The sequence below is a fragment of the Pteronotus mesoamericanus genome, unplaced genomic scaffold (genome assembly GCF_021234165.1).
Source record: "Pteronotus mesoamericanus isolate MK-2021 breed Mesoamerican mustached bat unplaced genomic scaffold, CSHL_Meso_final contig_130, whole genome shotgun sequence".
NCBI lineage: Eukaryota > Metazoa > Chordata > Mammalia > Chiroptera > Mormoopidae > Pteronotus > Pteronotus mesoamericanus.
Genome location: NW_026555060.1, coordinates 32,021,821 through 32,093,909, shown reverse-complemented (window position 1 = coordinate 32,093,909; position 72,089 = coordinate 32,021,821). Strand labels below are relative to the sequence as shown.

General features: G+C 35.4%; 1 non-coding gene across 1 annotated transcript; it reads left to right on the top strand.

The window, feature by feature from the left end:
- The first annotated feature begins 50,544 nt into the window (after positions 1–50,544).
- On the top strand, positions 50,545–50,709 carry LOC129087713 (U1 spliceosomal RNA). The gene has a single exon (XR_008530921.1). It is a non-coding gene; the product is annotated as a U1 spliceosomal RNA (small nuclear RNA).
- The last annotated feature ends 21,380 nt before the right edge of the window (positions 50,710–72,089 follow it).

The following is a 72,089-nucleotide window of genomic DNA, read 5'->3' as shown; positions in this document are numbered from 1 at the left end:
AAATCTGTTACCATGTATGAATTATACAGTCAATATTAAAATACAGTTTATCCTGCTGGCAAGAAGAAACACTTGAGTTTCACGACCACTCCTAATCTATGACTCAAAATCCTATCATTATCCTAAAGGCACAATGGTTTGAATGTTCAATTATCTACATGTACAATTTCTCCTTTTTCCTCTCACCAGCTCAAACTCCAGTGTTTGAAAAGAAATACTTCAGATGAGATATTCTGACTATATTTTAGGGTCTTCTTATGGTTTTGTAAAGAATAACTTTGACTATGAAAAATTTTTGCCTTTTGTACTGAACTTAACATTTAACTTTTTTGAAGATGAGAAACAATTGTGTTTTTTTTAAAGGCCCATTCAAATTTTCACTGGTGAAAATCACAAGAATCAAAAGTCAATTAGTTTGGATAGTTTAATTTATTTTTTATTTTTTCTAGAATAAAAATTTATATACATGCTAAAAAATCTTCTTCAGTGAGTACAAAAGGAAAAATGATAAAAGATAGATTTCCTTCCCATGTATGACTAAGTTCCCAATCCCCCTTTTATAGAAGCAACCACTGTTACTATTTTTTTTTTTTTGCATATAACTCTTTGATATAGTGATTTTATTTCCTTTGGATAAGTACCCAGAACTGGGATTGCTGGATCATATGGTAGTTCTTTTTTTTTTTTTTTACTTTATTTTTCAATTATAGTTTACATTCAATTTTATTTTGTATTAGTTTCAGGCGGACAGCACTGTGGTTGGACAGTTATATACTTTAAACTGATAACCTTGATATTTTCAGTACCCACCTGGCTCATACAGAGTTATTACAATATTATTGACTATATTCCCTATGCTGTGCTTTTACATCCCCATGACTGTTTTATAACTACCAATTTGTACCTCTTAATCCCTTCATCTTTTTCACCCAGTTCCCCAATCTCCTTCCCTTCTGTCAACTGTCAGCCTGTTCTCTGTATCTATAAGTCAGTTTCTGTTTTGTTTATTTTGTTCTTTAGATTCCATATGTAAGTGAAGTCATATGGTATTTGTCTTTTTCTGAATGATTTATTTCACTGAAAATAACACCCTCTAGGTCCATCCATGCTGTTCCAAATGGTAAAATTTTATTCCTTTTAACAGCTGAGTATATATAATGATATATATTGCTGTATATACCTTATCATATATGTGTCATCATACATATATAGTGTGTGCATGTGTGTGTTATCAACTTTTTTATCCACTCATCTATTGATGGGCGTTTGGGTTGTTTCCATCTTGGCTACTGTAAGTAACAATGCAATGAACATAAGGAGGCATATGTTCTGTAGAATTAGTGTTTGGTATTTCTTCAGATATACACCTAGAAATGGAATTGCTGGGTCATAAGGCAGTTCCATTTTTTAATTTTTTGAGGACCCTCCATGTTGTTTTTAATAGTGACTGCAGCAATCTGTATTCCCATCAACAGTGCACTAAGCTTCCCTTTTTCTCTGCAATCTGGCCAAAACTTGTTTGTTGATTTATTGATGATAGCCATTCTACCAGGTTTGAGCTGATATCTCATTTATTTTATCAAAAATGTGCCAAATATGCCCTGGCTGGTGTGGCTCAGTGGATTGAGTGCTGGCCTGTGAACCAAAGGGTTGCTGGTTCAATTCCCAGTCAGAGCACATGCCTGGGTTGTGGGCCAGGTCCCAAGTAGGGGGTGCTCGAGAGGAAACCACACACTGACGTTTCTCTCCCTCTCTTTCTCCATTCCTTCCCCTCTTTAAAAATAAATAAATAAAATCTTTTTTTTATTTTTAAAATGTGTCAAATATAATGTACAATCACCTGGTGTACATAGGTGATTGATAATGTCCTTTTAATTTAATTTTGACAAGCTTGCATTAGAACTCCTATGTTTTTTTCCTCTGGAATTGCAGAATTATAGCTTCCTTTCTGTAGTATGTTTTCATAGTAATTAACCTTATATAGTGTACAGAGGATCTAGATCATCCCTCATGAGTTGCATATTCTTTATGAAACTAAAAATACCTACATCACAGGAGAGACATAGAAGGAAAAAAAACAGTTAAATGTTCTATGTTAAAAACTTTTGATTTCTCATTCCCTTACTTCTTTTAGTCAAAGGATGTATATTGAGAGTCTGTGCAAATTAACTCTTTCAGGAATAGCATAATATAAAAAAAAATACTCTCTAGTATTAACAAATATTAATAGAGCATTTGTTTTCTAACCAATCATTGTCCTGATTGTTTTACATTAAAAAATCTTTGTAGCCCTCTAAACATCCGTATAAGATAGATGTTAACACTGCCCCTATTTTACAGAAGAGACAAATAAAATACAAAGAGGAAAAACATGCATAAAAACACAGAGCTGGTAAGCGACAGAACGTGGGTTTAGACCAAGCAGTATGGAGGTAGGGCCAGATTCGTAATTACCATACTATGCTGCTTCAAAGTCCAAGATAAGGAAAACAATCTGTTCCAAAATGTTTTTTTTTTAAAAAGTCACAAGAATAGGAGTCAATACTGCCTTCCCTGCAGTTTACCATCCTATTATGGCTCCTTTTATACTAATCTGTGCAGCATTGCTTTACAGTTAATACCAGGCCATGGATTCTGAAAGATCAAAGCATTGCAGAAATTCTGAAGCCCCATAGCAATGTAATCCCCTCTGAGAGATGGCCATAGCTGGCCGTAAATTCTAGCAATCCTGCTGGGAAAAAATGAGACATGATTACATTGGACGTGGGGGGAAATGCCTTCAGCTCAAAGTCTAGGCTTCCTGTGTATGTACAAAGTACAGATTAAACCCTCTTTTGCTCTGTCCAAAAGAAGCCTTTGCCTAGACACTCAGCATTTCCACTTAGGCAAGATGAAGAACTAAGTGAATACAGCTGGAAGCTAAACCATTTGTTCCAGATGGTGTAGACATTTTAAACCTGATGTTCCTAGGCAATGGCAACACATGGAATTTTACTCGAGTAGAAGCACTGTTCGCGGGCGCGACTTTCACTCTTTGGTATAGGCACAAAAAGCTTATCAACCTAAGAAAATATCTTTGCTCACAAAGCAGAGTACAGAAATGAGGTAATTATCTACACAATCAGCTGAAAAAGTATGCCTTTGATTCAAAGAGTTATTTTGAATCCCCCTTTTTTTTTTTTGCTTTAACAACTGTTCAAATGCTTTACTTATTTATTTCACTTCTCCAATGTAGAGCAAGCATTAGGAAAATTATTTGCTTACTTGAGGGATATGTGTTTGTGTGTATATATATTTAATTGTAGGTGTGTTCCTATACCGTGTTTGAATGTGAGAGTCAGAAGGAAGTCTTTGTGCTTGGCCCTCAGGGCTGTAAATCATTGGTGACGTGACCACATGCCTAAAGTGAGATTGTCACACTGTCCCCCTGTGGTTTTTCTTCCTGCAGCTGCTGCCACAACTGTAATTAGCTCTATGATCATTGAACATGTGGTTATAACCATTGTGTGTCTGTTTTATTTTTAACTGTTTGTTTGAATTTTTATTTATTTTTATTTTGTTATTTTTCAGCTTTATTGAGGTATAATTGACAAAGAAAATTATAATATATTTAAACTGTACATCTTGGTGATTTGATATGTGTATACTTGAAAGGTTTTCTGTCCTCTAATTAATTAACACATTCATCTCCTCATATGCAAGGTCTATCCAGAAGGCATCAGCCATGTAATATGAAAAATAGAGACATTTATTGAAGAAGATACAAGAAACATTGTACATAGGACAATGACACCTCAGTCCCCTTCAAAGTAGGCACCTTGGAACCTCACAGTTCTCCCAATTGCCATCAGCTGCCCCATCATATTTTCCTGACTTTCACTGAAGTTCTGAAATCTCTTCCCTTTCAAAGGTAATTTTAGTTCTGGAAAAAGCCAGAAGTTGCAGGGTGCCAAATTTGGGCTGTGGGAGGGAGGCTGAGTCACCTGGGTAATTTAATGTTTCACAAAAAATTCTGCACGAGACTTGATGCATGAGTGGGGCATGTTGTTGTGATGAAGCTGCCAATCACAGTTGCCCATGGCTGCAGCCTTCTGAATCATCGAAAAGTTTCTATGGAAGAATGTTCAAGCTTAACACAAAAATCTGATGCAGATTTGTTGCTTTGCTCCCTCAGTCGTTTTCAATGCAATGGCCACACAGTACACGTGTTCACTCAATGGCATCTGCTACCCCCACACTGACTAGTAGAGTGAAGTCATCACTGTTCACACATGCACATTCCAGTCCAGTCTCCTTGGCTGCTAGATTACATCGATGTCACACAAACTGTTCTAATTATATTAGCAATGGCTGGACATTATACAGACAGACCTCATATTTCTCTCTCTTGCTCTTTTTTTTTTTTTTGGTGAGAGCACTTAAATTCTACTGTCTTAGTAAATTGCAAATTTATAATACAGTTACCAACTATAGCCCCATGTTATTCATTAGGTCCTCAAAGCTTATTCATCTCATAGGTGACAGTTTATACCACTTGAACAAACTCTCCCTATTTCTTTAACCCCCAGCCCCTGGAAACCAATTTTCTACTTTTATGCAAAGCAACTGAATGATGAGCCTAAGACAACATGAGCCCTTTGGGTATGTTGTTTCACTAAAAAGGATGAGAAGAGGAAAAGAAGTTCCCAGATGTCTCATATGGGTGGAAGTCTCCATGTTTCTTGCAGCAATTCACATGGACTACAGGGAAGGGTATGGTGTAACCAGAAAACCTCCCTCAGTCTTTACTCATTTCTATCTTTCAAATGTAAGAGTGAGTTCCTAATTCTCTTTTCATCACCCTCCTTATCAGTTAGAACTACATTATGGCTTATGATAGCAGATGAGCCCCAAATAGCCATGATTTTGAAAAGATAGATGTTTTTATCCTTCTTCCGAAAAGAATTCCATCAACTGGCAGTTTAGAGATGGTATAACCACTCCAGAAAGCCTTGGAGCCTTTGTACTTTCTGGCTAAAATCTTTATGGTGTGGCCTTCATCTTCATGGTCCAATATGGTCACTCACCTTCAGTCATCAATTAAGCATGCCAGGCAGCAGGATGAAGGAAGTAGGAGAAGGTTTAGCCCCCTTCCTTTACTGAATCATCCTGAAATTCCCACACATTTCTGCTTGCACCTTATTTGCCAAAATGTAGTCACAAGCCATGACTAGATGGAACAGGAATGAAATATTTAATCTTCTGAATAGGTACATCCTGCTCTGAACAAATGTGGGGGTTTGTGGATAAAGAGAATAGCTACTTCTGTAAGAAACAGTTATCCCCTGCCTTACTCTCTTAACCACAACATTTCAGTTTCCCTCATAACTGAAACACAAGAGTTGCAATAATGCTATGGTCCCACATGACAGCTATTTCATTGCATCACCTAATTCCAAACAGATGAAATTATTCTCAATCTTCACTGGCCACCCTCCAATATCTCTTACCTATCAGTGAATAAAATAGTAACAACTGGACTCCCTTTATTTGTACCATTCCCCTAACTTCCCTTCATAGTAGTGACTAGAGTGGCCCCTATACTTTTGGAATTATTTGATTTTGGCTCGTGTAATTCATCCTTCTTCTAGCTCTCACCCAGGTAATCTGAGATGAAATTTCTAATCTCATCTTTTTGCCATGGCAAGCCTCCTAAAACGGCCTGGAAATATCCCAAAGGCAGAGGGAATTCCTCTCAATATAAGGAAGATCTGTTTTTAAAAATATATTTTTTAGGAAATGAAATGAATGCCTTATCTACTGATGGAAGTGTATTCTTGCTATTGAGGGTATTTCAGCAGTGGCTGTAAGAGCCTCAGAGAGAAGCAAACATCAGCTGGGAGGAGCAGAAAACTGACCTCCCTAGTCTATTATAGCCCACAGTTTCCTTGTCTTTCATTCCTGTCATCAACAGCCATGTTAGTGCTACAGTTTTGAGATGCTAGAGCAATAACTTGGAGAGTGACTGTATTACTGCAGGTAGGACAAGAAGCCATGTAGCCATACCTGCACTGGAAAATTCATTTGAAATTAATCGCCGAACTGTTTAGATCAACATACACTTTAGGAATATTTCTGATTGTAAATGGATACTTTCTGTGCATATACACAAAATAATTTTCACTAATGGCTTTGGGGTCATTTCAGCCAATACCCAAGGTTTGCCAGGTTGTAATTCAATGTCTCCTTAGTGTTTATTTTGACAAGTTATTGAATAATCATGACCTTGGTTTTCTTGAGAGTGAACTGCTGCAGAGAGATCCTGAGGACTCCAATTTTGTCTGTGTCCACATTTCTGAGACAGGACTTCTTGGATAGAAAAAGGACATGATCACTAGATGGAAGCCATCAATATTGCTCTGAAATAATCAAAAGTACTGTGTCTATGTGATTGTGATTGTCTTCAAACTCAGGATCATCTGTTCCTAACTAGTCATTGTAAAAATGAGGCAGTGTCTCAAATATTCTGCTTTAAATTATCACTCCACATGTTAACAGAACAGTGCTTTTCAAGTCAAAATAATTTAGTTTCATTTATTTCATTTTATTTTCTAGTACATAAAACTCATTTGCTTTTCAAATTTTATATTCACAAGAATTTTTGTATTAATATTTTCCATTAGTTAGCAGAACACTATATATATTTTGATAGAATGTTATTTGTGGACAAAATATTGAGGTTACTACTTTTTTCCCCTTTTTTTAAATGAAAAATTATCTACATCTTTTTTATTGTATACAACTCATAAGGACTTATGTAACATTTCTGCTTCTTGTTGAAGAAAATTTTCAATTAGTATGCCCTGTTTAGAATTCACTTTCTTCTTGGTCAAATTCCAAATTTGTTAATATTATAGCTCACTTTTTCTATATATGAGGTCTGTCCAGAAAAAGCCCAGCTATTGTTAATATAATGAGAATGGTTTGCACAACATCAATGCAAACTAGCAGCCAAGGAGAGTGGACTGGAATGCTCATGTGTGAACCATGGTGCCTTCATTGTACTATTCAGTGGGGACAGGAGCTGCCATTGAGTGAGCATGTGTACTGTGTGGCTATCACATTCAAAATGACTGAGTAAACAACAAATCTGCATCAAATTTTTCATTAAGCTTGAACATTCCTCCACAGAAGCTATTCACATGATTCAGAAGGCTGCAGCTTCCGGCAACTGGTGATGGCAGGTTCATCGTGACAATGTGCCCACTTATGTATCACATCTTGTGCTGAGTTTTTTGGTGAAACATCAAATCATCAAGGTGACTCAGACCCCCTACATCGCAGATTTGGCACCCCATGACTTCTGGCTTTTCCCAAAACTAAAATTGCCTTTGAAAGGGAAGAGATTTCAGACCTTCGATGAGATTTAGGAAAATGCGAAGGGGCAGCTGATGGTGACTGGGAGAACAATGAGAGGTGCCAAGGTGCCTACTTTGAAGGGGGTTGAGGCAGCATTGTCCTGCGTACAATGTTTCTTGTATCTTGTATCTTCTTCAATAAACGTCTCTATTTTTCATAATACATGATGGGATACTTTCTGGAAGATCTGGTATATTAATTGCCAGCTATTAATATCCTAAGGATAGTGAGGATTACTAGTCAATATTTATCCTTTTTTAAGTTTTTCTTGTGAAGTATGATATTTAATATTTTCATTAGGCAAATCAAAATTTACCTTTAAAATATAATCATTTATTTCCTTTGATCCACTTTTTTGGCCATTGATTGCCTCGGGATATTGTGTTCTCATTCTATTTCCCTCAAAAGCTATCACATCTCTTGGAACGTTCAGTATTTACCAGGATCTCAATTCTACAGATTCCCTCTTATTGAGCAAAAAATAACATCTTTCTTTCCTGTGTGATGAGTTCAATTCAGCAATGAATTTGATCCTATTGTTTTCTTTGCTTATATACAAATATACTCATAAGGCTATAAGATAGAAAATAGGGAGACAAGTTCTTGCAAAAACATAAGTTTAAATGAAAAGTGTTCACCAGTCCTTACCCACCAGTCACTGATGAAAGGGGAGCACCGTTTCATTTTCACAACTGTAGAAAACTGGAGAATCAGATGCCAAGGTAATTGCGTGTCTCCTGTCAAGGCCTTCCCTTTAAACTGATGCTTATAGATGACTACTGAACTGTTCCTTGAACATCACAAATCTAAATTAGCCTGAAATACAACAGAGGTTTCAGGAGTTATATTATGAGTCCGGAGGAGCATTTGAAAATATATCTACTTCAGGAAACCTTATCTTAATTATTTTTCTTATCAATGTAAGCATAACATTTTCAAAGGATGCATGATAAGCCTCAAACTTGAATAGATATCAGCCTGCTGTCTCTGTCCATCTATCCCCTCCACAACATTCTAGACACCTGCCCCATCCCCCAAGCCTGGGACAAAGAGATTTCTTTAACTAGCATCCTATTTTTCTTAGTGTCATTTACTAATTCTACCACTATAAATCTACAACAAAATGATCAGAACTGTGCATTTATAATGAAATACTGCATAGTATTTAGGCTAGCTAAACTCTTGGGTTGGAAAAAGAAAATGACTCAATTCACTTTTCGGTTCATTGGTAAAATATGAAACATTCAAATAGTCATAATGGGCAAAACAAACAAAAAATTTTAAAAAATAACAGCAAATGCAGGTTAATCAGCTTCTGGGAGAGTAATGCTATGCTAATACAATGAATTGAAGTAGTTCAGGCAATTATCTTATCATATTAGGAAACAGGAAAAACATTAAGCAAGTTGTTTAACTGAATTGACTGGTTAGGTAAATAAGCTACTTATTATTGCTGTATTTAGTCAGCCCCATTAGTATTGTTAGGAATTCCTAACATTTTGTTCAGACTGAATGAATTTTCTTCTCTTCCTCTGGTTAGTGCATTGAAAGCAAAGTGAGATATTAAACGGAAAATTCCTTTAATCCACTACCTTCACAATATGTGACGCAAATAAAATGACCCCTTAGCAGAGCTAGTCTCTCAGTTTAAAATAAAGGCCACTAGACTCTCATTCTGTCCCATTTCTCTCTGCTAAATTAAAGGTAAGCAGAGACAGGAGAACCCAATGCCATATTCAAGAAAAATGGATATGAATGTTAATGGACTGAATGTTAATCAACATAGGGGACATTAATGACAACAGAGTGAGTCTCCTGTGACCTTTTGCTTACAAGGTTAATCTAAACACACATATGTATAATTAAAAAAGAAATTGAGAAATGCACTTCAACTTTTAACTCGCTATAAGAAGCAAAAGCACATACTGAAAAGATATCAGTAGTACCATCAGATTGGTTTAATTTTAGCACTCAAGGCCCTTTTCCTCCAAGTGAGTGTTGAGTTGGCATAATATGTTAAATTTGATTACTTTAAAAAAGAAAGAAAGAAACAAACAAACAAAAAACCTGGTATGAAGACAGGCCGCAAACTGAAAGAGAATATTTGCAAAAGGCACATCTGATAAAGGACTGTTATCCAAAATACAAAAGAAATTCTTAAAATCCAACAATAATAAAAATGAACAAGAAAAGATTAAAATGGACAAAAGATCTGAAAAAAAACACCTCACTGAAGAAGATATAGATTGCAAATAAGCACATGAAAAGATGCTCCATATTATGTCATCAGGGAACTGTAAATTAAAATAACAATGAGGTAATACTACATAAACCAATTAGAATAGCCCAAATCCAAAACACCAAAAACAGAAAATTCTGACAAAGATGTGCAGCAACAGAAACTCTTATTCATTGTTGGGGGAGTAAAAAATGGTACAGCCACTTTGGAGGATAGTTGGTGTGTTTGCTTGATAATATGCTAATTCTTTTTTACATTTTTTGAGAACAATCATTCTATTTTCCATAGTGGTTACATCTTTTGCATTCCTGCTAATAGTGTAAGGATTCCAGTTTCTCTACATCCTTGCTAACACTTGGTATTTTCGGGATTTTGTTTGTTTGTTTGTTTTTCATGATAACCATCCTAATGGTTATCAGTATTTTAAAGCAAATTGTAAGCATCATACATTTTCACAACTATACTTGTTTTTGTAGAGAGACATTTCTCCTTTAAAAATGCAGAAATTCCATGTTAACTTATTATTTCCAGGTAATCCATTTATACCACTAATATTTTGTAAAACTACCCCATCAGATGAGGAAACATTTATAACAGCCATAATATCGTTAATAAATTTTAAAAATAGTATGCACAAAAAATTCTGCCAATTACAGAAACTGGAACCGATTCCAGTTTCAATTAGGTTAAAAACAAAATTTTTTTAAGCCCCATTTATGCAGTTCTGAGTCTCATGGCAATTTTGAAAGAGATCAAGAATAGGAATTTTCATTTACCTTTGGTGATAACTGAAGTAGATCATGTCTCATTGTTTTTAGTTTCATGTCAGTTTAACAATGAAGGGAGGACAAAGCCTGGGTCTTTTGGTCTTCTGGGATATCCAGTGCATTTCCTGCCCTGAATGACTTTAGGACCAATGTGATTTCCTTAAGAATCTTCAGCTCCAGATAGTCATTTTACAAATGCATATTTTTAGTTATGTTTTCATATTTGGTAGGCAATTGAGATAAAATTTTTTAAATTTTTATCTGAAATTATGACATAATTTTTTATGTTGGAAGCAGAAAAAGAAAAAAGAGAAAGCAGTGAGGTAAAGGGTACCTTTTCTCTCATGATCTCATCAGAAACTTATAATTCAAGGAGATTTATGAAAATAAGTCTTGCAATTTTCAAAAATTTCAAGGTCCTGAAAGACAAGGAGAGACTAAGGACCTATTTCAGATTGAAAGAGGCATGACAATGTCAAGCAACATGTCATCTTAACTGGATCTACTAGTTTTCCAGAGGGTATTATTGGAACAATTGGTAAAACTTGAATATGTCTCTTGATTAGATGATGATAATACATAATGTTAGCTTTCTGATTTTAATGTTTGTATCTTGGTTACGTAGGAGAATGTCCTTGTTTGTCAGAATCATACAATGGGACATCACATTGGCAACTTATTTCCAAATGGTTCAGGTAAAAAAGAGATTCTTTGTTCTGGTCTTGCAAATATCTTTACATATAAAATGATTTTTAAGCTACAAATTATCTAGACAAAAATTTAAGGTAAAACAAAGATATTTTATTGGGCAAACATAAAAAGATTTGCAAAAACAATGAAAACAGATTTGTTTATGAAAAATTTTAGTTTAAAAAGCAAAGGCTATTTGTTTTATTATAAGACATCTAATCCAAACTAATATAATTACATATCTTTATTTTACAGTTTGTATTTCATGTAGTCCAAATGAGAGCTGTATGATAAAGGAAAAGCAAGACTAAAACTACATTTGGTGGGTATCTGTTACATGTTGAATGATTATAAAAAGATTGACTATTTTTTAAAGATTTTATTTATTTATTCTTAGAAAGGAAGAAAGTGAGGGAGAAAGAGAAAGAAAGAAACATCAATGTGTTTGTCTCTAACGTACTTCCTCCTGGGAACCTGGCCCTCAACCCAGGCATGTACCCTGGCTGGGAATTGAACTGGCAACCCTTTGGTTCGCATGCTGGCACTCAATCCACAGAGCCACACCAACCAAAGCAAAGATTGACTATTTTTTTAGAAGTTACTTAACAGAAATATTTTTTGATCTGTGGTTTAATTTTTTCAACTGTAATTTATACTCAATATTATCTGTATTAAATTTGGATGTATAATAGTTAGACAATCATGTAATTTAGAGAGTGATCCCTCCAATATTTTAAGTACCCACCCTGCATCGTACATAGTTATGACAGTATTATTGACTGCATTCCGTATGCTGTAATTTACATTTCGTGACTATTATGTAACTACCATTCTGTACTTCTCAATCCCTTTATCTTTTTCACCCAGTCCAGCAACCCCCTCCTTCCCTTTTGTCAACTGTCATTTTGTTCTCTGTATCTATGAGTCTGTTTCTCTTTGTTTGTTTGTTTGTTTGTTTGTTTTGTTATTTAGATTTCACATATAAGTGAAATCACATGGTATTTGTCTTTTTCTGTCTATTTCACTAAGCCTAATACCTTCTAGGTCCACCCACGCTGTCACAAATGGTAAGATTCTATTCTTTTGTTGGCCAAGTAGTATTTCATTGTCTATATGTACCCACTGCTTTTTTTAATCTATTCGTCTATTAATGGGTTGCTTCCATATCTTGGCTATTGTAAATAATGCTGCAATGAACATAGGAGTGCATATATTCTTTAGAATTAGTGTTTGGGATATCTCCAGATATATTCTCTGATGTGGAATTACTGGGTCATAAAGCAATTCCATTTTTAACTTCTTTTGAGGACCCTCCAAACTGTTTTCAATAGTGGTTGTGCTAGGGTTCACTTTTCTCCACATTCTTATCAAAACTTGTTTGTTGATTTATTGGTGATAGCCATTCTGAATGGTGTGAGGTGGTATCACATTGAGGTTTTGATTCTCATCTCTCTGATGATTAGTGATGTTGAGCAACTTTGCATATTTCTATTACTATCTGTATGTCCTCTTTGGAGAAGTGTCTATTCAGGTGTTCTTCCCACTTTTTAATTAGGTTGTTTATTTTTTTGGTGTTGAGTTGTCTGGGTTCTTTATAAAATTTGGATATTAACCCCTTATTAGATGTATGATTGGTGATTATGTTCTCTCATTCAGTAGCTTGTCTTTCTGTTCTGTTGATGGTTTTCCTTGCTGTGCAAAATCTTTTTATTTTTATGTAGTCCCATTTGTTTATTTTTTATTTTGTTTCCCTTGCATGAATATGTCAGAGAAATGTTTGTGATTTAACTATGTTTTCTCCTAAGAGTTTTATGGTTTACATTTATGGTCTTACATTGGAGTTTATTCTTGTATATGGTGCAAGAAGGTAGGCTAGTCTCTTTTTTTATTTTTGCAAGTATCTGTCCAATTTTCCCAACACCATATATTGAGTAGATAGTCTTTTCCACATTGTATGTTCTTGCCGCTTTTTCATAGATTAATTGACTGTATAGGTATGGGTTTATTCCTGGGCTCTCTATTTGAGTCTATCGATCTGTGTGTCTGTTTTTATGCTAGTACCATGCCGTTTTGATTACTATAGTATTGTGGTATAGTTTGAAATCAGGTATAAAAATCTTACTGTAAAATCTGTGTAATTCCTGTTCCTTGAGAACAGCTTGTTGTGTGAAAGCTTTCACATGCAAAGCTCAGTTGAACCTTTGAAGAGAGATACTAAAAAGAAAATTAATACACTTAAAACTGTTGTGAGCATCAGAGGTATGCTATCATCTGTCACAGACAATATAAAAAATATATAGTTGCTTAAATAGGTGAATCAGATTACAATAATTTAACAATCTTCTGTACTTTGGGGATATGCATGATAAAAACTTCCATACAAATATACATTTTTCCTTCTTACCTACAACCAAATGTTAATTCACAGTCAGGAAAAATTACTTGATGAAGATGGTGCTTAGCCCACCAGAAATGTGTTACAACTCAATTTTCTAAAGCTATTAGTTAGCGCATTGAGTGAAAAAGAAACCTTTTATGTATAAATCCCTTGAGTCTTTTACAGCTTCTCCTTTTGTGTTGGCATATCTACGACACATTTTGAATTACTTCTAAGCTATTCAGATGTCTTAGTATCTTTTAAATTTGCTTTTCTGAATATTTGTTTCTGTGATGTTCATTACGACATGCATGTATTTTTCTAGGATAATTTAAAATATGTCATTACTTACTGACTATTCTAATGGTAATCTGCACTTGTGATTCTACAATTCTTTATGTCACAAGGTCCTTTTGTTTTTTACTTTAAGTTTTTAAAACACATATTTATACATATACATATACATATGAAGGAGAAAAAGGGGAACCTGAATAGCAGATGCTTTGAATTATTCCAAAGACCCATCTGGAATGAGAGGTCTTTGCAAAATACAGCTTTTGAGTATCTGCTTCACTCTTTTCTCTTTGCAACTGATTTCTTCTTTTTCACACATCCACATAGTAGACATTAAGACTGCCAAACACTTCGAACATGGTAAGGATCTAGCCTATGATAAATTGCACAAGTCTCAGTCTCAGTTCTAAAGTCTCTGGGCATGTATTGAGATTAGCCTAATCTAATGAAGATAAAGCTGTTTTAGTTGATTGTAGCTAAAATACAAGGACTTTTTAGGTGTTAAGAGTCACTCATGTGACCATATGGACTTACAGAAGGCTCGATTCTCAGTAAGAGGATTGGGATAAAGAAGTGGGCAAATAATAATTGTTCATTATTGTCATAATGGAAAACATTAAATAATAATAATTATGAAACATGTCTGATTAATTAAAACACCTATTTAGCAGTGTATCCAAAACTTTATTTATAATGTTAAACAAAACCTTTGAAGCCAAAATTTGTCCTGAAATAAAGTGTGTGAGCCATATGCTAGTCAGAAAAAGGGCCAGGTCTTCGGGCACATTGTCAGAACCATCAGCAGCAGGGCTGGGTGGAAAAGACAAACATGTCCGCCGTCCTGGGGCTGATGGGGCTTTTTTATACAATGGGTGTGGAGAAGAATGATAGAAGTTATTCAGAAAGAATTTACATGGGCTATGGATAAAAGGGGCAGAAAAGGGTGAAGCAAGGACTGTTCTGGGACAGATGAATAGTCCTAAAGATGTGTTTGCTGATTTTGGACTGGCTGTGAGCAACAGACCAGGGTGTTCATACTTAATCAAGATATGGTGGTGTCTGGTGGTCACCTCTTCTCTCTAGATAAGAGCTGAAATAGCCATCTGGAAGTTGACTCAAAGTTTTTTTATATATCCAGGAACATGAGCAGTCTTTTGCTTTGTTAACTGATTAACCTCCCCTGTGTCTTTTCCTACTCTCCAGCCTGCTGAAATTTAGTTTAGGACATCTCAGAATTTTCCTGTTGTCAGTATTAAAAGTAGAATCCTGTGGAGATAGAACATCTCCAATTCCACATTTCTTCAAAGCCAAAGTTAATTTCAATACTTATTCAAGTATACATATGGTACCACCTCAGAAATCTGCAAAAGACTAAATACTGGATTTGGTGACTCAGAAGTTTCTATCATAAAACTTAATCAATTCTGTCTTTCCATTCCTCTCCATTCCAACAGAAAGCAACATCTCAATAGAATTTTTGTGTGCTTGGAGACTAATATGTACAGGATCCAACAGAAGTAATGCCTGCTTGAGAGTGGTTGGTAGGGTAATAATATGGGTGTAATAATTTATAGTTTTAATTTGAACACTTCACCTAAAATGTCATATGGTGTGCATGAATGTGATATTGTTATGTCACAGAATTACATGCTTGTGATTTGGTAATAAAAGATTTTGTAATAAAAAACGGGCATTATTTGTGCCAGACCCTGTATACTATGTATACTATATATACATATATACTACATATATATTATATGTAGTAGACAGATAAATGATAGATATGTGTATATGTATATACATACTATATAAATCTGTGTGTGTGTGCATGTGTGTGTGTGTGTGTCTGTGTAGTGGGATAAGGAAAAAAGCCATGTAGTAGGAGACTTGGACAATAATAAATGCCAGGCTGGCTGGTCTGGATTCAACAAGCGAGGCTAGATATGGGAGTTTCCTAAAATCTCAGCATGTACCCTCATAAGAGTCTCTTGAATTCAATGCAGAGTTCAGCTGCCTCCCACCACCAATGAAGTCTGGCATTATTTCATAGAGAGTTTTGTGGAATGATGACTTGCTTAATTGTGAGCAGTGCTTTTCAAGTGCACATCATGCTTTCAACAAGAAAATACATTCAGAGTATTTACAGGAACAACTCTCCTCCAACATATTAGAAAATGGGTTCTTTCTAGGACTATGGCATAGAGCCTAATGGGTCTAATCCAACATTACCTGAACAGGGTGTGACACCTGTACTAATATATCTATGATGTTTCTGTCAATGGTATTTCTAAGCAAAAAAAGTTCAATGCATTTCCTAGGCACATGTGCCATCACAGATGGATAAAGTCTTCAGCATTAACACCTGTTTACTTTGTTTCCTTAAATGTTATCTTTTTAAAAAGATATTATTTATTTATTTTTAGAGAGAGAGGAAGAGGGAGGAAGAGAGGGAGAGAAACATCAATATGTGATTCCTTCTCACACACTCTCTACTGGGGACCTGGCCTACAACCCAGGCATCTGCCCTGACTGAGAATCGAACATTTGGTTTGCAGACTGGCACTCAATCCACTGAACCACACCAGCCAGTGCTACTTTGTTTTCATGAGCTCAAATCCTAGTTAATCTGCTACCAATATTTTTCCATTTTTTTAAATATTCAGTGAGGTGGGGAGGTAGGGTGAGTGAATCCAAGATAAAATAAATTAGAAAAGAGAACTTCCCCTTAAAGTAATGCTGATTATTTTTACTGAAATCAATACTTTACATTTATTTTCATGAATATTTTTAATTTTTAATTTTATAACTGGAGCTTTTCATTATATTGGAATTTAAGTAATTTTTTACTTTAACAGGATTAAGAAACAATATTGTATTTCTATAAGTGTCTAATTATTTTCAGGCTTGACTAAAAATCTGTTAAATAAGAGAAAAATGCAAGAAAAGTGACAATGTAGTACCTTTAGACATTGAAATAGATTTATAAATCCCAAAATTCTTAAGATCGCAGAATCACCTTATCCCAGTGATTTTTCAACCAGTATGCCACAAGAATCTTTTACCTTAGAATGTTAAATTTAAAGAAATGACAACAGCCAACACAACAATAGCTGTCTGGTATGAATGAATCAAAATTATAACCCACTTTTTGCCAGATTAGCAAAAAATATTTTTTGGTGTAGTGCAGAATTTTCGTAATCAGTTTATGTGTGCTGTAAGATGAAAAAGATTGGAAATTGCTGACCTATCCTGATCCTTTTGACCTTAAGTCTTCATTTTGAGCTTTGTCTTCAAAGCAAAAGTTTCTTTTGAAAGAACGGCCGTGGAAGGCATTTCCTGGCAACGTTCGGCTTCCCAATGGGGCGAGGGAGGGGTGATTATAATTTCCTTCTACCCTCTGGCCTCTTGTTTGAGACATCCTTGTAATAAAAGCCAGATTAACAAGAGGAGAACAAATAAAAGTTTAATAATATTTATACCCTCTTTATACATGGGAAAGACCCAGGGACACTGAGTAACTTTGCCAATATGGCCCAAGCCACTACCTTACATACCATCTTCAGCTGAAGACAAAAGAAGATGTAAGGGGTAGGAGGGTGTCAGTTATGGGGAGTTACCAAGAAAAATACAATAAAGAAGGATAAAGTTGTTATGCAGATTTAAGTGCATGCCTTCTGCATTGATAAGAGTTCCTAGAGGGAAGGTCATCCCCTTCTCTTCCTGGGACAGGGAAAGAGACAACCTTAGCTGGGGGAGGGAGAAACTTTCCCTCTTTCCCCTCTTAGCTCTTCTGACTGGCCTAAGAATTAAATTTACATGAGGCAGATTACCAGGAGAAAATAATCAAATTAATTACATGTGGACATGTTGGAGGTTTGAGGTTCCATAAGAACACGAGGCCAGGAGCACCAATCAGCCAGTTGAGGCTCATACATCATTTTCAGCTAAAGAGGATGTGGTTTGGATTTCAAAGAGGAGAAAGGCAATTCAGGTGAAGATGTAATGGACAGGGGGTTCTGGCTGGATCGCTTCGCAGAGGGGATCAAGGACCCCCGCAGCAGTGCAAGAGGCTGCATCCCCGAACCCCAAAGGTGGGGGAGGGATGGGAAAGCCCAGGATTATGCGTAAGCGGTTGCTCCAGCAACCAGGTAGAAACAGCTGAGGGAAATACCCTCCTAAATGCTTGCCGCAGAAGATTTTGGGCCAGATTACATAAAGCAGAGAGCACAGTAACACCGCTCTATTTGTTCTCTCCTCTCTCCTGGCCACTGGGGGCTCCAGTTCCTGTGCCGACAAGTTCTGGAGTCTGCGGTTTGGGAACATTCCCAGCGCCCCTCCTCGAGCACTGGGTGGGCCTGCCTGGTCAGAAGCACAGACGGTACTGCACTGCTAGGGCAGAAGACGAGGAAGCAGGGGGCAGCACGCTGTGGAAGCCAAGCTGCAAGCCCCATGCCCCTCCCCAGCACAGGAAGCCCCAGTGGTGCTGGCGACTGGAGCTGAGCGGTGTGGGTCCTGCCCGACAAGGCACAAAGATGCACCAGAGGGCATTAGCCGGAGGAAGGGGGCAGGAAACTGTAAGTGGGATGCCTTGGTGCACAGAATCTGAAAGATGCCTAAAGTCAGACAGCTACTGAAAACGAGCAAAGCCACCTGCATTTCTTAAAGGATGATACTTTTGGATGGGAGAAAAGGTTCCTGGCATAACATTGAACTGAGCTGGTAGAGGGTAATGGGATGATTTTTCTTTGAGTGTCTTAGAGGAAATGGGCTTTGAGAAAGAAACCTGCCATTATTTCAGACTGTATAACCTTTATATAAGAGACTCCTTTCCCTTTCTACCAGACTCTGCCTCCAGACCTTCATCCTGTTGGCATTGAGCAATAGAACCCCACTGTTTGTTCAGTTACAGAGATAGGAGACAATGCTTGATAAACAAATTTTTGCTGGGCCATCTTTAACAAATGGGACACGAGATCAAACAGGCCTTGCTAGGTTCCTCCCTGTCTGTCATATTTAGTTCACATTAAACTACAGTTACCTCTGATGATATATCCCTTCCTTAAATTCTTTTAGGCAGTTAGAGGGAGGTCAAAGCTTCTTCCTGAGTCTTTGTTTCATAAAATAACCTGCTTAAAATAAGCAGTATCCCCCAAATCACACTTTTGAGTGGCGGACTCTGCTTTCCTTCACTTACAGATGGGGATTTCTCTTAGAAATGTCATTTACAAGGGAGACTTCTTCATTTTCAGAGGTTCTCCCAAATCTGCTGCTCCTTAAAACTAACTAGCCTAAAATAATCCTATGCCAAAGAGTTGTGTTTTGGAGTGAAAATCCTGTTCCCCACGCCAGGCCTCAGCAGAGCTTACCTTCCATTATATAGCTTGTGTGATTTCTACTCCAACATAAACTTACTTTTTCTTATTACATCCAAAATGAAGATAAAATAATAGCTTGTTATCATATCCATATGCAAACTTTCTGAAAGTAAGAGGACTCAGGTTAAATTTTAATTGCTATGATTATGTTCTTATAGGTCCTATATCCTATTTTTATAGACCCCTGGTTTTGGGGGTTTTTTAAGTATGTTTTGAGGACCTCAAATGGGAGCAACTTACAAAAGTGGTTGGCAGTCAAATAAGTTGACGTCATGAGTACATCAAGACTCTTAAGACATTTTCAAATAGCTGCGTAGATTCCAGATTATTAGTAAAATTAAATAATAAGAAATATATCGAAAAATGTGATTTTAAGAGTGAGCTATGATATGCTCCAGAACTCTTTGGCTGTATCCTGCAGTTTTGTCTCCAGAGGCAAAATGGGGTGATTGTTTAGGCATGAAGGATGGTCCTTTAAACCTGGGAAGGCAAGGGCACCTTACAGTGTAGTAATGGGCTCCAGGTCTCAGCATTTAGAGTCAAATGGCCTGATCAAATTCCAGCTCCAAATGAATTTACCTAGAAATCTTGAGCAAGTTGCAAGCCCTCTCAATCTCAGTTTCCTCATCTTTAAAGTGAAGATAATAATAATACTGACCTCGCATCATAATTTTGAAGTTATATTAATACTTCGATATCATAGTGTTAAATGCCTAATACATGTTAAATAAATGTTAACTGTTGTAATTATTCTGAAAGTTCCATTCTCATCTGCTCAGAGATGGGGCAAAAGCCCCATCTCTGTTAAGCCAACCTCCACCACCTGCAGCCCCCATGGTCAAAAATAGGATGCTGTTTCTTATAAAATAACCTTAAATTATAGAAACACATCCTGAAAAATAGCAGGAGCTGGTTTTCACCAAATGAATGCAGGGAGCTTCCCATATTCTTTCAGATTGTTGACTTAGTCAGGAAACAAGTAGAAAGGTAAAGGGAAGATAAATGTGTGGCTCACTCCTCCAATCTGAAAATAAAAACCAAGCTCTGACAAGAAGTTAATACATTGTTGCTTTTGAAAAAAGACATATGTTGGAAGGTAGATTTTGCTAGAGTAACTCAAGTCAATAGGCTAAAATTTCTTAGTCTTTGTAGAGATTTATTTTTTAAAAGATCTGTTTTTTCTCCCTCCATATTTCTAAGACCATTCCAAGTTTCTCTTTAACAAATTGATTTGGGTTATGGGCTGGAACATGATACTTCCCTGAACCCAGGACATGATAGATAATCCAAAGGGAAATCAGACCTAATGTACCTTTGTGACAGCATCTGCAAAGTAGATTTTCTCACTAAGGCTCCAAGTGGAAGGAAGCCTTGGGGGAGCAGTCGGGGAGGGCAGGGCATAGGATTTGAGTTTTGCTCACTCCTTGGTGACACTCGGCCTCAGCCTTGAAAAACAGGTACAGATTCATATTCTGTAGGTGCCCTTAGCTGGCTCCTGGCCATCTTGAATTCGACTCCGTCTGAATGAAAGGAGTGCGAGTTGCAGGTCTCAGAGATGAAACGCATTTCATCTTCTGATCAAGATATTCCAGTTCACCAAAGCGTTGCCAGCCTCCGGAGAGAAAACAGCTCGGTCAAATCGTCATTCCAAGTGCAACACATACATACTGGTGTCTCCCTGTTAAAACAAGAAAATTTGTATCAGTCAGCATCTGTTTCTTTTTTTTTCTGAGAGCCTGTTTACCAGATTTTTCATTGAGAGACTTCCCCATGGGGTATAATTCACTTCGTTTTTGCTCATTCATAAGATTTTTTTACTTCTCCCAGCTGCAACTATTTTAAGCAAATTTCTGAGGACTTACAATTCAATGTGACTCATTTGAGTAAAGTGGAACTACAGTACAAAGCTAAGGCAGTCAGAGCTCTTTTGAAATACAATAAATTTACACTACATATACAAGTTCTGTCCAGAAAAATTTTTACCATTGTTAATATAATGAGAACAGTTTGCATGACATCCACGTAACCTGGAAGCCAAGGAGAGTGGACTAGAATGCTCATGTGTGTAATCATGATGATTTCACTGTACTTGTCAGTGGGGACAATAGATGCCTTTGAGTGAGAATGTGTACTGTGTGGCCATCACATTCAAAATGACTGAGTAAGTAGAACAACAAATCTGCTTCAAATTTTGCATTAAACTTGATCATTCCTCCATGGGAACTGTTCACATGTTTCAGAAGGCCACAGTTATGGGCAACTGGTGATTGGCAGCTTCATCACAACAACAAACCCACTCATGCATCACGTCTCATGAGAGTTTTTTGGTGAAACCTCAAATCACCAAGGTGGCTCAGAACCCCTACTGCCCAAATTTGGCACCCTGTGACTTCTGGCCTTTCCCAAAACTAAAATCACCTTTAAAAGGGAAGAGATTTCAGACCATTGATGAGATTCAGGAAAATATGACAGGTAGCTGGTGATGATTGGGAGAACTGTGTGAAGTCCCAAGGTGCCTGCTTTGAAGGGAACTGAGGCATCATTGTCCTATGTACAATGTTTCTTGTATCTTGTATCTTCTCCAACAAATGTCTCTATTTTTCATATTACATAGCTGGATACTTTCTGGATAAGCTGTGTGTATGTGTGTGTGTGTATATGTATATATATGTATGATTTATTGGTGAAGACGCTTGTCAATGTCTTCTCTGTCTATTCAAAAGTGAAGTGGATTGTTTTTTAATATGCAAATGTATTGAAAAGACTCTTTCTTCTTTTTTTCTGCAAAAGTTGCCAGTGCTAGGAAAATAATCTAGGCAAAGTAGACTCATCACTTTCACACAACACGAATCAAGTTGCTATTGACAGGCATTTCCATAGCAACTGCCTTCCTAAGCAAACTTCTCTATAAAATATACAGCTGTTATTTTATCTCATTAAGTTTCCTTGACAAAACCACGCTGTAGTAACCACTCGCATACACGTGATTAAAGGGGATAAAATTCCCATGGGCCTCACATGTTTTATCTTTAAAACGATAACTTAGGAATTCAGCCCTCCATCTTCAGCATCCTTATGGGCTTTTTTCTTTCATTTTCCTTGAAACTCTGCCGTATTAGGTAATATTCATGCAAGTCTTTAATCTATATTAACTGTTAGTTATGTGAGTAGAATTTTTTGGGTTTTCATTATCTAACAGCCAATAATTATGTTAAATGATGCAAATTTCCATTAGATAAACTAATTTGTTCTAGTATTATATATCTCCACAGTAAATATGTTCTCCATCATTTTTTATTCTAATTTGTTTTAGCCTAACTATGACTGGACTGGTCTTTGGGTACAAGTTTTTCTTGTGCTAGTTAAACACAGAGAGAGGTTCTGCCTATCTCTAGATAGGAACTAGCAGGAAAAAATGAACTCATTTTATCAAATTGTGAAGGCCTAGGAGGGGCTACTTTAGCTATCATATATCCAATTGTAACATATGTCCAACTAAAACTTATGTTAGCTATAAATTAGCCAGAAGAAAAATAGATTCAAGCCCTCAAGAAAGTCAGAGTCCCATGAAACATTTACAATGAATATCCAGTCTCTCACTGCTGAGCAGACCCAGAATAGAAGAGGGAGGTAAGTTACATATGTAGGAGGAGGAGAGTATCAATGGAAATAACATCCTCCCCAAAACAATAAAGCTTGGTTCAGTTTCACTGTTAGACCACTATATATCTCCAGTAACTTATTTTAAAATAATGATTTTTTTCCTGCATAAGTTCATTGTATTTGACAAGAAAACAGGTTGTCAATGACCCTTATGATTATGCTGTATCTTTCAAAAGAGTCATTTTTTTGGTAATATTAAAATGCAATATTTGATTTACAAATGAGAATCAAAAATAGCTTACTCATACTACTTTTTTCATAAAACTAAAACACAAGGAAAACCCTGGTTATAATTTATTACTCACATCAAGAGTAGGCATCACACCAGCCAAGAGCTCCCATTCTGGAAATAGAAAGTGGTGTTTTCCCTCAATAGAAAATATCTAGGTCCACAAGACATCTTCATTTATAAATTAAAAGGAACCCTATTAACTTTGGTTGCCTGGAGAAAATAGCTTTGTCATAGTCTTACATGAATTATGATGACACCGTAATTAATATGAAAGACAAACTCACCTTCAAATTCCCAATGGCCAGGACAGAAAATGGACTCTTTCTTGTTTGCCACCAGATTCCTCAGCCTGGCACAGTGCCTTAGCCTCAGTAGATACTCAACACATGTTCAATGACTTCAAAGGAATTGGCTAGCGCATCTCTAACTCAGATAAAGTGTGGTATAAAAAAACTATTCATCTTGCCTTTATAAACCACCCTATCTTGGTGAGCAAACCTACTAGAACACCTATCAAGTTCTGCAGGGAAAATATTAAAGAAATATTTTAGAATTATCTATCTCTATTAATTCTAGAATGCAACCACTTTCTAATTGTAGAAATTAGGAATTTTCATACTTATGAGAGAGTTTATGAGTATCTTATAAGTCTATTTTCCATCACGTTTTATTAGCAACACAATCTAGAATTTATTATCAGTTTAATTTATAATTTTACCATTTATTTCCCAAATGTATCATACAATTTCTAAAAGCATAAACTGGCTCAGGGTTTTCTCAAGTGTTTGCATGCCCTCCATGACTGTCAGTAACAAAGCATTCTGTCATTCTTTCATTTGGTCATTCATATATTCATCTAATATTCAGTAGACACTATGGGAGATACAAACGAGTAAGGCATGGATGGTCCTTGCCTAAAATTATAATTTAGTTGAGGAGTTAGCCATGTATCAGTAAACTATAATATAAAGAGGAAAATATTTTTGTGAAGTGATAAACATCTGCTGGAAAAATGCCAGAGGAGAGATTTTGAAAACATTCATTGAAGATGACACCTAAACAAAAGATGGCATTTTGAGGATGAAGGAATGGGTTGAGCAAAAGCAAAATGGTACTAAATGATGGGTATTTTCAGGAAAAAGAGTGGAGTCCAATATAGCAGAATTATGGAAGACTCTATGTTATGAAGACGAGGCAAAAATGAAAGGCTGGTTACAAATTACAGAGTGATAAACACCAAACATATGTGTTCTTATTGTGTATGCAATGGAGATCCTTTGAAGATTTTTGAGTCATAGCATTTCCTGAAATTAAAGAACATAAACACAATATGAAGGGTGAAGGATAAAAGCTGAATTGGAACAACTAAAGTCAAAGCTGATGGAGTAATTACCTACAGGAGTGGCATTAGAGCTAGTAAGGAGTTCAGATTTGTACAAAGAATATGGAGAAATCCATTGGGTTTGAAAAAGAGGTTTTCTCTTCACATTTTATATAGCTAGGGAAAGTTAGAAATGTAAAAATATCCTTAATTTCTGTATTTCTGATTTGTCTTTCATGGAAGTAGTATACACTCATGTGAAAGCATAGCCACTGAAATCAAACAAAATACTGGACTATGATCCACCTAACACCTTTTCAGAGACCAAATTGAATACACATACCACACTTCTGGAAATACAATTTTTGTTACATGGGATTGCATTTTCATTTGATGTTTAATGGCTTTTTAGGTATATATATGCTGTTTCCCGAAATAAATTATTTATTGCCAAAGGAAGATAAATGTTCTGATTGAGTATGATCACTTGGAAACTTCTTGTCATGGAACAAGTTTTACAAAGTATATTAATGAGTTCAGAATGGGAAACACTGAACTTTGTCATGTAGACAAGAGAAATATGTGGAGATATTCATGAAAGAGTCTGGATTCATGGAATGAATATCGTGAAGAATATAGATCATCAGTTTTAAAAATATTATATATTACCTAACAGAATGTCTCATAAATAGGTCATCATTCAATGCTTCGACTGTTGATAACATCAAGAAAAGCTTTAGCTAGTAGAGACTTTCTTGTATCTTGTGATTCCCTAAGTATATTTTAAGCATTGATGTTTCATTGGTTTATGTAAAATCTCTTTGTTCAATGCCACAAAACTCAAGATGTAGACATTTACAACCTCAGAATAATACCCTAGAGAGAAATTTGCCAAGAACTAATAATCGAGATGTTTGACAGTCCAATGTGATCTTTTTTAGATGATAAATCATGGACTCTTTTTCTATTTCAGGACCTATGATAAAAATTTTTTTCAGAATTGTAATAGGAAATAATCCTATTCACTCCATATCATGTCATGAGGAAATTTATGTTTGAAAAATAGTTCACATTCTTTCTGTATTTTAAAGCACACCTAAATTGTCATTTAAGGAATTGGAAAGGTACAATGCAACACAAAATAATAAATTCCTATTAACCATGATGTTCATTATTTCCGGAGGGAAATTTAATAAATGTAAAAGAGGTAATGGAGAAATATACATGCTATTTATAGAATTAATTAATTAGTTGAAGAGTAAATTAATAAAAGACTGTTTATGTTACAGATGTATCCATATATTTTTAAAAGACTCTTAAATATTGTTGAGTACAATAAATCATTTAGATGTAGTTCATTATGAATACAGAGAGAAAAATTCTCAAGACAGTGTAGAAAATGAGAAAGTGAGTTGGACATTTGGAATTAATTGTGGAACTTAAAGACAATCCAGGTTCTAAAAATAAATTAAGTTAGTGATAAATGTAGCCTTATGGAAAATATATGTATATATGTACATAAAGAAAAATAATCAAACTCTAGTCAACCCACCTCATAAGTACACAGACAAGGACATAGAAGCATTTACTTGCCACTATGTTTCCCAGTTCACACTCTTCACTGTTAGTAAGTAGGGAAAGCCACACCTGGATCCCTTAGAAATCACTTCCACTTGTGTGAAACTCGTCTGGCCTTGCCCTTTTGCCATTGTATATATCAGGTTAAATTCAGCCTGCTGTTCTTGAGAGGTAGGGAACACTGTCAACATGTGTTAAAATGATTCTGAAACATACTGTTTAAGTGCAGTTTTGTCTCCATTGTACTTGCCTATGCCTGCTTGAGTTCCATCAGGTCCCTCCTGTTCTCCTTTTTCTTTGAATTTATTCTAGAGACATACATTAAAAATAGATGGCCAATATATTCAGGTTTGGCAATGGGGATGCATGTAAAGTGTTATAGTTATAAAGTAAAAAATAAGCAATAAATCCTTTTAGCAAGAGTTTCCTCCATGGACAAGTAGAAGACAAGCAAAAGGTCTAAAGCAGTCTTTGTCATGATAATTAATATCTAAAATAAATATACTTGATAAATGCCAGAAGAAAGAGTGTTTAGGCAGGCAGAAGTGGACATGCTTGGGAATCGTCCTACAGCCCCTGTATCCCTCATTCTGCACATCGAAATACTTGCCTCATTCTGTTTCTGATTTGCAATACTTTGTCCTGGTTTAGTTCAGAACCTCACTCATCCTCCTCTGCCTCTTGGTACCATTCTGTCAACATTCTAACTAGAAAACTAATCTCTTTTCTTAATTACTTTTCAAAAACTGACTCTTCACTGTTTAAAACACTTCAGTGGATCCTCTTCCTCTTCAGAAGAGAGCCCATTCTCTCTGCATGGATCATGAGGATTTTCATAATCTGACTCCTGGAATTCTCGCCAGTCTCAGATGGAGGCCATATTCTCCATCTTTACTGAGCTAATTCCATTTCATGGAATCTACCACACTCTCCTCTGCCTATTAACTCCTATATAATGTTTGCTTGGAATATATTTTCCATCTTTATCCTACTAACTACAAATCTTACTCAATTCATGAGTCACTTCCTTCAGGAAGTCGGCTCTGACCCATTGCCTGTCTCTTAGTTCTGTGCTCCTTATATATACTCTGCAAAAAGTGTGTTTGTACTGTCCACTCATGTGAATGTCTCTTTTAATCAGCTTGATGCATTATTTATGCATATGTATCCATAATACCATTGCTGTCTACCCCTGGTGATCATGAGGTTAAAATTATATGGGTTTCAGATGTAGAATATAAAATGTACTTCTATTGTTTTAGGATGACTATTATTTGTACTTGATTCATGATCTGCATTTTAAGCCTCTGGACCTACTTCAAATTATGATATAGATTTAGATTTGAAAATACTTTATTGTGATGTTTTTACTGTTCTAAATAATTATAATTTAGTACATAGAAATAATTTTTTGAAGGACTATATCTGAACAAAATATATGAGTATCTGTTTCAGTCCAATACTGAAATGGATTTTTTTCATCTTTTTCTTTTCTTTTTTTCTTGTTACTTTGATTGAACATCAGTGAGGGGTATGTTTAAACAATCTAAAATAAATAAATTAGTTGTTTGGGTTAATTCAGAAAAAAGGGCAAGATGAAAAACTAGTAGATCAAAGCATTACATGGCCAAGAAACATAAACAAAAGAAAACACAGAAAATTGGTAAAATAATCAGCAGGATTATTCAAAAATAGGAAAAAGACTAAAATCACTAGGAAAACTCAGACATCTGAGATATTTGATATGAGGAAATAATCTAAAATAAAAGTAAATTATATGATGAGGAAATTTAGAAAATAGAAAACATTGTTAATGCAATAGTGACAAAATTCTGTTCTTGCTTGCGGGATAATTTATAAGATATTTAGAAGACATGTGTTATAGTAAGAGAATGGGAAATAGAACACAATTCTGTTCTGGTTTATTTTTAGCAAATGTTTTAATATTATGTGACAACTTTTATCCTATTAATTGCTTTTTAGAATACTTAGCATTTGTGATCAGTGATAAGTTTATTCAAACCATTGTTGACTTTAAGTGTTTTATAATTTATGTTTTCCTCAAAATATCTAAATGTCTTTGAGTATTTCTATTCTGAGTTGTGTAGGACCCAATTTTTAACATCCATGATTACATGTATTTTTAACAGTTTTACTAACTGACAAATCTCTAGGGACATAAAATTGTACACAAATTGTGTACTTAAAATAATATACTTTTATTGAGAAAATTTCATTTTATTGCCATATGCATTTAATCTTTGACATTAAGAGTAGTAAAGACAACTCTGAGGGAAAAAAGAGTAACAAAATCACACTTCTCTTTACTTCTTATTTAAAAGAAATAAGATGACTAGATAATGAATTTTATTTCTGTACTGGCAAAACAAACACTACTATAAACATGCTCAGAGGATTTGTCTGTCATCATAGCTTTAATGACATGGCATGATTCCCTTAAGTACTTGATTAGTATCAATTGCTTCAAAAAGGCATGGACATGTTAAACTGTGTAGTTGTTTCAGTCTTTCCCTGGGTGCCCACAGTAGTAGCATGTGTCATAAGGCTGTGCTTCTGTTAATTGTTAAAGCACACACTCTGATCTTCTGTGAGAGTGCAGTCAGCTATTCTGTGCTTATTTATTTATGTGCATTTTTGCTCAGTCTAACCTAAACACGCTAAGTGTTTTTCTTTGGATGCATGTAGCAGGTATACAACCAAACTTGCTCAAGTACAAAGTGAGTTTAATGAAAGAATGTGCAGAGACCAAAACGTTCCATCTTATAAAGGCATCTCTCCACGAAGACAAATACAACTTCTGAACCACATTTCCAACTCCAGTTCTTGAAAAAAATATCGCAGGATCCTGTGACATAGTTCCTCTTTCTACTCATGGTCATAGAATCCTGGCCGTCTGCTTATGGGCTGCTTATCGAGTTAGAGGCCCACTCTGACTCCAGTCAACTGTCACCAACGTGGATTTGTTTCTGCTGCACAAAACATGGCTGTAAAACAAGAATAGGCATCGCATAGTGTCTGCCTTACAGAGGAATGCTAGTGTTATGTTGAGTATTGAATACTAGATATGGTATTGCTGGTACTTGTTGATGAGACATGCTCATTGATTCAGCTATTCCATGAATACTTGCTGATTTCTACTCTGAACTGACATTGGTTAGGCATTAAGGATACACACCTGATTAAGGACTTCCATAAGTCCTACAGTGCTGAGTAGGGGCAGATATTAATCAACTAACACGTGAACAAGATAATTGCACATGACTATTAGTTGTATAAGGAAATAAACAGGATAACATTATAAAATGGGTCGGCAAACTTTTTTAAAACAGTCAGAAAATAGTTTAGACATTGCAAGACATAATATCACTGTTGCTGCTTTCAACTCTGCCACGTAGGGCAAAAACAGCCGTAGGCAAAGCCAAAAAATGAGTTTGTCTGTGTTCCAATAAAATTGTATTTATGAAAGCAGGAGGTGAGCTGATTTAGCCTAAGGGCTATAAAGTGCTGACCCATGTTATAGAGAATAACAGAGTGATGGTGGATACTGTAAAAAGAGACCTTTCTGAAGAAGAAAGTTTGAATGAAGATGCAAAGGATGTGAGAAGGAGCCGGCTATAAATAGAAGTACAGGAGTTGCTTACAGGACAGAGCAACAAGTACAAAGACCTTGAAGGGAAGGAATACTCACCGAAGAGAAAGAGAAGAGACTGAGGTAACTGGAGTTTAATGAGAAACTGAGAAAACATTACAATTACCTTTGGAGAGGAAGACAGATGTCAGTTTCTGTTGCCCTTTAAATTGAAAACACACCTGAATAATCAGGAAGAATCAGAACTAGGTCAGCCAGAACAAATGGACAGTCTTCTTGGGGCACTGATATGAGTTGGTCAATCCCTTCCTGTCCTTCCACAGGATACAAATTCCTTGGTAAAGAATCCAATTGCCATTGACTGCACATATTGAGTCACAGTCTACAAGGTTGCACAGAATGAAGGAGAGGACATTTCCCTAAGCATGCAGGAACACACGTGGATACAACTGCTGTTTAGAGAACTTCCAGAATGGTGAAGGAGACTTCTGTCTTCCTTAAACTTATTTTTTTGACCACATAAATTTATTAATATTTATTTAATATTTATTGATAGCAGATTCAGCCAGAATAATGATGACTTGAACCATTACTCATTATCAAATGTCTTTCTTTATCCCAAGAATTTTCTTTGCTCTAAAATCTACTTTGCTTGAAATTATATCCATTTCAGTTTTTACTCAACAGTAGCTTGATCATGAGTAATATTTGTATTCCTATAAATATTCTTGAGCCTTATACTGAGATGAAATTTCATTATTTGGTGATAGTTCAGTCTTTTGGGACCCTACTTTTGATATTTGTTAGTTAGGACCAGGGTAGCACTTTTTACCTTGGGCAAATTTTCTCCCTCTACTTTAGTCAAAACCCTTATGAATACTCAACTCAATGACCTATAAATTACAAAATTTTTCACTCTGAGTTTGGGGAATGGGAAATATTTCTGGCTCTGTGTGGTTTCAGATTGCTGTTCCTTCTAAACTTTCCAGGTGGTTCTTTCCCCAGCTGAGAGTAGTTTCCTGGCACATGCAATAATAAATACTCAGTGGAAGTTCAAAGTGGACCCTCTGCAAAGTTCCAAAGCTGTTCCTCTCTGCCTCTCCTCTCCAGTGCTCAGTCCTGTGTCCTTTAGCTGCCTTGGTCTCTCCCAATTTTCTTTCCTTATCATAGGCAATAGGTTTATCCACATGGCTTCTTGTCTCTAAGCCTTAGTCTGGAAACTATCTCTAAGCAATAAACTATAGCAATTTGGGGTATACCTCATCTTTTTTTTTCCTCTAGGATCTCTCTACTCTGATGTCTGCTGCCCAATATCTAAAAACTGTTTTTTTAATATTTTATCTATTTTTAAAATTGTTTCAGTAGGGGAGTAAGTCTAGCTCCTGTTACTCCATCTTGACTGGAACTGGAAATCCTCAGTTGCTGTAAATTTTTTCTCTATTTTTTTCATATTATTGACTCTATGATACTTTTATTTGTACATGGCAACTGCTAGATAATCACACGATGAATCTCGTAATCTAAAAAGTTTGAAGAGCTTCACAGAAATCTACAAAGGTACTCTGAAACCAGCATTTAGATGCCAAAAGGAAATGAATGAACATTATTTATTGGTGGGTTTGCAAAAAATATTACTGCTAGGTTAAGTGACCTTTTTATTTTAATAAAAAATCAAGGATATTTTGAAAATGCAGCTGTCAGTATTTATTTCTGTAATACATGCTTGAATAATTTATTTAATAATATTTCTTTTGGGTCTTTTATACCAGTTTGTGTAGATACCAATTTTCTCTTAAAACTAGGAACTCACTGGGTCACTGTTTGTAAATAGATAGCATTTTTCTTATCTGCTTTATCACCAGATAATTCAAATAGACAGTGCAAGACAAAAAAGATACATTTTGTTAGAGTCAACTCAGTGTTTCAAAACTTCTTCCTCTCACTCCTACTGTGCCTTCTAACATGAAGTGGATGAATGCCTTCTGCATGGAAGAAGAGAGCTCATTTTTCATGATCAGTCTAAGGGAAAAAAAGGATCTGAAATAGCTGGATAGATTTCAAATTGTTAACACTAGGAAGTATGTTGGATAATCTAGCTGGATCATTGGTTCTAATATATTTTATATAGAAAACTTATAAACTACAATGCAGATTTTAATAATTAGTCACCTGTGCTAGAAAGAAATTATTCAATATATCACCAAATGTCAAATTTCACCATCGTATCTATTTAAATTATTGAATAGTTCCAGAAATGGAGGTTTTAATAAGTTATGTTCAAGGATACCATGCAGCTATCCTCCTAGGAAATAAAAATGTTTAATACAAATGAAAAAAATAAAATTTTGTTCTTTTATTTGGTAGGCAATACTCCATTTAAAAAATTGATGAAGTGGTCTTGGCCCGGTGTCTCAGTGTGTTGGAATGTCATCCCGTGCACCAAAAGGTCGCATGTTCAATCCCCAGTCAGGGCACATATGAGAGACAACCGATAGATGTTTCTTTCTTACATTGATATTTCTCTGTCTCTCTCCTCCCCCTCTTCCCCCCACACCCCTCTCTCCCCTCTTCCTTTCTCTCTAAAATTTGTAAATATATATCCTTGGTTGACGATTAAGAAAAATAAGTGCTGAAGTGGTACTGATCAAGGAACTCTATTTTGAATATTGTCTATGTGTGTTTGAACACAATGAATATTTTCACCATATAAGTCTTCCTTTATATGTATATGTATATTTTAGAACATTAAAATCAAGTTACCTTATTTTGAAATATTTTATTACTTTCATATACAGGATCTGACAGGGGTAATGCCTGCTTGAGTGTGGTTGGTATGGTAATAATATGGGTATAATAATTTATAGTTTTAAAGTAAGTAGTTCACCTAAAATGTCATATGATGTGCTTGAGTGTGATGTTTTTATGTTACAGAATTACATGTTTATGATTTTGTAATAAAAGGTTTTATAATAAAAAGGTGCATTATTTGTGCCTGACCCTGTATTATATTTGATGTTTAAATATATTTTTATATATATAGTTCCCAAATATTATATAGTCATCTAAATTTTCTTATTAAATAAATGCTATTTATTTATGCATTTATCTCATGCAACTTACAGAAGCACTTAAAATTTTAATTAATCTCATAGTACTGAATATTGAGCTATGTGTCAGTTAGCTATTGCCATAAAATGCTGTTTAACAAGTCATCCCTAAGTCTACTGTGTACCATGGTCATGAATTGTTCCCAGTATCTCTCTGGATCAGCTTGGACTCAGAAGACACATCAAGTCTGGGCTAGGTCAGTCTGTTGATCTGGACAAGCCGCTAGCATGGATCTGGTCCTCAGTCATGATTGGCTGATAAAGCCAGATTCCAATGGGATGTTTCAGTCCTATTCCAAGGATCACTTATTCTCCTTCTAGAATCAATGAGCTACTTTTATAATATTCTTCGCAGGGCAAGGGCAGAGATGCAAGAGAGCAAGTTTGTCTGTTTGTTTCTACCTTAATCTGTCATTCTTCCCTCTTTATTCTTTCACTCTTTGGCTCTGCCTCTGCCTCCCTCTTTCTCTGCTTCTCCCCTCACCCCCACCCCCGCCCCCTCCTCCTTCTCCTTCCTTTCCCCCTCCTCCTCCTATTCCTCACTCCTGCTCCTCCTTCTTTTCTCCCCACCCCCTCAGTAGAATGCCAAGTTTTACTTTTCTGCTAAATTGACAAATTCAGATAGAGATGATAGCCTTTGACCTAAGCACTTAAGCAACATTTTCTGTAAAAATCTTCCTTCAAAGGTTTACTGATGTTTAAACTTATTACAGTATCTTTTTAGGGTAGTTTTGACTCTTCCTGTTACTTCAAAAATAATCACTTAAATGAGTGAGGTGAGCAAGTTTCTGAAGGCACTTCAAAATCTCAACTTGTGCTGCAGGCGACCTGTGTGTCATGTGCTGAACTTCGTCCTCCTGAGTGGCAGGTTTGCTGTCTAGGTTTCTATTTCACTTCTGATGGATACTAACAACAGCCAATGTATAAGATGCCAAATTGTTCTTTTTGAAATTTATTTCATTTTTCAAAAAACTAATTGGCCTTACACAGTTTTGTTTTCTTTCCCAGTGCTTTCTCCTCAGTTTCAAGTACATTCAATCTTACTCATTAGTTCAGGCATCTTTATTTGCCACTGAAATTTTTTACATTAAAATCTTTGAAAGCCTGATTCATTGCCTTCTTTTATTATTTTATATTTTTCAAGTGACATTTTCATTTCAGACCTTACATTTAAATTTAATGATAATATACTATACTATAGCACTATAATTATAGATAATTCTGCATATTATAATTATCAAATATATGTAAGCATAATGCATTGTAATATATAATATGCTTTCATAATAATATAAGTCTGTATTAACACACCAGAACTGTATTCTATTTTCTTTTCAACCTTTCTCATGGACCTTTTCCACTTATTACAGTAGGTGCTCCTTGTATGTTGCCAGATTTACCCACCACATCAATACTATGACAAGTTTTGTTATCCCCATGTCACAGATGAACTAGAATATCAGACACATTAAGTGAAATTGCCACTGACACAGAGCTCTTAAGTGAAGGAGCCTGGATGTCTGATTTTAAAGCTTAAATTCTACTCCACTGAGCTTTGCTGCCTCATGGAATAGCAAAGAGGTTCAGAGACCTTAAATACTAAGGAGCCAGTGGCAATAGTAGCAATTTCCTCACAGATCCTTCAAAGCCAGTATTCATTTTATTTTATCAAGGTTGCCTTCCTTCCACAAAAGTGCTTGCAAGTGACCCAGACCTGAAGATGCTGTCTTGAATTATTGTCAAAGGAAAATCGTTCTCAAAGGAGCAGAAATTCTTCCTTTCGCATCCAACCTAGCTTTCAATGTATTCAACAATCAAAATGGCTGGGGCTAACATTGAAAATTTCCATCTATATTTCACTTATACATGTTTGTATAGCCTCATGTCAACCACAGCAGAAGTATCAAGGAAGCTAGAACATAAGAAATCTACAGTTCTGACATTTTGAAACTCATGTTTGCCCCTAAGCAAAAAGGACATAGCTACTATCATCACTCACTATTTTAATGGCTTGTTGCCTTTTTGGAATTGTGCTATAAAACACAGGGTCAACTTGTCCTTCTGACTTTGATTCTAGAATTCAATCCTGGTTTTTCTAAAGTTGCTTTGACAGAAGGCTCAAGTATTTCAATTATGAAAATCTCCACCTATAATTTCTCTCAGGTAAGGGCTGTGTAAGGATCAAAAAGGACATGTAGGCAAATAAGAAAAGTTTTTATACAGAATTCATCACTCCTAATAATTAATGATTAATGTGCACTTTACTTTGTGATAATCCTCTGTCTTGCTTTGCTAACAAATGATAAATCACTTTAAATGTAATATAGACAATAAAAATAGACTGCTACTATGTTCATTACAATTTCCATACTGTCCCTTATATTTGATTATAATAAGGCTGTTTTCTCCCGGCAGTCATTTCAGAGAATCTTTTGAATTTTTTTTTTACACATCGATTTGCAATGTTGTTTGTGAAGATGGTTACTAAGGTTTTAAATTGCTCCAAACTTTTTCTTACAGTGTTTTAAAACTGAATAAAGAGCTGTCTTCACCCTGAGTATCATGGCTTAGTTGGTTGAACATCATCCTGCAAAGGGAAAGGTCACCGATTCTATTCCTGGTCAGGGCACATGCCTGGGTGGTGGGCCTGGTCCCTGGTTTGGGAGTGTGAGAGAGGTAACCAGTTTATGTTTCCCTCACACGTGAATGTTTCTCTCCCTCTCTTCCTCCTTCCCTTCCCCTCACTCTAAAAATAAATAAATAAAATGTTTAAAAAAAAAAAAAAAGAACTGTCTTCATTAGGAATGTATGTGTTCATTACAGCATCTCTTCAGAAGCCGAGAGGACATCCTGGTGAAACCTTAGCTTCCCTGATATCATTGCTTCCTTGTCCTACTGTAGCTGTGATGCTTTCAGGCATCACCTCTGTTTTTAGGGCCAGAAGAAGGTGTAGAAGCTTTGCCCACCTCGTCTTTACTATGTATCAGCATAGCAAGAGGCAATGTTTTGCTAATAGATTTTTGTTCTTCCTTAGGATCAGAATCAAGTCCTCGGCCTCTCCTAATTAAAATTTTTAGAAACAGTTTGCACAAGAATTGTGAAAATAATTATTCAATTCATTCAACTATATATTTAGGGCCTACCATGTGCTGGCTATAAAGCTATCACTATCCTCCCATAGATGTCGTATGGAAGCTTTTTTCAGTTTGAGGGTATGAAAACTTGCTTTCTTGGGTTTGGAGTACTGACATTGAAAGCTTACAAATGGAGATCCAATGGAGGTTAATTTGGGAGAATGAATTATTCATGATCACCCATTAGAGTCTGGAAGGAAAATGGGAGTGTTAACTGGAGAATTCGTGACGTGGTTTTAAGTACAAAGCAGGAGTTATGTACAAGACTGAGTTAATGACTTGGTGACCCAAGATTAATGTGCAAATTTCCTACTTTAAAGCAAACCCATGAAATAGGCAATTTCAAGTACAGATTTCAGACTTCATCTTTGTTTCTCTGACTCTCTGATCAATTAAACCCCAACTTCTTCACAAATACTATATATTGCTTAAATATTTATAAAGTAATATAAAACACAAGTTAACGAAGCTATCAGAAAAGGACATACTAAGAGAAACATTATTAGACTGCATTATGGACTGGATGTTGTGCCTTCGCCACCAAAAAACTTTCATACGCTGAAGCCCTGTTCCTCCAAGTGATAAGATATGGAGGTGGGGTCCTCAGGAAGGGTTAGATGAGATCATAAGGGTAGGGCCCTCATGATAGGATTAATGCCATAGCCTTGACCCTGAACTTCCACTGTGCCTCCTCCCTGTGTCTTCACACTGTAGAAGGGGTAAAGGAGGTCTCTGGGGTGTCTTGAGTAAGAGCACCAATACCATCATCAGGGCTTCATCTTCATGACCACATCACCTTCCCAGGTTCCCACCTCCAAACACCATCACCTTGGGAGGTGGGTTTCAACTTTTGAATTTTGAGGGAACACAAACATTCAGGCTACAGCAGAATGGGAAAGCCCTTTAAAGGATAAACTGTATAAGTCCTTTAAGGATAAAAGGAATTGTGTATGTCAAGAAATGGTGAAAAAGGAGTCTCCTGAAGATGGGACAAACTCTTGGAATTAGAATTATTTTGACTTTTATATGACTTTAAACTGTTTTTATCACAAATAATACTGTTTCCAAAAAGTAATTTAAAAACTTGTCATTTCCATAATCTTTTGGTTCTGTTAAATTTACCTAGGTCTTTTCAAATGATTCCATTTACTAGAAAAGGACTAATGTATATATTTTTATGGATTGAAATGAACTCAAGTTTAATAAAAATTGTCTCCAACAGAAATGTCTGCCATAATACCTAAGCCTTGGCTTTATCTCTAAACTGGGAATAAAAACTCTCGCTTGTCTAACCAACCGTGTGACTGTGGGAATTAAAGTCTCGTATGTGTCAGGATGGTAGCATTTTTTTGTCAGGGAGTTCATGAAATGTAAAACTGCAACCATAATACCTTCACTCGACAAGGAAAAATCAAAGCAGCTTCTCAGTGGATCTGGTATGCTCATATATTAGAGTATTTATTTGGCCTTTGGATTCCTAATTGTGCGTGCAAGACATGGGAAAACCTGGTGGAGTTTAGGGGAAAGCACTGAAAATGATTAAGGGACTGTTTGCATTGATTTATGAAGACATGTTAAATGAATGCAGTGTGAATAACTCTCCTAAGTGACAACGGGAAAGGACATAATTATGTCTACCAATATCTGTTGGGTGTGAACGCTGAAAAGGGAGATCAATGGGGCTGCAGTTTATGATAAGGAATAATGAAATTGAATTGGGAGAGTCTATATGGAAAAAACAGTAGTCGTTTTATTTCCCTGAAAAGTGTTCATCAAGCAGGAAGCTGGATGCCTTGATTATAGACTCTCAGAATACATACAGTAAAGACTGGGGAAATATATTGTTACAAATGTATGCTAGTGAGCTGTGTGGAACAGCTGCGATGCCTTTGCAGGGGCATGGAGCTGAGGTGATATGGCCCAAAGTGCAGCCATATTTGTGTCTTGTGTAAAAAGCAAGCAGGGATTCAGAACTGCTGGGTCTTGACTCTGTGCCAACTACATTGTTTACCTCCATTTATCCTTGCATTCCTTCAGAGAAATGTGGAGAGCAACTTAGTAAGTTAGTAGCTATGTATAAAGGATTGTTTTTATATCACTTGTCTGATCCGAGGGCATGAGACATGATTTTAAAAGTTCTATGTATGTTAGTACATTATGTTCCTTTATTTTTCCATTTCATTTCCTCTCCAATCTTTCTTCCCTCCCCGAAGTCTGAGTATAAGAAACAGAAAGTAGGGAAAGAGGGAGGGCGCTGGTGTTGGGTTCTCCTCAGTCCCACTAAATAAAGATTCTCCATTCAAAAGTGGGGACTAATATGGCTAATAATTAGCACAGCTGAGGCAAATGACAATTAAGTTTTAATAAGACCTCAACAATTAGCATTTTAACTATTACTGCATGGGAAGCGAAACATTAGATTTGTTATGCTTGTAGGAAGTAATCAGCTAGGAATTACTCAACTAATTTTTAAGTAATTATAATTACACTGTTTGCTTCTGTGGAGAATTTCAGCTGAGAATCTCAGCCTGGGTCCACACCACAGCTAAAAAAGGATAAGTATTACTTACTTAGAAAGTGTAATCTTTAAAGTGCAGCTTCAAATTCAAATTAAAAATAAAAGTCTGATGAATTAGTGTCTATTTAAATGTCTGTAGCTTATGGGGAAAGAAGAGTAAAGGTCTTTATATCAATAAAATAATATTTTGAGTCAAAAATTTTTGTAGATTCTATATGTGGCCATAATTTTGTCACATTTTACTATCAGTTATGACCACTAGAAGAAAACTTTGAGCAAATAAATAGCAAAAGTATGTCATTTATCAAATGTTTCATACAAGCAATGATTAAAATGGGAAACTAGCTCATCATGAGACAGTAATCATCCATGAATGTTGCATAGGGTTCTTGTGTTTTTTAATATTTACCATGATTTATTCTTGATATTGTGTTTCTATTGGTTTGCAGTACAAGTGGATTAGTAGAACACATACTGGTCAACATTTTCTTAACAGTTAGCTGTGATGATTGTAAGAATGTTTATTAATAAGCTACAAGAAGAGACCATGAGTGAAATACATATATTTTTCAAAGAAAAAAAATAACAGGTATTTCAAAATTTGTTGTGAAACAAGAAAACATGGGAAACACTCTTAAACAGAATTAATCCCAGGGACAAAGCTTTTAAGGAATTTAAAGGAAATAGATTCTGACATGTAAAGCATGAAATAAAAAATAAAAATATTGAGCCATTTTTTATCTATCCATAATTTATTTTCAGTGATCATCATAATGGTAAAGCTATTGGTTATTACCAATGGCTCTAAAGCCCATGTGACACTAATTTTGACTGTTTAAGTCAGGAAAAATTTCCACTGCAGGCCAGAAGAATTCTAATTTCATTTGAAAACTTGGAACAGCATATGTGCTTATGCAGAAACTATCCTTTAATTTCCAATGACAATATAATTAAAATGAATAACCCACACTTAAACTGAACCATGCCTACCTTCCAGTGATGTGATTCCTGCTCAGAACCCTTGAACTTTTATTTAGTATCTGGCTATATTTAGGCCTGTGGTGTGATTCTGAGTGTTTAAGTTCATGATGTTAATGAACTAAAGGAGACTCTTGTTTCTATACCAATGGAAATGAAGAATGCATTTCTGAATGCCTTGACAATTATGTCTCTAATATTTTTTAGTCTTTATAGTCCTTAAGTAGGTAGGTAAAAATCAACCAGTTTGCTACTTCAAATTATAAAATATTCTTATCATAAATAAATTTGCAATAGTTGTATTTCAGTCAAAATATAATATTCACCCAAGAACACATCAGTGTTTACTACAAAAGATGACTCACCAAAACTTCAAAAGTCTCTCAAATTTTTGTTATCTGATACTTTTCTTTTCTGTTCTCATCTCTTCTATAACATTTGCCAAAAATCAAAGTACTTATGCTTCATAAATGTGCATGTGGAAACATTTGTTGTTTACTGAAAGATTAACACATAGACCTTTGGCTTTCAAGTTTTATTCATAATGAATAATCTTTTCTGTTTTACAGGTTTTTGTGGTGTTTTTTTCTATTAACTTTGCCAGAGTCCTTGGAGGGAAGAAGAAAAGGAAACGAATTGCAGGTTCTATGAAACATGGTTTATAAATGAGGATAAGCATTTGTCAGCAATTTTATTATCAGGAAAAATTTCCTGTACAAATGTATGTCAGCTAGTGAGTCAGAAAACCTTCCTGATGTCTCAGGTCCTATGTCCAAAAGAGGCATAGTATTGTATTTTGCATGTAGCTTTTTAAAACTGATTTAATACACATTTGCAAAGTGAAGTCTAACTATTGCAAGTGGTCAGGGGAAAAGAAAGCTATCACCAGACCCGTACGGTATAAGTGTACACTGGATAAAAGTGTAAGGTTTTTCGTCCAGCACTGCAAGTTATAAAAGTAAAGTTTCCGCATTCAAAAATGGAATATCATTCATAAGGAAAGAGGAAATACTGCAATTTACAACAACACTGATTTATACTGAGACTATCATACTAAGCAAAATAAGTCACAGAAAAAGTCAAGAACCTTATCATTTCACTCATGTGGGATATAAAACTGAAACCAACAAATGAACAAACAAGAAGTACAAACAAAAACTATTAGATACAGACAACAGTATGGTGGTTCCCAGAAGGAAGGGACTTGAGGAGTTAGTAAAAATTAAAATGGGTCAAATACATGGTGATGGAAGGAGATTTGACTTTGGGTAGTGGTCACACAATGCAATATACAGACGAAATATCATAGAATTGTACTCTTGAAACCTATCTAATTTTATCAGCCAATGTCACCCCAATATATTTAATGAAAAAAGAAAAAAAAGAAATCCTCCTGAATGAATTATATTGTTCTGCAGTTATACTTGTTATTGGAACCACTCCTTCCCCAAAATAATTGTTTTTATAAAGAAAAATCACCAAACTGAAAAAAACAAACTATATGGAAATGGTCTGTCAATTTAATAAAACAACTTCTTGGTACTTTACTGAATGAATGTAACAAAACCAAAGTGTTTGGAATTTAGGATCATTTAAGCTGCATTTATATCATTACTTAGGAGTGTTGTGAAGCATATGTATTTGACTTCATGTAAGTCTCACTATAAATTTAGAAAATAAGTTGTTCACTTTTCAAAAAGATAAAAGAGGAGACATCATGTGAGAAACGCTGAGTGGCAGCACATATAAGAGCTTCAAGTAAGCAGCTCTTCAGTAACCCCCCCCTGTAGTGACTTCAAGGGGTTGCCGTCCCTGGCAACGCTGGTCTCCAGCAAGATCACACAGTATCAAATGCCTGGTGAATGTGTTTTGTTTTTCTGTAGTAAATGTGATAGGCATTATATAAGCTTATAGACAACTCACTTCTACTTCCTGTATTAGATATCCTGAGAAATAGTGGATTAGAGAGCTGCAGAGAGTTAATAAATTTTAGATGTTTCTCATATTCCAGAAAGTGAGGTAAATAAATGCTTTCTTAGTTTATCTTTGTATTGCCTCTGACAGTTCCATTTTGTTTTCAGCTTCTTCTTATATTTTTGAAAGGGTTAGGAGAGGAATCTGTAACCCATAGAGCAGGAGGATTACCTCAAATCAAACACCAGACACTCTCAGAACTGTTGTTCAGTGTGTTCTTTGTCAAGTGTAGATGAACCATGTATTGTCCTGAAAATTAGGTGCCCAAGGCCAAATTAGTGATAGAAAGATGCCAAAAGGACTGATGGAGGCTTTGATTCCTGAGTTTAATGGCCCCAGCACCACTTACTCTAGGTAGCTGACCACCTGGTCACCGGTTCAGACAAAGGAGATTCAAAGGGGCTAAAAGCAAGACCTGTACTGTAATGGATGCAAAGCATTTACAGGTTTTGCTGGTGTAATACAAAAATAACATTATGATAAGAAAAAAACCATCTCCTTGGATACAAGTTTTTCTGTTCAAAGCTGTGTTGACCAAATTGAATCTTTTTCATCATGGCCATCTACTATTGACGAGCAGTCCTGCATTTCCAAAGAGACTTCCATTCTTCTCTCTCCATGCTTTCTCGCCTAAGTACCATTTTCATATTAGTTTTTACTCCCCATACATTTCAACAATAACATACATTCCTTCTTCAGTATTCACTTCTGCAATAGTAACTCTTGGGAACTAAATAGATCCCAGGGTCCTAAAGACTACAATTCTATATGTGGAGAGGCTAAAGAGCCCCTCTCTAAAGTATTGAACCCTGGAAATAAAGAAAGTGGGCATCCTAGAGAGAAAGAAAAAACAAAAAATGTCTCTGTTTTATTATCCATTTCATAACAGTAGAGGTTCAGCCAGTACATTTTTATAGAAAGGAGAAACCTCCTTCTTTTAGAATCAGCTCTTACTGCACTATATCAACTCAGACAGAAATCCCAAGCAAACAGGTATTTTTTGTGTGTGTGACTCATTCAGGAACAGGAAAAACAGAGAACTACCTGACTTGCCTATTGGAATACAAAGTAACAAAGAAATACTAAAAGGACACTGAAGTATTAATGATGATAATGATAGCAAATATGTATTATTAAAAATAGAAGATTATAAAAAATCTTCTAAGCCTCAGCACAGGTTTGCTGGGGGAGGGGGGGTGGTTAACATAAACAGTGTGCACTGCATGAATAAATTTTAAACACACTACTGTCTGACTCCTTGAAGTTTAAAAGAAACAATGGCTTCTTTGAGTACATAAAGCCGGAGAACTGGCCAGTTGCTCTGGAAGTGTCCTAGAAGGGTCCAGAGGACATTCTGGTTCCAGAAGCAATAAGGGACACTAGGGATCTTATATTTGTTTGTTAATTAGCTCAGTGTTGGCTGTTCTGTAGGCCAGCATGGCAGCAGAACATGTTGCCAGGGACTTGTTCCCCAGGATCCATTAGATTGACAGTATTCTGAAATGGCAGGTGGCAACACTGACAACACAATGGCAACTGGGGGATCTGCAGTCAAGGCTGATGAAAAAGATTCTCATAGGCACACAGTTAGGGTATTGCTTGACTGACTTAAGAAAAAAAAAACCAGCATGCAAAGAATGAACAAGTCAAGTAAGACTGGGTAAACCCAACGCTGTGTCAGTTACCGATAAAAAAAAAATAATAATGATGATGATGTAGGGAAGGAAGAAAATATTCCTGACTGTGGCCTCTGTAAATTAAACAAAAGAGATATTAACAAAATAAAACCAAAGAGGTGTCTATTAACTTGTGTATCATGCATAGACACAGGAGAATTCAGAAATGAGTAACACAAAGAGGTGGTTAGAACTTGGGCTTCTAGAGGAATTTAACAAAGTAACAATACAGTTTTAGAGAAATGACAAGACAAAGGAAAAGGGCTTTCAGTTTCTTGGGAAAGTAAATTGTGGGAAGGTAAATATATGGGGGACTATGGAAGATAAGGATCAGTTAGTAAGGTTTGTTGCACAGATTCTTCTAGTTCTGTCCCTGGGCTGGTAAGCTGCTAGAGCTATCTCCATTTTTAACATCTGTCCTTCCTGGGAGAAGGGAATAAGAAAACACTTTTACAAATGTATATCCTGCTTTTAGGCAAATTGGTGACAGGGCACAAAGAGCTTTTCTTCTATCTGCTTCTCAATTGTCTTCAACCTACAATAATCCTTATGGCGAGGAGGTATATTTTGAGATGCATTATTCTGCCACCCTATGGCGTGAAGTAAGTTCTACTGCAAATTAGAGTCACTGGAACTGGGAAAGACTCAGGGACCCAGTGCATGGGAACATGCTGTGACATCCTTAGGAAGTGAAGAGCATGTGTAAACATTCATCTCCTATCCCAGAAGCACACTGCTCATGGTAGCAGTTTACATCTCCTATTACAGGCATGATGCACACTGCTTTGGGCATAGCTCTTTGGTCTTGGAGTCAGTATAGTCTGAACCTGGGAATATTTCACCAACTCAGTATCAGGTGCCTGCCATTATTGAAAAGGGCATAGAATAAGAGAGAACTTTGAAGCGGGTTCAACATGCAGTTAAAGGGACCTTCCAGTTTGAGCCATATGAAAGAGCAGACCCACTTGTGCTAGAGGTAGCTGTGGTCCATAAACATGCTGTGCAGACTTCTGCTAAGCCTCAGTTAGAATGTTGCAATGTAGACATCCAGAGTTCCGGAGCATGATTTACATTCTGCAGTGGAGAACCTGCGATTTCTGGGTATGTTAGAGGAAGCGGCTCCAACAGCAACTTTCAGCGTCTTGTCGTAGAGAATCGGGGGTAACAGCCACATCATCTGTGGCAAAAGTATCTTCGTGAAGCTGAGCTGTGGCACATGTAACTGTGTTTCTGGTTGTGGAAATTCTAAGTGGGGTTCTGAGCCTCCTTAAATCCTGTGAACTCTTCAATGTTTGCACGAGAAATTTTTTTAAAGTCTAGGCCCCTGAGTTGGTGACTGTTATTTTTTACAAATAATTAAAACATTAAGTGATGGTGATGGTTATTATGCTCTGTTGCTAGGAAAGTTTCCAAGAGGTGCAGGAGCAAGAGCAGGCCCAAGATGGTTACTAGTACTTTACTAGTACTTTAGAAATCATATTTTCTAGTACTTTAGAAATCATATTTTCTTGTGTCCTGATTTTCCATATTAAGTAATGAGTCTCCCAGAGAGAGAAAGTGCTCGAGTTTGCTGGAGTGTACGGCATTCTAGTAGAAGAAACCATATCCCCTGATGTCCAAGCCAGGATGGTTCGTTGTCCAGCCCCCACACTCCTGTATTGCTTCCTTTTTAAAAATGTTTTTATTCCTCACCTGAAGATATATATTTATTGATTTTGAGAAAGTGGGAAAGAGAGAGAAAGAAATATCAATGTGAGAGAGAAACATTGGTTGCCTCCTGTACATGCTTCAACCAGGGATTGAACCCACAACCCAGGTATGTGCTCTGACTGGGAATCAAACCCATAACCTCTTGGTATACGGAACAACGCTTCAGCCAACTAAGCCTCCTGTCTAGGGTCTAGTGCTGTTTCTTTACCTCTATAAGCACACAAACTGAAGTAATTTTCCCTGTTCATTTTATTAACCTCAGGGGCCAAGTTGAATATCATGCAAATGGAGGCCATTTCCCTTATGTCTTAAAAATAATGGTGTTTCATGTTTCTTGGTGGGTCTCAAACTCTTTATAGGTTACTTATACAAGATGATGAAGGACTTGAAAATTTTTTGAAGTAATAATAATCAGGTCAAGGTTATATCAAGGAGTAATCAGAGGAGTTTATTAATTAGCATATCTCAGTGAAGTCACTCAATTGATAAACAACTTGGATACAAGAGAATGCAAAGTTTGAAAATCAAAGATCCAATCAACAGCATTGTATTTGCTGGATCAATCACATTAATGTTTTATTAGAGAAACCTTAGATTATTCATTATCATCCCCATAATCCTGTATATAAACTGACCAAAGTAGTACATACTTAGGGAAAAGCAACTAGAAACTCCCTAGGAACTTTCTATGAATTTATCTTTAGAACATAAGTCTTCCTATTCAAGTTGAAATAGATGTATTTAATTTTTGTTATAAATAGCAACAGAAATTAGTCCACTAAAAGAACTAACAGCTTGTAAATTTTCATATTTAAACACAAAGCTATTTTTAAATAACAGTACTGAATAACTTTTCAAAGTCTAGGCAAACAACAACTTAAAGTATTGAGTTATGCATAATTTCCTGAGATTTTGCACTGAATTATAAAACAATAAAGCACTGGTTTCAAAAAATTCAAGGAAAGAGTGAAAGTAATTATTACTTTTTAAGTTATTTTTATAAATAACAATACTTTATAGAGTGTGATTATAATCAACGTATCTATTAACAACCATATTATTCTAGGCATGTGTGCTAACTCACAATACACATAACGATGGGACATTTTTCATGCAATCTGCTCCTGGAGATTATAATTATCTGCAGAGCTGCAAAATGATAAACTATGTTTTTCCTATTTAAACCTACTTTATCACCATCCTCATTCCTTTGGAAATACTTCAGGTGTTTCATTCAAGAAAGAGAAGTATCCACAATAGTGGCTTTCATTGACTTGCCAAAACTTTAGCACTCTCAGCAATAAAATGATCTTTTGGGGTGAGAAGCTATACTTAGAAGGCCCTTCCTTCCCCTTAATCAGATTTCAGACTTATGACCAAGAACTTTGGAGCCAGCCAGACGGGGTCAGATCTAGCTAAGTAATGGTGACCTCAGGTAAATTACATACTCTTTCAAGCATCATGACCATCATCCATACAAATGATTGCACAATATAATTCACTCAGATAGTTATTAGCAGAATTAAATACTATAAGCATATATAGCAATTACTAAAAAAAAGTATGCTTTGTGTTTGTATTAATATTTCATTATAATGAATAAAATAAACATACATTATAGACATTAGACACAGATAAGACATTTTATGAAACTCTTTATACTCCCTGATAATGGCAAACTAAGGTAGCAAGGATAAAGAACTACTAACAAGAGATATTTAGGATGGGCCTCTAGAATGAGTAAGCCTGGCTTGCTGAGTAAATTCCTGAGTTGCTTTTAAATGTCCTCATCTTTAATGTCTGAATCTAAAAGGTGCAAAAAAGAAAAACAGAGAAGGGAAAAAGGGTGCTGGACCTTTAAATCCTCTGGCAGTCACTTCAGCTGGTCTGGGAAAGGTTTGTGACAATAGAGAGATATGATGTGCTACAACCAGGGATGCCCACCTCCTCCTCTGCACCTGGGATCAGAACCACCAATTAAAGCACAGATCGCCAGTATTTGTAGAGCATGTTCTTCCTTCACAGCCTCCTCAGCGAAATTCAGGAATAGCTAAATGGCATAATTCTTGGAAAGATTTAGCAACACACTGAAAACACTCAAGTATTAGCTGTTATTATTTACTGAGGAGGTAATATTTGGAGTAATGTAGAGATGGACCTCTCAAACAGAGATAAGAATTTGTGAAAATATAAAAACATCTAGCATGCCTAGAATAGAGACTAGAGAGCAGTGAACAAATTGAGAAAAATGTATGATGAGTATGGCTAGAAATGGAACTTTAAAGGTAGTTCGGATGATGGAGTTGGGTAATGAAGAACAATTTATGAGCCCATGGTTTTCAAACTTCAGTATGTAAAATGGTGCAGGTGCCTTGTTCTCACCCCAGAGCGTCTCATACATTTTTCATTTCAAGACTTTAAAGCAAATATTCCTTTGGGCAAGAGGAAGCCAGCAGAGTTTTTAAAGCAGTGAAGTGTTTAAAATCTATGAACCAAAATGTAATAGTGCTAATACACTTATAAGCAGTAAAAGAAATTCCAAAAACTTACCTCTAATAAAGCACAAATAAAAATTAGTTACATGGCCTGGGAAGGGGTAATAGAAAGACATTGTTTAATAAATGGCACATTTATAAGTAAAATTAATGGTGGTCAACAGTTAAAGCTAGCAGAGTTCAAGTAAAAATTGGCTACACAGAAAAGCTCTAGAGACCAAATTTTCTGCAGTATGTGATCACCTGAAGAAAACTATGTGAACGTCAGCTGACCCATGTCTTCATCTCAGAAACAAGAGAATTAGCTTTACAAGTCTAAAAAAATCAATATAACTCCTTGTTTTTGCAACCAATTTACCAGACATATTTTTACCTCCCCTAGATCAGAGATCCTGAATGTCATAAGAATGTCCACTTCAGAAAAACAAACTGGCTTTGGAGGACACGTGGATGAGAGAACTTTACCTGAAGATGAGGAGTCACCATCATCTCTACCTGTCAAATTTATGTTATGTTAATTAATTTAAAAGACACAGGACACATAGGAACTTTTAATCAGGGTTCCTAGTCATGAGTTAGAGTTATTGACTAGGTCTGTCTAGCAGAGGACCTTCCACCCTCCTTGAAGATGAATCTGCCACCTGCTTCTTTGTCAAGACAGAAGTGGCTACCATTTCAAACTATGAAGAAGCTTGTATGATGAGACTGTGCTTTTCTGAATATGAATCTGTAATGTTCTGACTTAGAAATATATTGAAATCAAACTGTTCACCAGTATCTCAATGATGTTCTTGTATTTATAGAAATAATTTTTACTATTTTATCAGACAGTGGCATTACCATCTCTTGTAAGAAGAGAGTTCAGACACCAGTGTGACAGACGATCGAACAGGCAAGAAAAATGATATTCTGATAAAGAAAAAAAACAAAAATAAAAGAACAAGTCTCAATTTGTAGTGTTTGTGGATTTCCATGGTGTAAATACTGCCATAATGATTGATCACAAGCTGGCAATTGTTTGACAGCCAGCTCACAGAATTTGTTAAGAATTAAGCAATGGGTTCCTACATCACAATCAAATCTGGGTTCAGAACTCCACTGGAGACTAGTGGCAAGTGGCAAAACTAATGCAATGGCATTAGAATGAGAAAAAGCATCTAGATTTGATAAACATCTTAGAGATATAAAATTTGGTATTTGATTGGATATTAAAGAAAAAGATGAATCACAGGGCAATATTACAGTTTTTTAACCTGAAAAATTGGCTGAATGGTGGTGACTATGACTAAAAATGGGGCAGAAAGTTTGGGAGAGGGGGCTCAGTTTCATTGTCAACATCTTAAACTCATTATGCAGTACATATGATGGTCTACGCTTAGGGGAGAGGACCTGGTTAGGAGATGCCTTACATGGAAGGAACATGTAGATATTTAATAATTACTCTGTAAACCTATTTATGTAGGAATTTTAATAAACATCTATAGGAAAACATATTCAATGGAGTATGCATTTTCTCCTACAAGTAAATGTACTCTACCATTTGTGTTCAGATTTTATATTAATGGTATCAACTTTCACTAATGTCCCAAAGTAGACCTTGAAGGTGCCCTCAAGTTTTTCATTTCCATGGTCTTATTCCATCAAAGTGACCAATACTTCCTTTGATTCTTTAGATAAAACAATCATGGATTTACTCTCTCCTCTCCCTGTCAACTGCACTGTTTTAATATCATTCATTTCAGCCATAACCATTAGTTGGGATTGGAGAACCTTCCCCAGCAATCCGTTTTTCAAATTTCTGCCACAACTAACTTCTCTTAAAAGTCCCAATCTCGCCCTGGCTGGTGTGGCTCAGTGGACTGAGTGCTGGCCTGCAAACCAAGAGGTCACCTGTTCGATTCTGGTCAGGGCAAATGCCTGGGTTGCAGGCCAGGTCCCCAGTGGGGGACATGCAAGAGGCAACCACACATTGATGTTTCTCTATACCTCTTTCTCCATCCTTTCCTCTCTCTTTAAAAACAAATAAATAAAATCTTTAGGAAAAAAAGAAAAGTCCTGATGTCCTTGTTAGGAAAGTCATGTTATTTGGAACATAACAAAGAGTCTTGTCATGATGACAAAGCAACTTGAAATGGAAGCATTTGAGAAAAGGTAAACAAACTGGCATTTTTAGCCTGGAGAAGATGGAATTTCAGGGGGTTAGGAAATGGAGAGGGAGAACACATGGTAGCTGTCATCAAGCATTAAAAAAAATGAATGAGTTATCAATCTGTGTGTCCAAAGAACAAATAGGGTGGCAATAGCAGAAAGGATTTTGGTTTTCTACCAAGGACCAATTGATCACAGAGAGTAAAAGGTGGGTTGGAGTGGGTTGGTAGAGGAGGTATTTATAGGCTGGGTAATCACCCAGCAAAGTTATTTTGAATGAAATTCTAGCAGTCAATGAGTACTGGGCTGGAAGACCCATAAAGGCCTATTTTGATGGAGAGCTCTATGATTCTCTGAAACCAATTTTCTCTATGAACTTGTTCTTCCCTGGTGAATATGTTCATGTTTTTCCCAAGCACTCTAAGGGAAGATGGATTTTTGTGACCCAGAAACACTAAGTAAGAGACATTAATATTCTCTTTGGCAATAGATTTATGTTGAATAAAAATGTTTTGATGCTTACAGAGAGAATATGTGCTTTTCAGTTTGGTTTATACAGGGAGCTCATTAGTTCTAAATTTAGACATAAGTTTTAGTGTTGGAGGGATTCCAAGTTTGACTAATACATCTGAAGATGTCCTTGTTAGAAAAAAAAATGAGGGAAAATTCTATTTTTCTACTCTGTGTGTCAGGGTGGGGGTGGGTGGAGAGGGAAAAACACATGTTCTTTTATATCAGCTAATTCCATCTGCCCATGATTATCAAGTAGCTGTGCCAGTCTAATGATGCTAAGTACACAGTAGGTATGCAGCCAACACTTTTAGGTTGATAGCATAGTTCTTACTTGGCAGAAGTGTATCAGTTAGCAAATTCTCAGAGCATCTTGATTCAAGTTAACTGCTGCACTTTTCTCCATGGCAGGGTGTCAACAAAATGAAACTAAACACCTACTAGTTTCAAGAATAAGTTAAAAAAGATCAACAGGACGCTGCATTCACATTTCTGCTCTTAAGGAACTTAGTCTTGACAGAAAGACAAATTTCAGTAAGTAAGAGATATCACTAACACTGCTCAAATAGTCTCTTTTCAGCATAAATTCTCCCAGCAATCTTAAAAATTAACTACATGAATAGTCAAAAATTCTCTAAACTACATTGCTTAAAAGCATTCAATAACTTTAAATAAAATAATTTTGTGTACACTAGAACTTTCCTATATATTCATTCTTCATTACTATCAAGATAAATTATAAAAAATACTATACTTACATTGCAGGGGATATACCATGATCATGAAGGTGGTTTTTCCCAAGGGGTGGCTTATCCACTGTACTCTGGACACGCTGACCCCTGTGATTTCCCCAAATGAGGGAAACTCAACGGCATAATTTGTGGTAATTGGGGACTACATTCATGCTCTCCTCTGAAGAAAAAAAAATACTTTGTTAAAAGTTTTATATTTTAATCAATATAAATAATACTATCAATTAAAATAGCAAAATATTGATTTTTAATTTTTATTTAAAAATCACAAATAATTGTTATGTACAAGGAATCCCCAAGTTCAGTGATGTTTCCATCATAACCAATGAGACAGATTCCCACGTCACTTGTTATCAACAACAAAACAATGACCCCCGTCAGACTTATCTGTGGGAAAAGTGATAAAATGAGGGACCTATGCTTATATGCTTATAAAAACAATTTGAATACCCGCAGTAAAATGACATGCAGTTGACATTCACTTAAAAACTAAATAGTAATTGTTATTACACCAGGATTTCACCTTCAAAACTATTTCACTATCTTCCTTTTCCCCAATTTTCTTTAATAACTTGATAGTAAGAAGAGTTGCCCTCATGTTGAATTCTAACTTACAAAACTACATCGATGAAAATTTTTTCACATCGTACTCACTCATAAATGCACTCGTGATTGTGTTTTGAATTTTGTTTATTAGAGAGAAAGATGGTAGTGATGGTGGAAAGGGGCCACCGTATTAAGCAGGAAAAGACAAGATACCCAGAGATAGGTAAAAGGAAAAAATATTTACGTATAATACTTTTTCCTCAAAAAAAAATCCACTTAGTATTGAACTCAACAACATCATCCATCAACTACTTTATCAAAAAACAGCAGAATTCACATTCCTCTTAAGTTTACATGGAACATTTGCCAAGATAGTCCACATTCTGGGCCATAAACACACTTTAAGAAATTCAGAAGAATAGAAATTACACAATGTCTCCTCTGGACCACAATGCAATTAAACTAGAAATCAATAACAGAAGGATATGTGGAAAATTCCCAACTATGTGTTTAAATAACACACTTCTTTGTAACAAATGGATCAAAGAACTTTCAACAGAAATTTTAAAATAGTTTTTATTAAATGGCCATTAAAATGCAACTTATCAAAATTTTTAAGATGTAGTGAATGCAATGATTAGAGGGACATTTATAGCATTGAATGAATATATTAGAAAAAAAGAAAAATATAAAATCATTAATCTAAGTTTCCACTTAGGAAGCTAGAAACAGAAGAGCAAATTAAATTCAAAGAAAGCAGAAGAAAGAAAATGATAAGAATTAGAGCAGGAATCAGAGAAACTGAAAACAGGAAATCAATAGAGACAATCAATGAAAACAAAAGCTGGTTCTTAGAAAAGACAAAGTGATAAGGCTCTAATCAGGCTAATTAAGAAAAAAAGGTAGAGCACTCAAATTATTAATATCAAAAATGAAAGCGGGACATCACTACAGATCCCATAGCCATGGAAGGATACTAAAGGAATACTTTGAATAACTCTGTGCCCACAAATTTGATAACCTGTATGAAATGGACCAATTCTTTGAAGATGCAATCTAGTAAAACTCACACAAAAACAAATAGATGATCCAAAAAGTCCTATCTATTAAATCTATAATAATATAGATATATGTTGGCGATGTGGAGCAAGGACATGGAGGATGGTAAGGATGCAGAGGACAAAAATTCTCATTCATTGCTGGTGGAAATGCAAAATGCTCCAGTCACATGGAAGACAGTTTGGGGATTTCTTACAAAAACTAAACATGCTTTTACCATACAACCCAGCATTGTGCTCCTGATACTCATCCAGAAGAGCTGAAAACCTACTTTCATACAAAAATCTGCAGAGACATGGTTATAGCAGCTGTATTTGTAATTGCCAAAACCTGGAAGCAACCAAGATGTCATTTAGTAAGTGGATGGATAAACAAATAAGCAATAGGATATTCCTCAATAAAAAGTAATAAGCCCTCAAACAATGAAAAGACATGGAGTAACCTTAAATGCATGTTACTGAATGAAAGTAGCTAATCAATAAAGGCTACATACTATATGATTCCAACTTCAATCCAAACACATAAACAACAGTTTATGTCAGGCCTTGCCCATCAGACTTTTTCTCTGTGTGTGTGTGTGTGTGTGTGTGTGTGTGTTTTGCTCAAACCATGTTTTCCTTAAACTTTTGTAGCTTCTTTAAGATTGATTTTAGAACAGGAACCAGTCTGGTGGGCTGTGCTAATTCACCATTTTGTCCTGGGTGTTATCTTCTTGAACTATGGATTCAATTGTTTTACTCTACTAGCCAAAATATCCAATTATGTTCCTTTCCCACTGAATTCAAAATCCAGTATGAAATTCAGGGGCTTACCTACTACTACTCTCTCTTATTTACCTTATATCTAGTCACCTACATTTTCTTACACCCCCAAAATGCCACAGTCTATCATACCTTCATTACTGTTAGTGTTATCCATTCTTTGCAATATTCCCTTCTCTCTCTTTATCTGGCAAAACATATTCAATTCTTAAGACCAAAGTCAATTTTTTTCTTTCTATGAAATATCATCACTAAGAGCAGGATTACTTAATAACTCTCTGGATTATTTTTCTAAGTATTGTTTAACTGAACTATGAATTTAGTTCTATTCATGCATAAGAACCAAGCAGGTTCAGCTTCCTAATTCACAAGCAGTATTCTGTAATGTGGCCCTTGTTTGAACCATGATCAACTTATCAACATGTTTCTTAAAATTAATAGACATACCGAAACTAGGCAAATGTTGGATGACTAATGGTAACTTATTTAAATAAGACTTTCTAAAAAGTTGAAATATGCCCCTTACTACTAAGTTCCCTCAGTAACTCCTATATGTTAGCTATAATTCCAAATAAATCCACTTTTCTAAAATCTCTGCTAATGTTAGATTTAGCCACTATCACTTCTTACCTGTGCTGCATACAATAGCTGCCAAAAGGATGCACCTGCTAAGATTCTGATTCTTTACGATTCATTTTTTACACAGCAAGAGGTGTGAACTTTCTGAAATAAAAATGCAACCATTTCATTTCCTTCCTTTATATTTTTCCATGGTCTCCAATGCATGAGAACAGAATTTTCAAGGACCCTAAATGACTTGAATCTAAACACACTGGTTGGCTACAATCTAGATATACTGGTATATTATCAGTTTCTCAAAAGTCATAGCAATTTTCTGCTTTGGGGCCATTTGCACTTTCTGTCCCTTCTATCCGGAATGTTCTGTCTCTAGCTATTGCCATCCCTGGCTACCCATCATGGGTCAAATTTCTTTTTTTAGTCTTTATTGTGGTTTTTTCCATTACCATTTAGCCCCCTTATACCCCTCCCTTTGTCTCCCAAGCAATCACCACACTGTTGTCCATGTCCATGTGTCCTTTTCCCTTTTTGTTCATTCTCTCTACCCCTTAACCTCCCTCCCCCATTAGCTGTCATCTGCTCCTCATCTGCGAGTCTGTCTCCATTTTTCTTGTTAGTTCAGTTTGTTCATTAGATTCCACATATGAGTGAAATCATATGGTATTTGTCTTTCCCTGATTGGCTTATTTCACTTAGTATAATGTTCTCCAGGTCCATCCATACTATCGCAAAGGGTAAAATGTTCCTCTTTTTTATGGCCAACTAGTATTCTATTGTGTAAGTGTCCCATAATTGTTTGATCCACTCATCTATTGATGGAAATTTGGTCTGCTTCCATATCTTGGTGATTGTAAATAATGCTTCAGTGAACCTATGGTGCTTATGTTCTTTTGCATTAGTATTTTGGGTTCCTTCAGATATATTCCCAGAAGTGGGGTCACTGGATCAAAAGGCAGATCCATTTTTAATTTTTTGAATTATCTCCATAATGCTTTCCACAGTAGCTACATTCCCACCAACAATGCAAAAGGGTTCCCCTTTCTCCACATCCTCATCAATACTTACTGTTTGTTGATTTATTGATGATAGCCATTCTGACAGGTGTGAGATGATATCTCATTGTGGTTTTAATTTGCATTTCTCTGAGGATTAGTGAAGTTGAACATCTTTTCATCAATTCAATTCTTAGCTTTTCTGAGAGGCTACTCTAAAAACTCTACTGTATCTGGTTTGTCTTTCAAGACACTTGTAATAATTTCACAGTCCGCTAAGTCCCTTCATTGTCCTACATCAATGTCACATAGTGGTCACCCTGCTCACTTGCTTGTTTATGTGTTTAAGTTTGTTTTTGCAACCTAAAGTAGATTATCCATAAGAGCAGAGGAGAACTTGTCTGATCCTTCATCATTCTAAACCCAGTAACAACTATAGTAAATAGCACATATGTAGTCCTAAAGTCTTAGGAAAATGTTTTCAGTTAAATAAATATGTGATACTTAGTTCAGAAATTTTCTAGCTTTCCACTATGATTTAAATATAGTTAATGATGACCAGGCTTTTTCTTTTATGGTATCTATTTTGTTCTCTGTACAGCAAAACAAAAAAAAAGAACAGTATTTGGGGTAGCTATGCAGCAAAATAACGAAGAGCTAATGATGACTATCTTATGGAATCATTTACTTCTGAGTGCTTGATACATTATAAACAGATAAATGTTACTTTTTCAATTTAATATAGAATTCTTGACCAATAAACACTTCAAATTATATTTTTTCAGAAGAACAACCATGGTTTTTAGAAAATTTTCTGTAATTTCCTGTGAAGTTCTGTTCTTTTAATTACCAACTTCCTTGTTTAGTATTGTTTGTCACATTCTTGAACCCTTCATTTGTTATTAAATGAAGCAGTTCTATTGGTGTATGTTGAATTCAAAACAGAAATGTGTCTTCCTTGGATTATGTAAGACCAAAAACTGTAGGTGCACTACTAGCTTTTGTACATCTGTTGAAATGATCTAGGAACCCATGGCTGACATTTTGTTATTTCTTTGAAAATTTTATTCCTTTTTAGACAAGGACTGAGAAGCCAGAAAAATGATTACATTAGAAATAAGTCCTGATTATGTATGACTATTAAAGCACAACAAAGCCTTGTGGTTTTAATGGATAAGATAGTTCTAGTACTTTCCTTCAAGAATGCAATAGAATGTTTAACATTTATAACTTGGTACTTACTTTTTCTTTAACATATATAATTCTTTATTGATGTACTTTGGACATAGAAAATGTTGTTCATTTATCTTCAATAAGCCTGTGATTTATTGAGAAGAATAAAATACTTATTAATCATTGGAGTTCAGGATATGAAATAATTTTTCAAGTTGTCCAGATGAGCCTGTCCAGTTAAATTCTATCATCAATTGTAGAAACTTGGCCTTGAATGTCAATCTGTCTTTAGAAACAGTTTTAATTTCAGCCTCTACCAGAGCATCAGTGACTTGACAGTGAGTTATGAATCTCCACTTTCTCAGCTGGAGAAGTTGCTCACAGATTTTCCAATAACATGACCGTATTCTAGAGGAATTATCTTAAATAAATGTGATTGTTTTAATAAAAATAAAAATCTTCTGTACTATGAAAAAATCATGCATGTCAAATGAGTCACATGACATATAAAATAGAAACTGTATTCATTCTGTGTTCCTCTTTTTTGAAAATCCTGCATTGTGTACTAAAAATCCATTTTCATCAGAGGAGAAGAAAACCTATACAAAGCAAAGTAATATTGTTCTAATAATTCCCAAAGGCCAAAGACAAATTCCATTGTCAATGTACTTCCCAAAGTAACAGTTTAAATAGTAGAATACATTTAAATACACAATTTGATGTGATTGCCGTGGAACACAGAAAAGAAACTCAATTAAATGTATTGTCCATCACAGATGAGAACACAGAAAAATAAAATAAAATGGCAGGATTCATTTCAAAGAAGGAATTTAGGTAAGTATCTTTTAATGACTATCCATTCTAATAGAAATCAACTGAAAACATTAAAGAAATAAAACAAATCAATGGATGCTGAATAAAGTGAGGAAAATTCTTAAACTATGCAACTGGAGACCTTGTGTGGCCTTTAAGGAAATAGAATTTGAAGTTCTCAGTTAATTTCTACACCCTGCCTAGGTTTATATAAGCCTCAGAAAAGACAGTCAGTGTTTTTTTAAGGATGAAATTAGGTTATGTGTGTGCAGAGTTTAGCACAGTGTGTTGTGCATAGTATATACTCAAGATAGTTCAGCTGTTATAGTAGTTACTATTAATAATAAATTATTTTCTATATAATTTAATACCCAGCTATTCAAGTAAATACATATGAGAATAACCTTTCTGAATGTTATTTCTTAATTAAAAGGCACTGACTCCAAACCAGTGGTTCTCAGCTAAGGGCAATTTTGTCCTCACAAGCAATATTTGACAATGTCTGGAGACATTTTTGATTTTCATGATCGTGGAGGGAGTTGTTACAAACATCTGGTGGGTGGAGGCCAGAGATGCTGCTAAACATCCTGTAGTGAACAGGACAGCCCCACAACAAAGAACTATCCAGCCCAAAGTGTCAATAGCACCGAGGGTGAGAAATTCTGCTCTAAATCATGTATCTGACTTCTTTGTTTCTTTAGCTATGTGATGACAGAAAACAGTAATCATGAAAACTGGAGTATACCAGGTCAGTTCTTCCCTCATCCTGCAGCGCTACAGGCAAGCCAAGCCAGAGGGTGTCATAAGAGTACTTAGCAAGAGAAACAGCTTTAAGAGAAGAGAAACTGATGAATAAATGAGTTGATTTGCCAAGAAAATATGATTAATATCTCTTATTCAAAATTACCATTATGAGAGAATAGGCCAAGAGTAAACTTAAACTATTTAAAAAGCAAAAATTCAGAAATCATAATAAGGTTCCACTCAACCATAATATTCCAACATTGGTCAGGAAAACTTATGGGACTACAGAATGCACAGAAATGTACACATATAATCTGGAACATACACAAGTAGAAATCTAAATTAGCCTACAAAGGTGACCATTTTTTATGTACTACTGCCTACATGTAATGACTTAGTTAGCTCAGGCTGCTATGACAAAATACCACAGACTGGGTGGTTAAACAAAAGAGCATTTATTTCTCACAGCTCTAGAGACTAGAAGTCTGAGAGCCTACAGTAGTAAATAAATTTATAAAAGTATCATTAGAGATAATCCCTTGCATGTGGGTGTCACCTGGCAATTCAGATTCTACCCACAAGCATGAGTAGAGACATGCTAGAAAAAGTTTTCCCACAGAGAGCTAATTTTGCAAGGTCAAGTTCCAAGTTGTGTGTACAGACAGCATTCTTGGCTGAATTTTTCATGCTTGTTCATAAAACTGAATGTTATTAGATGCAAACAAAAAATATTTTTAATGAATGCTGCTCACAAGGTAGAAGATGACAGATGTATAAGAACCAGGAGGAGAACAGAAATACTTACTTGAGAAACATCAGTAATAGTTTGTAAAATGTTATGCTCATGGCAACCCTTGACAGGGCATAGGCTATTTCATCATCTTAAAGCTGAGAAAAGTGAGGTTTAGAAATTTTAAGAAACTCATCCAAGGTCACACTTCTAATAAGGAGTAGATTTCAACTTAGGCTTGTCCAGTCAAAACCATGCTTTTATTACTGGGTCATGCTGCTTTCTCCAAGAACACAAAGAGATATTTTTTTTCTGAGATGGACAGAGAAGAAAAGGGTGAGCAAAGTTTCACAAGATCAGATGCCAGAAGGAAGGGAATCAAAAGGACTCCTGAAATCATCTTGACTCTAATGGGTGACATGCATTCCTATCAAAGGTCATAGTCATAGGAAAACAAGGATGCAGAAAAGAGCTTGAGGGGAGTGAAAAAGCCAGACACAAACATAGTATTGAAAGTAGTCACACAGGTTCAGAGGACCGTGCAGTGCAGCTATAGGGACAAAGCAAGGTGAGAGCAGCACCACTGGTGACAGTATCCAACAGAGAGCAGGTGAGGGAACAGATATATAACAACTTCAATAGAGTATAAAGTGCCCGGGTTTTATGCATATTGCATACTTGCCCAACCCTGCTGAGCCTTGGTGTAATAAAATAATACATAGACTATCAGCACGCTCTGGTGAAAGACTAAATTATGAGGATTTTCAAAAATTTAAACATTAGAGATGGACTTTAAAGATTATTTTAACTTATGGACATATGCACACACATATATTTTAAAACTCACCTCATTCCAAAAAGTGATTTGTAGTGGAATAAACACCACACAATGGCATTCCTTCTCCACAGTGTTCTGGGAAATTAGCACATAGACTGAACAGTCTTCAGCGATGAAAAGATGCTCAGGAAGACACAGCTATGGTACCAGACATGCTAACAATGACAGAAACAAGGGTGTGGCTATAAACTCTCCAATTTTTCTCTTCCTTGTAGAGAGGTCAAAAAGTGTACCATGCATGATTAAAATTTTAATTAAATATGTCTGAATTCTACTTTAAAATGTTGTTTCATTATCCATTGAACACTTCGAATTCTCCAGGAATATAATACTCATAAATCTTGGTTGTCATACAAATTTCACTCCCTGAAATGTGATCCATCTATTTCACTTCTGGGAATATATCCGGAGGAACACAAAACCCCAATTTGAAAGAACATGAACACCCCTATGTCAATTGCAGTGTTATTTACAATTGCCAAGACAGGGGAGCAGTCCAAGTATCTATCAATAGAGGAGTGGATAAAACAATCATGAGACATTTACACAATGGGAATCTACTCAGCTGTAAAAAAGAAGAAAATTTTACCCTTTGTAACAGTATAGAGTGACCTGGAGAACATTATACTAAATGAAATAAGCCAGTTAGAGAAAGACAAATACCCTATGATTTCATTCATATGTGGAATTTAATGAACAAACTGATCTAACAAGCAAAATGGAGACAGACTCATAGATGAAAAGCAGGATGACAGCTAGTGTGGGGTGGGGGAAGGTTGCGGGACAGGGATTAAGCAAAAAAAAGGAAAATGGACTCATGGACAACAGTGTGGTGATTGCTGGGGAAGAAGGGGTATAAGGAGACTAAATAGTAATGGAAAAAATATACAATAAAAATTAATTTTTTAAAAAAGTAAGCTTTTGTTATCTAGCCAAACTCATTATATGGATTAGTTGTCAATACTGGTGGAGAGATAAACTGCTGTAGTAAGAAATAACAAAATTAGCATTTGTTGAGTCACTACAAATGCCAATCAGTTACTTGTTTTCTAGTCATGATCTTGCTTACTTTATTTTTGCGAAAATTACAAGTGAGAATTATCATCCATTATATATATATGAAGATACTGAAACACAGAGATAAAGTATTTGCACAAGATCACATAACCAAGAAAGCAGGAATAACCAAGGTCTTCATCAGTAAAGCCTTTTAAGCTTTGCACCACACTCAGTTGCTCTCCCCAGGAATACTGATAGGAGTGCATGATTTATTTTCTAAAATGGAACTATCAAAATTTAAACATACTATTTATTGAAGGTTAGGAGGACTCCCAAGAGCAAGAAAATATTTAAAAAAAAGACAAATTTTAAAATATTAATCCGATTTGCTCAAGGCACTATAATTTTGTTCTAGACTTTCTGGGAAATATGACATCATGGATTGACCAAGTGGATCCACAAGCATTTTGGGGCCTCAGCCAAAGGGAGTTCCAGGAGAAAGAATCCTGGAAATGCAATTTCTGCTTCTTCAGTCCAGAGGTGGTGGTGTTTCTTTCCTTTAGCTTCATACAGTGACATCATTCAAATCAGAAATGGAGGAACACCACACCAAATTTAGAACATACTTGAACTTTGGGATTTCATACCTTAGAAATAAATTCCAGTCTTTAGACATCAGTTTGTAAACTATAAAATAAAAGAACATTACTTCCTTTTTTCCAAGAAAAGTGCCTCCCTCCCAACAGCCTCTTGGACATCACATTTCCTCCACAAAACCAGACTTCCATGAGCTAAGCACCAGTCAATTAGAAACATATGTACCACGTTGTCTGACCCTGGACCTAATGGTTACAAAGGAAACACACTAATGTTCTCATAATAAATGTACCAATCTAGGGATTTGGATACACATCAAACTGGGTTAGAAACTAATAACACATTTATGGGAGCACATATTACCTACCTGTATTCACCACCTCTAATGCTTAATACTCGCATAAAGGTTTCTTTTAACACCAAGTCCAAATTTAATTTAAGATAAATCATTCCCTGTGGCAGGTCTTCCAAGCAGCAAAAGCACTGCAGAATGGGAAAAACAAAACAATTCAAAGATAAGAGGGAGGGCGGGAAATCATGCTTTTCATATACGCACTTTCATGTAGGCTTATCTGAAAGATGTGATAGGCTGGAATAGTTTTCATATTAGAAACAGTTAACATGATTCTATATGTTTGTCTTAGAGAAACTGAAATTGATTTACATTTGACAAATAGGGTGAAATACAATACAAACACAGTAAGATCCTATAACACTGGTGTATTTTAACATCAACACTTTATCAATCCATCTCCCAAAGAATTTACACTCTGACTTTCTTCCATGTTACTGGAAACTGATTGTAACTGTTTTCATTTGTATTGAGAACCCAGGGAATCCCACAAGATTTACCCTAGAGCCCTGGCCCATGTGGCTCACTTAGTTGTAGTGTCGTTTAATAAACCAAGAGATTGTGGGTTTGATCTCTGGTCAGGCCACATGTCAAGGCTGTGAGTTCAGTCTCCAGTCAGGGCGCATATGAGAGACAATGAATTGACATTTCTCTCCTTTTCCCTCTCTTGCCTTTGCCCCTCTCTCTAAAATCAATAATCATGTATTTAGATGATGATAAAGAAAAAATATTTACGCTAAAATCTGTATTTTCAGAGGATTTGGAGTGACAATAGCTATTTTTCTGTCTCTCTCTTTAATTTTTATGTTCTTTTATTGGAGCAAGTTTCCTGACCAATATACAGTGATGTATTTACTAAATAGACACCCATGTAGAAGTTACATACTACCCATCTACGTAAAGTTTTCATTACACTCTCCTTATTGATGGAACAGTTCCATTTATAAAATTCTATACATCAAAAAGCCTTGAAATTGAGCAAGCTATCCTTTACTTTATCTGTGAAATAGTTGAGTGATATTTAATTTTATATTTAACAGCATTAAAAAGCTTAAGCATTAGGTAGCTTCTCAAAACGTTGATCTATGCCAACAGGCATTTAGCAGACAGAGCAGAGTTCATTATCTCACCCAGATTCAGGCAGACAGGTGTCAGCTGAGAACTATATGTTAAATAACTGGTACTCAGACACAAAAGTGCTCCTAACCTGAAGTTCTTAACCACCAATATGGATGTCTTACTCTTTTGACTTTATTTATATGAATAATTTTATCCATGATTCATAGATCTGAAAAAAATTACAGGTTTGAAATCCATTTTTTATGTTCCAATTCTTGCTTCATGTATCCCTTATCAGCACTCCCCAATTGTATAAAGCATCTTTAACAAACCCTGAGTTCTGTTCACCTCATAAGGCATCGCTTCAGGGAGAATGCACCCTGTGGTTGAACTTTGGCAGTGGTCAAAGGTTTGGACAGCTCCATGTCAGGATTACTTTGTTTTGGCGAAAAGCAATAAAGCCTCAAGAGTGTAGAGGATTTAAAATCAGTCTAATCTCTCATAGCAGCATCAATGTCCCTTTTATTTTTTAAGTTTGCAAATAATGAAGTATGATATTGAACCAAATATAAAAGCATCAGTACATTGTTTTTCTACTTGGTGTTGTTTTCTTCTTAATTTGGGCATTGGTGTCTTTCATTTGATTTGAGTAGGATTTTTCCTCAAGTAGGAACCAGGGGAATGTGCGAGCAGCAGTTTTTGTACATTTTGGGGCACCTTGGCTTTGTAGAAATGGATTGTGTTACTAGGGCATTTAAGGAGGAAAAAACAAGCTGTTCTGAGCTGTGCCAGTCTCACTTGTAATCTATTTTTGAACCATGTACTGTAAGGACATTCCTGTTCACACAGAACTCACCCTCTGATGGGTTCTACCCTTACAGCTGCTTGGCAATAAATAAAGTCAGAGCTGCGAGAGTGTAATTAAAAATTAACTGCACCCAACTGGCTGAGCACTGCTTTCACTTTTGCATGTTTTTTTTGATGGGGTGCTTTTCAAGCCTTTTTCATTATAATGTAAAAATAAAGCCTCTGGTGATCAAAATCTCTAAAAAGGAGGGAGAAAGTTGTCCACTTTGGTTGTCCTCAAATCTTTGATTTTTATTTCTCAAACTTGTTGCAATTTCATAACTTCTGGGAGCAGGGGGTAGGGTATTAGACTAACAAAAAGCTGATGCCACCCTCACCAGGTCAAAAGTCCAGAAGCTCTAATTTTCCTACTGATCCTTAACCTGCTATGAAAACGTTCCTGACTCTTTGGTTCAGCCAAGACAAAGGTGACAGTTTTCAAAGCTGTGCTTTAACAACTGAGGCAGAGGGTGGGGGCGGGACAGGGAAGGACAGGGAGAGCCCTCAATACAAACTAGAGAAGTAATTTAATTACTCAAATAAGTTTCTAAAGTAGAAATGGGTTATTGCTCCTGCCGAGTGCCCAGTTTTAAAGGAGAGGTCAAGTTTGAGTGCCTTTATTGCACCATGCAATGAAGGAGCCACTATCTACCCAAGGACAAGTTGGTGACATTGAACCCTTCATAGTGAAGGGGAAACTTTATTTTACAATATAATAGGAATTTCCCTTCAGTTGCTGCAATGGTCCTGCCAGGATCATTCTTCATGGACTTTCAGAAAGTCTTGTTAATCACTACCAATAAATACCTCATTTTACAGCAAAGAAAGGAGGCAGGGGCTCATAGTCAAGGCATTGACTGGCATTACCAGGTGTCTCATTGTCCTAAAACAGCTGCAAGAACGATGGAGAAGCCTGCTGAAGGCTCAGCTGGAGACAACACCCTTTGTGTTTGGATTGTAGTCCTAAGAAATTCTGTTTTATCCTCAAATCCATAGCCAATGTTTTGTGTCGTGAACTGAGAATCATTGGGCAGAACTTAGAGCAGCCCCTTCACTGCTACATGAATAGATCACTAGAAGTGTTTTGCTTCCTATTTCCACAATCTTACTGGGTTTAAAAGATCATACTAGCCAAGAGAACAATACTGACCAAGAGAATACAGTCATAGTTCATGGTTCTATGAAATTTTAAGCCGGGACAATCTACATGGCCAGTCTGGGTTCCTCATACTGTTGTAAAACAGACAGAAAATGTATTTGTACAAGTGCTTTTGTGAGCATGCAACATATACACAGATATATAGACAGATAGATAGATTAGATAGATGATTGATAGATAATATGTCTTGAAAATTAGAGGAATGCATCCATATTAACTCATTTGAATAAATAAATCTTTTTAGATTTTTATTTATTGATTTTTAGAGAGAGAGAGCAAGGGGGAGAGAGAGAGAGAGACATCAACTTGTTGTTCCACTTATTCATGCATTCATTCGTTGCTTCTTGTATGTGTCCTGACCAGGAATCAAATCTGCAACCTTGGTGTATCAGGATGACGCTCTTAACCGACTGAGCTACCTGGCCAGAGTTAAATAAAATTTTAAGAATAAAATACATAGTATTTAGATGCATATGATTTGTTTCCCCAATGGTATCTACCATTTATTAATCATCTGGCTATAGACAACTCAATCTCTTCTTGACTTGATTTCCATGACTGCAAAATGGGACAATGGTAGGATAAAAATTCATAAGTTTAAGAAGACTAAATGACATGATTTACATAAAGCCATAATTCATGTGAAGTGCTTAGCACCTCTTTCTAAGAAAGTACTCAATAAAAATGATCTATTACACTCATATATTTATAGTGATATATTTATGCACATATATGCATATACATTTAAAACATAGATGATGAATATAGATAGAGTGACCATTTATCATGTACTTTCTTGAGTATTTTGCTTCTAAGAAAATCACAGTGGAATTATAAAGCTTCTTTAATACTTTTTAATTTTAAATTTATAGTTTAAAAATTATATGCATGAAAATAAATTGTTTTATATATATGTAATTTATTCTCTGAACAATGTCAAGAGAAACAACCAAATATACTATTTATGGAATTGGAAATTTTAAATTTTAATATATGCTTAACTTTTTACATTCCCCACATTATCCCCAGAATGATTTCTCACTCTGCTCTTTAGATTCTTAAATATCAGTAATAATGTTAAAATTATCATTCCTAAATGGTTCCTGAGGCTATACATTCTGCAAACCTTTAGCTTTCCACCACATTTTTCTAGTAGCTTGAGAATTTATAGGGCAGAATTTGTTAGGAACACATCTATAGCCATTTTTAATGGTTATATGGACTTTTTAAAGTGTAAACTAAAATTGGTACAGATTTGTTTTAGTAAATCACTCTGCTTGAATGTCATCACTGGAATGACAACTCTTTCATCCCAGCCTTCTAACCCACGGGCTGCCTTGGTGTGGGAATTGTAGGGTTATAATTAATTTTGAAGCAATCTGAAGTACCATGATCATTTCATGGAATGTTTTTTAGCTGTATAATTCCTCCCACCTGGTGCTCACTCTGCATTTTCAAATATGGTTGCCAAAGAATAAACACTGATGAAAATAAGCTTGAAATAGATAAGGGAAAAAAATGAATTAAAAAGTTTAATGAGAACCAAAATAAGTTAGTGGGGTTAGGAAGCTTCTTTGCCAGTTTTTGACCAATTGCAAATTAAGACTAAAAAGGGGTAATTTCCTCTTTTCCAGATCTTCCAGGCCATACAAACACTGAAATTTTTCTAGGACTATTAAAACAAAAATAAATGTTGATATGACATTGTCAAAACACTCATTATAGACACAAATATTAAAACTTAGAGGTATGAAGTGATTTTCCTAACATCCCCAACACATTATCAGTAAAATCAAGGCTGAATTTGAGTTCGGTGTTCTATCCAGGGGTCCATATGACATACGACATACCAAATGTATATCTAGTGTTCTATTTTAGGTATAACTTAATATTTATAATGCTGATTTCAAGCTACATAAATCAGTTAACTTAAAAAATGTAGGTGTGAGAAGGAAAGCCTAATTTATGGTAGGATGCCAACTAATTAATGCAGTAGGAATGATGGAGGTAGTAAAGTCATCTATTTAGCAACCATAATAGTAATAATCGATCTGGACAAGAGTGATTAATGATTACTAAAACCATTGGGTAAAAGTTTTTTGGGAACAAGATATTTGAACAGCCCTAAGATATCTCCCCAGAGAATGCTCATTCATGTCAAAGGGAAAGATAACTTTATGGTGGAGAAAAATAGCAGATATCATCATAACTCAGTGACTAGAGTTGACATTCCACAAATGGGAAAGAGGTGTTTCTTCCAGAGTGGTGAGTTGAGGGTGCACCACTCAGAGAGCCTAACTGCCAACAAACAAACAAGAGACACCTGAGTTTACCCATGAGGAAAAAACCACAAACAAAAATCCACAAATCAGGAAACAGTTTGAAATATTCCTCAAAAATGTAAATGTCATAAAAGACAAAGACTGACGAGTTATTTTAGGAAAAAAAATTAAGAGCCATGACAGCTAAATGAAGTGATCAATACCAGATAGCATTTTGACTTTAATTAAAAGGCAGAAAAAAAACTTTAATAGAACAATCAGTGAAATATGAATATATGGTCGATAATACACACTGGTATTATATCATGATACATTTTCTGAATCTGATGATTGAATTGTGGATATGTAAAGTGATGGCTTGGTTCTTTGAAAATAGATGAAGTTTTTAAGGTTGAAGGATTGGGATATATGCAACTTACACTTTAACGATTTTGCAACAATAATAAAGAGAATGACACTATAAAGGAGAAGGAGGAGGAGATGATGAAAACTACACACACTACACACCCATACATTCAGAGGTAGAGAGAGAGAGAGAAATAACTAGTAAACCTAAATGAAGGATACACAGTTGTTCATTGTAAATTCTTTTTAATTTTTTAGTATTCTCATTTATTCTATTACAGTTGGCTCAATATTTCCCCCTTTGCCCTCCTCTGCCCAGCCTACCCCCCACTCCCACAGTCATTCCCCACATAGTTGTCCATGTTTATGGCATTATAAAATTTTTGAAAGTAGTCTGTAGGTTTAAAATTTCTTTAATGAAATGTATCAAAATATTTTCATATTTATAATGAAAATTTAACTAGAAAATTTCTATTTATATTACTATCATAGTAATATTATATAGATGATTTCTGTTCCCTGTGTGTCATACCTCACTTGCCACTCAGGAAGAAGTATGCCTAGAATTAGAAAAGGAGAAAATACTGCCATTATTAAACCTGTGCTGCATTGGGAGTTGGAATATGATGACACTTTTGTTATAGACCCTATAAAGTTAGAATGACCATATACTTGGGCAATTTAACCTAAATCCTTCATTAGTTATTGTTATGGTTAATTTTATGAGTCAGTTTGGCTGGGCTTCAGCACACAAACATTCTGGATATTTCTATGAGGGTGTTTTTGGATGAGATTTACATTTAAATTGGTAGACTTTGAGTAATATAACAATATAGGTGGCCCCACTGAGACAGTTGAAGAACAAAAGTCTGACCACCCGACACCCGACCCCAGCAAGTGGGATTCTCTCACAGGCAGCCTTTAGGTTGCATCTGCAACATCAGCTCATCCTGTTCTACAGCAGGAAGCCCTTGGACTCAAATATAACTTCTCCTGATCCCTAGCCTGCTGGCATCTTCCATCAGATGTTCCCAAGCTTCCACAGTCATGTGAACTGTAAATTCCTTAAAATAAAAATCATACCGCAAATGTACACATCCAATTGGTTCTATTTCTCTGAAGAATCCTGACTAATATGACTATCTAAATCACCTGAGGCAGGGCCAAACCAATGTATCATGATTAAATTTAAAAATGCCTAAAAACTATCAAAAGAAAGAAGACAAGAGAATGGGGAAAGGACAAACAAATAAAAAGAAGGTATAGTGCAATGTTTTTATAATACCACTTGACTGTATTGAATCTAGCCAAAATGCCATTTGAAATAGCCATAATGTTCCCAAGACTACCTGCTTTTTTAATTTATAAAAGCACTTCCTAATTTTCATTTCTTCAAATAAAGTAATCTTAATCTCAAATAGAGAAAATGATTTATTTATCCAGCTACCTTTTCTTGATTACTCACTTTGCATCAAGTGATAACCTACATGCTGGTGTCAAAAATGGACATAATCATTACTTTACAGTGGGAGATAGGAAATTGGAATGAGCATAAATTAGACCAGGTACAATTTGGGAGAGGAATAAATCAGGCAGAGTAAAGAACATGGGACAAAACCCTTAAAAAAAGAGGTCTATGTGATCAAGAAAATAAGACAGACCATCATATTTGGAACTATGGGAAAATTGGGTCAAGTGATTTTGGAGAAGTGGGTTCCCATTCTAAAGATTCCAGCTCCAATAACAGAACATTATATCAAAATATATCCTAAGTGCAATGAGAAGCCATTCAGAGATTTGGGATAAGCTCACAAGATAGATAATGATATAGATACAGATATAGACATAGACATAGATATAGATATAGATATAGATATAGATATAGATATAGATATAGATATAGATATAGATATATATTCAGAGAGATTTTCTTGTCTTTATCTTCTCACCCTTGTATTGAACCATCAATTTTACTCTCGTTTTAAACTCCCATGGCATCGTTCATGTGTTATGATTTCTCCTTGTCCTTGTTAACCTGTTTTTATTTGGTGGATGCAATGTCTTTTCTTAATCTACTGGACTGGCTAACTGTAGATTCTTTTACCCCTATGGTTCTCATGTTGCTCTGGATATTTCCTTTCCATTTTTCAGCTTCACTTCCAGGTCTCAGTGTTGATGTCTGGCACTTTTAACTAACAAGGCAGTGGTCTTCCGCCATGTTTCTGCACCTGTAGTTCTGGAGACTGAGCAGCATCACCTGGGAAATCACAGCTTTCAGTTCTTTTTTCTTTTTTTTAAACCTTCCTAGAATATATTTTTTTTTTTTTATTGATTTTAGAGAGGAGAGGGATTTTAGAGGGAGAGAGAGAAGCATTGATGTGAGAGAAAAACATCAATCCACCACCTCCTGTACATGCTCCAACCAGGGATCAAACCCACAATCTAGGTATATGCCCCTAACCAGGGATCAAACCCACAACATTTTTTGGTGCACAGGACAATGCTCCAACCCCCTAAGCCACTTGACCAGGGCAAAACTTACTGGTCTTACTTCTTCCAATTTCATTTTTTGGGTCTCAATTCTCCCCACCCCTATTTCTCTTGGCCTTTGGATGCTTCCCACCATCTTCAAATACATTTTTAAAGAATTGATTCATTTAGTAATTGTTCACATGAGCACTTCACCCTTCTGCCTTAATGAGAAGCCTGACATGGTTTTGAAAACAGATGATTCAAATTTTTTGTTTGAAATTCTAGTAGTCTTCTTTAGATACATTACACTAAAAATAAAATTTAAAACTTTACAATGATTTGTGCTATATGGCATCTTTAAAAGGATGAAGGTTAAAAAGGAAAAATCGGTTCTTATTAAATTCAATTTTGCCTGGAGTCGTTTTCCCGAAAATAAATTAAAGCTAAATTAAGTAGCATTTAAAGGGTAAATTGTTATTGAACATCAGTGAGAGGATTGATCAGGTTAAAAGTAAAATTGATCGTTTTCTGTAAAGATTGAAAGAGTTTTTATATTTTATATTTTACATTTTATGTCATGTTAGCAGAGAAATGACTGAAGTCCATTGTGTGCTTAATCCATTGATACTGGGGTTTGTCAGGTGCAGAAGTCAATGTTTTATGTTTATGAGACAATCAGGTTAGGAAACCTTTTCCAGAATGGGTTTTATTTACATTATTCATCATACTACTCAAGTGTTCCTATGGAAATACTACTAGCTCTCTGTTTCATTCTCTTTTATGACCAGTTTTCTTTTTGTAGCTATGAAATATTATAAATTGATATTTACTTGTATTTTGAGAATTTGTAGTGAATGTATAAATCCTCCAATAAAAGAAAATGAACCACTTTTATGATTTCTTATTTTAGTCAGTGTATTTAGCCCTAGTATTTGAATTTCAGACAATATTTTAAGGCTGGATCATTTCAATTTTTTCTTTGTCCTAACAAAGAGAAATAAGCCTATTTTCTATAATTAAAAATAAAGCTAGTTTAATATGTATAATTTCCTTTAGACTAATCGGAGACATAATCATCCAAACTGATATGACTTATCAGGATTTCTTTTTTAACAAAATGATTTAAAATAATAGCCATTTAAAAATTATATTATGCTATTAAATGAATACCATTGATTTTTAAAAGCAATTAACTGGTTTGTGCTGGTAACCAATCTATCATTTTTTATTTTAGTATATCACTCCATGTGTCAACCACAGCATTATTAGCTATAGTCTTAGACTCATGTAATTTAAAACTTTACCTTCATTTGCTCATCACCTAAAGATTCTTTTATGGGTATGGTCTGATCTGATATTTGACTCATTTACATTAAGATATTCCTGGGTTTTTTAATTATGTATTTCTTTCTTTCCTAACTTTACTTTTTTAAAAATTAATTTTAGAGAGAGAGAGAAAGAGGAAGGGAGAGTGTGAGAGAGAGAGAGACTTTGTTGTTCCAGTAATTTATGCATTCATTGGTTGCATCCTGTAACCAATGGAATTGGAAGCATCCTGTGTGTGCCCTGACTGGGGATCGAACCCAAAGCCTTGGTGTATCAAGGCAATGCTCTCTCCAACTGAGCTTCCTGGCCAGGGACCAATTTTACATTTGTTTTTAATGTTATTTTTGTTTCAAATTTATTGTTCATATTTTATTTCAGATTATTTGTGTTTTTAATTTCTAGATCCAATCCAAACTGTTAGAAATACCTAATTTATTAACTTGTATTCATATTTTTAAAGTGCTACTCTCTTGAATAACTTCTATTTAATTCTATTACTTTTAGAATCATAGGATTTTAAAATCCAAGGTCATCTGAACCTTTTTTTTAACTGCCATTATTACAGAAAAAATATTGTTGTACTCAGGGCATAGTGAAGCATGACACTAGTAGCTACATATTTTCCATTTTATTTTTTTAAGTTGAATGTTTGAACTCATTTATTAACACATGGTCTCTTATTTCTATTTCTTTATCAGAATAAATTTTTTTCTTTGAGTTGACCAAGTTTTGTTCTTGGATTGTAACAAATTTTACACAAATTATTTCAGAAAATTTAAATAAGCACCATATACACTGAGTTTAAAATGTGTATATCATTAATCATATATATTCATTGTAAATAATATGTATATATTTATGAGTGTATAATGTCTTTGGTCAGGTATTTTGTCCATTAAGAACATGGTGTTATAAGTTTATATATTATTCTTATATTATTCTACATTATTTCAGATAACTTTACCTCTTCTCTTTCTTTTCCAATTCTTCCAAATTAATCTATATTTCTCTTAATGAAATACAGGAATAATATCATTTACTACCAGTTGGAATGCAACCATATTGTAAAATAATGTTTTTGTATAAAAGCAATATTTTGTCATGGCTATAGAAAATTAGGTGAAAGGTTAAATTAAAGACCTCTTATTTTCCCCACTTTTTATAAGAATACATCCCCATGAGTACTAATTTGTACCAGAAAACAAATGTAGAAATAAAACAGATAATTCAAACTAAACCACTCATGCACATTTCTCTGGTTGTACAAACTGATGAGGTCTAGCTACACATTTCAGGAACCCTTGATCAAGCTAATCCACCTGACAAGCAAAACCTCGTGTTGTATTATCAAATCATGCTCACTTGCTCTGATATAGCCTCTCTTAATTATCATTAACGTTTTTACATTGCAAGTATGAAAATTGCATTTAATAAAAAACATACAAAGGAAACAAACTCAATTCCGAGACAGCTAGAATCATCAGGAGAGATACTAATAAGTGCGTTCTTGATGACAACTTTACTAGGGTTTTCAATCAAATCTCCTGTTTCGACCACAGACACCTTTCCTCACACAATATCTTAATTTATTACTTCAATTTATTTGCTGGCCTATTTTATTTGTAGGCTTAGTCTAATTTTAACACTGTCAGAAATAATTCAGAGAGTATCGGGAAAGCCTGCTTAGAAGAGAGAAACTACGTTAATCTTTTCTGACATTAATAGAATTAGACCTTATTAACTGTGACATGATTTATTTCATATTGTGTAAATACTAAATGCAAGCATCATGTTCGCATTGAAACAAGTGTTTTACATGCTTCATATACCACAATTTAAAACAGGAATTGAAAGTGAGCCTTGAAAACAAT